Source organism: Bos javanicus, chromosome 8 (genome assembly GCF_032452875.1).
Source record: "Bos javanicus breed banteng chromosome 8, ARS-OSU_banteng_1.0, whole genome shotgun sequence".
Lineage (NCBI taxonomy): Eukaryota > Metazoa > Chordata > Mammalia > Artiodactyla > Bovidae > Bos > Bos javanicus.
In genome coordinates, this window is record NC_083875.1 from 93,219,802 (window position 1) to 93,291,890 (window position 72,089).

The 72,089-nt window shown below is 36.5% G+C and overlaps 1 protein-coding gene and 1 non-coding gene across 3 annotated transcripts; one reads left to right on the top strand and one right to left on the bottom strand.

The window, feature by feature from the left end:
• The first annotated feature begins 6,067 nt into the window (after positions 1-6,067).
• CYLC2 (cylicin 2) lies at positions 6,068-42,257 on the top strand. Of its 2 annotated transcripts, XM_061426378.1 has the most exons (7): positions 6,068-6,144; positions 19,409-19,449; positions 20,755-20,876; positions 22,840-24,673; positions 24,981-25,045; positions 41,778-41,929; positions 42,099-42,257. In XM_061426378.1, exons 1-4 carry the CDS (start codon positions 6,128-6,130, stop codon positions 24,040-24,042), a joined length of 1,383 nt encoding a protein of 460 aa, XP_061282362.1. In that variant the 5' UTR covers positions 6,068-6,127; the 3' UTR covers positions 24,043-24,673; positions 24,981-25,045; positions 41,778-41,929; positions 42,099-42,257. The 2 variants fall into 2 exon arrangements, with proteins under 2 accessions (XP_061282362.1, XP_061282361.1); XM_061426377.1 differs by lacking the exon at positions 42,099-42,257 and having other exon boundaries at positions 41,778-42,043.
• A 2,685-nt stretch (positions 42,258-44,942) lies between these two features.
• On the bottom strand, positions 44,943-45,044 carry LOC133253516 (U6 spliceosomal RNA). The gene has a single exon (XR_009738312.1). It is a non-coding gene; the product is annotated as a U6 spliceosomal RNA (small nuclear RNA).
• Between the last annotated feature and the right edge of the window lie 27,045 nt (positions 45,045-72,089).

Below are 72,089 nucleotides of genomic sequence, written 5' to 3' on the forward strand. Positions count from 1 at the left end.
AATAATTGTATGTAGAGAAATTATGAAAAAAACTGCAAATATATCAGTTCAATTCAGTCATTCAGACATGTACAGCTCTTTGTGACCCCATGGATTGCAGCATGCCAGGTTTCCCTGTCCATCATCAACTTCTGGAGCTTATTCACTCATCTCCATCAAGTTGATGATGCCATTCAACCATCCCAAAATAGCATCAGTTATTCAGAGCTTAGCTTTCTTTATAGTCCAACTCTCACATCCATACATGACTACTGGACAAACCATAGCTTTGACTAGATGAACCTTTGTTGGCAAAGTAATGTCTCTGCTTTTTAATATGTTGTCTTGGTTGTTGATAGCTTTTCTTCCAAGGAGTAAGCGTCTTTTAGTTTCATGGCTGTGATCTTGGAGTGATCTGCAGTGATCAGTGATCTTGGAGCCCCCCAAAATAAAGTCTGACATTGTTTCCACTGTTTCCACATCTATTTCCCAAGAAGTAATGGGACCAGATGCCATGATCTTCGTTTTCTGAATGTTCAGCTTTAAGCCAACTTTTTCACTCTCCTCTTTCAGTTCCATCAAGAGGCTCTTCAGTTCCTCTTCACTTTCTGCCATAAAGGTGGTGCATATCTGAGGTTATTGATATTTCTCCCAGAAATCTTGATTCCAGTTTGTGCTTCTTCCAGCCCAGCATTTCTCATGATGTACTCTGCATATAAGTTTAATAAGCAGGGTGACAATATACAACCTTGATGTACTCCTTTTCCTATTTGGAATCAGTCTCTTGTTCCATGTCTAGTTCTAACTGTTGCTTCCTGACTTGCATATAGGTTTCTCAAGAGGCAGGTCAGGTGGTCCAGGATTCCCATCTGTTGAAGAATTTTCCACAGTTTATTGTGACCCACACAGTCAAAGGCTTTGGCATAGTCAGTAAAGCAGAAATAGATGTTTTCCTGGAACTCTCTTGCTTTTTCAATGATCCAGCGGATGTTGGCAATTTGATCTCTTGATTCCTCTACCTTTTCTAAAACCAGCTTGAACATGTGGAAGTTCACAGTTCACATATTGCTGAAGCCTGGCTTGGAGAATTTTGAGCATTACTTTACTAGCGTGTGAGATGAGAGCAACTGTGCGAATAACTGATGATAAAGTTTCCTGACTGACTGCAGTCAAGGCATCCTCACCAGTTGCTGGTGCCCAGGAGTTGGGTGGTCTGTACTGTGACCCATAAAAAAAAAAAAAAGAAAGAAAGAAAAGATATTCATTACCCAGATAACCACAATGGCGTGGTCACTCACCTAGAACCAGACATCCTGGAATGTGAAGTCAAGTGGGCCTTAGGAAGCATCACTGTGAGTAAGGCTAGTGGAGGTGGTGGAATTCCAGTTGAGCTATTTCAAATCCTAGAAGATCCTGTGAAAGTGCCACACTCAATATGCCAGCAAATTTGGAAGACTCTGCAGTGGCCATAGGACAGGAAAAAGGCAATTTTCATTCACATCCCAAGAACAGCATTGCCAAAGAGTGTTCAAATCACTGTACAATTGCACTCATCCCACATGCTAGCAATATAATACTCAAAATTCTCTGAGCCAGGCTTCAACAGTATGTGGACCATGAACTTTCAGATGTTCAAGCTGGATTTAGAAAAGGCAGAGGAACCAGAGATCAAAGTGCCAACATCCTTTGGGTCATTGAAAAAGTGAGAGAGTTCCAGAAAAAAAGAAAATCTGCTTTATTGACTATGCCAAAGCCTTTGATTGTGTGGATTACAACAAACTGTGGAAAATTCTTAAAGTTATAGGAGTACCAGACCACATGACTTGCCTCCTGAGAAATCTGTATGCAGGTCAAGAAGCAACAGTTAGAACTAGGCATGGAACATCAGACTGGAATCCAAATTGGGAAAAGAGTATGTCAAGGCTGTATATTGTCACCCTGTTTATTTAACTTATATGCAGAGTACATCATATGAAATGCCAGGTTGGATGAAGAACAAACTGGAATCAGGATTGCCAAGAGAAATATCAGTAACCTCCGATATACAGAAGACACCACCCTTATGGCAGAAAGTGAAGAAGAACTCCAGAGCCTCTTGATGAAAGTGAAAGAGGAGACTGAAAAAGTTGGCTTAAAACTCAACATTCAGAAAACTAAGATCATGGCATCCGATCCCATCACTTCATGGAAAATAGATGGGGAAACAGTGGAAATAGCGACAAATGTTATTTCCTTGGTCTCCAGAATCACTGCAGATGGTGATTGCAGCCATGAAATCTTTAAGAAAAGGTATGAACAACCAAGACAGCGTATTAAAAAGCAGAGACATTACTTTGCCAATAGAGACATTACTTTGCCTTTTCTGGCAAAGGTGTGGTGGCATCTTTGCCAACAAAGGTCCATCTAGTCCAGGCTATGGTTTTTCCAGTGGTCATATATGGATGTGAGAGTTGGTTTGTGAAGAAAGCTGAGCACCGAAGAATTGATGCTTTTGAACTGTGGTGTTGGAGAAGACTCTTGAGAGTCCCTTGGACTGCAATGAGATCCAACCAGTCCATTCTGAAGGAGATCAGCCCCGGGATTTCTTTGGAAGGAATGATGCTAAAGCTGAAACTCCAGTACTTTGGCCACCTCATGCGAAGAGCTGACTCATTTGAAAAGACTCTGATGCTGGGAGGGATTGGTGGTAGGAGAAGAAGGGGATGACAGAGGATGAGATGGCTGGATGGCATCACTGACTTGATGGACGTGAGTCTGAGTGAACTCTGGGAGTTGGTGATGGACAGGGAGGCCTGGCGTGCTGCGATTCATGGGGTCGCAAAGAGTCGGACACGACTGAGCGACTGAACTGAACTGAGGTTGGTCATAGCTTTTCTTCCAAGGAGAAACCATCCTTTAATTTCATGGCTGCAGTCACCATCTGCAGTCATTTCGGAGCCCCCCAAAATAAAGTCTCTCACTGTTTCCATTATTTCCCATCTATTTGAAAAGAAGTGATTGGACCAGATGCCATGATCTTAGTTTTATGAATGTTGAGCTTTAAGCCAACAGGGAGGCCTGGCGTGCTGCAATTCATGGGGTCACAGAGTCGGACACGACTGAGCGACTGAACTGAACTGAACTGAATGAAAACTTCAGATACTTGTACAATTACAAGGTCACTTTTTATAACAAACATAAATGCTATTATACAAAATCACTTTGAATTCACTTAGTAATTTTATTTTTACATTTGTGTGCCATTGTTTAGTGTCTGAAATCTTTTTTGCAACACAGAGGGAAATGACCAAATTGATAGTCCCGTCTATGGATGGATAGATAGATATACAAATCATACATATATACATCTTTACAGGCATATACACATAAATAGGTGAATCACTGAAACCATCACAAGCTTGAAGAACCTATTTTATCTCAGAACCACTTTTATGTATTAATATCTATATATCTATATATACATATTTTATGGGGAAAACTATGTGCCATATTTTCAATTAGTAACATTTTGCAAAATCTTATAAAATAACTTAATATCCAGGACCAGCTATCCTTACCTTTTTAATGTGTTATTTAAGAAATAATTAATATAAAAATTATAGCCTACAAAATACTTACTGTGGGCTTAGAAATTCATACTTTTCTTACTAAATAAGCACTTTGCAGGAAAACATCAGCATTAATAGTGTTGAATTAGAGGATAGTAAAGCAATATATCTGGAGAAGGCAATGGCACCCCACTCCAGTACTCTTGCCTGGAAAATCTCATGGATGGAGGAGCCTGGTAGGCTGCAGTCCATGGGGTCGCGAAGAGTTGGACACGACTGAGCGACTTCACTTTCACTTTTCACTTTCATGCGTTGGAGAAGGAAATGGCAACCCACTCCAGTGTTCTTGCCTGGAGAATCCCAGGGATGGGGGAGCCTAGTGGGCTGCCATCTATGGGGTCACACAGAGTCGGACACGACTGAAGTGACTTAGCAGCAGTAGCAGCAGCAGAAAAGCAATATATCAAAGTCAGACATGACTTTGTGACTCAACAACAAAGTCCAGCTGGTGTGTGGTGGCACCTCTCACTGTAGTTTTGATTTGCATTTCTGTAGTTATTAGCAATGATGATTTTTTTTTTCATGTGGCTATTAGCTAGCTGCATGTCTTCTTTGGATAAAAGTCTATTTAGGTCTTCTTTCCATTTTTCAACAGAGTCATTTATTTTTGTTGTTGTTATTAAATTGTAGGAGCTGTGCTATATTTTGAAAATTAAGCACTTAGCAGTCACATCATTTGCAAATATACTCTCCCAGTTCATAGGCTGTCATTTTGTTTTGTTTATGGTTTGCTTTACTATGAAAAAATCTTCTAAATTTAATTAGGTTTCATTTGTTTATTTTTGCTTTTATTTCTATTACTTTGGAAGACTGATCTAAGAAAACACTGGTACAATTTACGCCAGAGAATGTTTTGCCTATGTTCTCTTATAGGAGTTTTCGTGTCTCGTGTTTTAGTCTTTAAGACATTTTGAGTTTATTTTTGTGTATGGCTTGAGGGTCTGATGCTGAAGGTAATGAGGAGTTAAGGGGGACCCTCCTATACTGGTGGAGGTATTTAAATTGGTGCAGTCACTATGGAAAAAAATATGGAGTTTCTTAAAAAAATTAAAAATGGAGTTACCATATGGTCTAGCAATTCCATTCTTGAGCTTATATCCAGAAAAAACTATAATTCAAAAACATACATGCATCTTTATGTTCATAGCAACACTATTTACCATAGCCATAGCCAGGGCATAGAAGCAACCTAAATGTCCATCAACAGATAATGGATAAAGAAGTCACACACACACACACACACACACACACACACAATGGAACATAACTTAGCCATAAAAGAATAAAATAATGCCATTTGCAGTAACATGGATGAATCTAGAGCTTATCATACTTATCAAAGTGAGTCAGAAAGAGAAAGACAAATACTATATGATATCACTTATATATGGAATCTAAAATATACCAGAAATGAACATATCTATGAAACATAAACAGAATCACAGACTTGGAGAACAGACTTGTCATCACCAAGGGAGTGGGGAGTTGGGTAGGGAAGGATTGGGAGTTTGGGATTAGCAGATGCAAATTATTATGTATATGGAGAATAAAACAGTAAGGTCCTAACTGTATAGCACTAGGAAACTGTATCCAATATCCTGTGATAATCCATAATGCAAAAGAATGTGAATTACTTTCTTGTAGAGCAGAAATCAAAACAATTTTATTATTGATTCTAATATTATATATATGTATATAATTTGGGGGGAAAGAAAGTCAGCTGAAATTCCCTGAGGAGCTAAATAATGGCAACTTATGCAAATACTATTCTGTATAGTATTTTTATTCATATATATTAGTTGGATGGAGTGGTAGGTAGAATTAAAATTTTCTAACTCAGCTCTATCTATAAGTTGATAATGTTAATAAGCACCTGGACTTCTTTAAGGCTTCCCTGGTGTCTCAGACAGTAAAGAAGCTGCCTGCGAGGTGAAAGACCTGGGTTCGATCCCTGAGTTGGGAAGATCCCTTAGAGGAGGGCACAGCAACCCACTCCAGTATTCTTGCCTGGAGAATCTGCATGGACAGAGGAGCCTTATGGACTGTGGTCCATAGGGTCACAAAGAGTCTGACATGACTGAGCAACTAAGCATAAGCGCAAGTCTTTAAAAACTTGTATCCGTGAGCAACCAATAAGGTTACAAAAGTAAAAGGCAATGTAAGGTTATGCAAAGGATTTAACAAAAGACACATGAATGTCAGGGAAGTTAGGATTACAACCAAGCTTAACAGATAGATGTTTAGATTCATACTTCTGTCATGTCATCCAATAAATTAAGCCTATATGAAAAACTGCAACAATTTTTATTAAGATGTAAATCAATTGGTTATTTTAAAACCATTTAGTCAGTAAATGTTTATGAAAGTAAACACCAATATTAGACTGAGTAGTAGAAAACATAAAACACAAGTAGAAGTGGCTCTTTTTTTTTTTTTTTTTCTTTAACTCTCAGGGTTCTTGGCTCTTTATGATGTCACCACTTAGCATCACTAATTTGAACTCACAATGCTTAAGTCCTGGAAAATCATAGGTGGGGGAAATGTCTGTACCAAGATTGTAAGTCCTCTTGTCAAATTTTATCTTTTAAAATAACTGAAATGCTCTAGTTAGCTTTACATTTATTCTCTTCAGTGTAAAGAGATGTTTGCTATATTATTTTATTCCAGTGACAGAGAGCATGTGTTTAGTAGACACTTCTGTTCTCAAGCAGCATCATAAGTCATTTTGATCCAAGACTTAACTAGTTCATTCACTTAAGTAAAATATATATATATGACAATGGATAATTCTTTTTCAATGTGATTCTTCATTTTTTATTATATTGTATTTTGGATCATATAAAATGAAAGAATACATGATTGATATTCAGAGAACTATCATCTCCTTAGAGGCCATTTGGAAATTTATGGGAACATATTCTTTGTCACAGTGACTAAGGAATGTTACTGAAATTTAGGGGACATAGGTCAAGGGTGCGAAAACTTTGGCAGTAAGTGGCACAGCCCAACATAAAGAACAATTAAACACTAAATGTATCTCCTTGAGAAATATTGAGTATGCAAAAGTACTTTGCAATTAGAAGCAGATTATCCAGACCTAGGATGATAATAGCATGCTTATCCTTAAATTATCTTGTGTTAAAATGAGCCAGAAAAATAAAACTTTTCAATTATTTAAAGCTTTTTTTTTTTTTTTACTGTGAAGACATGGAACAGGCAAAGGCATGTAACTCTGAAATATAAAGGAGAGTGTAATTGGGTTTTCTTTGGACACTACTGTTAAAGGAAAGATAAAACACAAATCTTGAAAATAAAACAGGCTTCCCTGTGCCTACCTCTTTATAATACAATCACTACTTTAAAGGAAAATCTTTGGCAAAATGTTTATAATTTTCATGATTGCTTTTTAGATGTTGGGTGACTTGCTGACTATTTCACAGTAATCTCTGCTCAGGCATACACCATGACAGAACAACATTATATTGTAATTTCTTTAAAATGTTTCAGTGCAATAAAATACTGATGTTATTATTATCATGAGCATTGTGTAGCTTTCAAAGAATTTCACCATAATGGTTAAAAATTTTATTTTTGGTTTTAGGAATATTTTTATAATGTTGGTTTCTACTGTAATCCCAAAACACTTGTGCTATTATAGAATTAAAGTGTGGTTGAATTCATAATCAAATAGCTTCATTTTTGGCCAATGACATACAAAAATCCTTAATAAAATTATCATATACCTTCTGTCTCAAGTGGCAAGTTCTCATTCTCATTTTGAAATGCAGAAAATAAATTTCTACTTTGTCATTCCTCTGAATTTGTCTGGCAATGATAGGAACTTAATATTAGGCTTACATTTCTATTCCATGACTACCAACTTTGTCCCTGATAAATAAAATTCTCCTCATTGAGCTCACTATGCCTTCCTCCCATTCATTCTTCTTTAGTATCTTTATTCATCCGAACCTGAAGAGTTTTACCTCATCTTGCTTTCGCCTCTAATTCAGGTTGTGTCAGTCAACTCTACCCTTCCATTACTAATTTTAAGTCTGTATAGGACATCTGAAGGAAGTGGAGAGGTTTTCCCCCAAATTTGGCATTACATATGGTATCTAAAAATGTGAACTTCAAAAAACTTCCAGCCTTAGCTTCCACATCTCATATCCATTGTGCATTTTATCTCTCTCTTCCTTACATTGCATTAATAAGTTCTTTCTTACTCTCTTGGCCTAGAGATTCACCTTGATATATAGAACAGGGTTTACCAACCTTGGTACAGTTGACATTTTAGGAGGGATAACTCTTTTCTTGGAGTTGAAGATGGGGTAGGGGGTGCAGGGAGGAATGGGAGTCCTGTGTATTGTAAGATGTGCAGCAGTATTCTTACCCACTAGTTGTCAGTATCAGCGTGTGTGTGTGTGTGTGTGTGTGTGTGCGCGTGTGCGCGCGCACTAAGAGCCATCCGTCACCAAGAAAATCCCATGTGGCTCTTGACATTTGCCTTTATTTAGAGACATCTCTGCAAATACAAGATTGACTCAGGCCCCTGCCAATCCCGGGAAAACTTTTTGCTAAGTCTTTTGTGCCCTTGTTTACTATGCAATTGATACAGAACTCCAAAATCCAAAACCTGTTGACTGGATATATTGGGATATTCACACATAAAGGCTGTCTATGGGCATGTCAAATGGAACTGCAGGCACCAAGATATGGAAGCATTGTAAATATCCATCAACAGATGAATGGATAAAGATGATATATATGCCACATCTCTGTCACATCTGATTTTTTGTGACTCAATGGACTATAGCCTGCCAGGCTCCTCTGTCCATGAAATTTTCTAGGCAAGAATACTGGAGGGGGTTGCTATTTCCTACTCCAAGGGATCTTCCTGATCCAGAGATCAAACCTGTGTCACTTGTGTCTCCTCAATTGGCAGGCAGATTCTTTACCACTGTGGTGGTACTTGGTAAGCCACTATATATATGTACATATTATTATACATAAGGAGAAGGAAATGGTGAAGAACTCCAGTGTTCTTGCCTGGAGAATCCCACAGACAGGGGAGCCTGGTGGATTATAGTCCATGGGCTGCAAAGAGTCAGACACAACTGAGCACATGTCTGACTTGTGCTCATTTATATATTTATGTATATACACACATATATGTATTTCATATATATATGAAATAGAATATGGCTCAACCATAAAAAAAGAATGAAATTGTGCTACTCTAACAAAATAGATGGACTTGAAGAATGTTTTGTTAAGTAAAATAAGTTAAAGAAAGAAAAATACTGCATGATATCACACATAGAACCTAAAAAAAATAAAACAAACTAGTGAATATAACAAACAAGAAACAGACTCAGAAATACAGAAGATAAACCTGTGGCTACCAGTGGGGACGGGCAAGTGAGGAGGGGCAATAAAGAGGGAGGCAATAAGAGTTGCACAAACTAGTATAAATAAGCTACAATGATATATTGTAAAATATAGTGAATATAGCCAATATTTTATAATAAGTGTAAATGAAAATGGAATATAACCTTTAAAATTGTACATCTACTATAACATAAAAAGACTTCAACAAAATGAAATTGGAGGCAATATCACATTATTGAGAGTCCTTACCCCATGAATTTATTATTCATTTTTATAATTATTTCCAAACAGAGATACTATTAAAGGAAAAAGTAAAAGCAGGTGTATTTTGTTCTTATATTAAGTTTCCAGACCAAAACTAAATCCTACAAACTTGGTTCAATGTGTAACCCTTTAATAAAGTACAATTTACACTGGTAATATAGAAACAGATTTTTCTCTTAACATATGATCTCCTCATGTCTCCTAGTTTGGGATCTCAACCTTTTATTCAGGAAAATCTAAAGCTAGCTTCCCTTTGTTAAGTCCTGAACATATTATATTCCCTAATGATGACAGTGTCTATCTTCTTCACATAAAAAAGCTCACAAATACTCAAACTTTTTTCTAACAATTAGATATGTGGATTGGAAGTAAAGATCGATTTGTGACTTCTGTGTTCCATTTAATCTTAGTTAAGATGAAGTATTAGTTACTCTGTATGTATGTATAATACATCATGTGTGTGTGTGTGTGTGAGTGAGCGTGCATACACGTGCACTAAGTTGCTTCAGTTGTATCCAACTCTTTGTGACCCTATGGAGGACTCTACCAGGCTTCTCTGTCCATGGGGATTCTCCAGGCAAGAATACTGGAGTGGGTTGCCATACTGTCTTCCTCCAGGAGATTTTCCCTACCCTGAGATGAAACTTGCATCTCCCGCATTATAGGTGGATTGTTTACTATCCGAGCCTCCAGGGAAGCCCAAAGATCTTAATATATATATATATATCTTCAAAGACCTTAATTCAAACACTAATCGTATCACAAAATAACAGTCTTTCGACTTAAATATCATGTTTCATCTTTTTAAAGTAATTAAATTAGACCATTTCCAAACTTTTGAGGGACTTCTTTAATGAAGGATAGAAATAAATTTATAGTCACATAAAAATGGTTTTTAAATAAAACCTATTAAAACATATACTGGCAGTTTGTGGTTTTTTTTGTTTTCTGTTTTTTTCCATAAGAAACTTCAAAAATTAAATCTGAATACATCCTGGTCTAAACAAATTTCTTGACTGTTACAGAGAAGCAAGGAGAGAGATTCGATTACTAGCAGAACCAGACTTAGGGGGACTATCGAGTCCTAAAATAGTAAATTGATTTAACTGCTTATGATGTGTGTAAATTTACATAGTGAGTGAGAACTATGATATTTGGATCATTGCTATTTTGGGGTCCTATAAATTCCCTTCAGTAAAAACAAAATTAAATGCATTGAATTGTCGTTAACCCTAACCTAGCCAACCTTAAGAAACAGGAATTTCAACCATATCATTAAGTTACATTTTGCCAGTTTATACTCAGTCCATTCCTCCCCTCTTTATAAATGGCTGCTAAGTTACCATTGAAAATCTTTCCTATTCCTGAAAATCATACAAATTAAATCATAACATATATACGCTGTAATTTTTGGCTTCTGGAATTTTTTTTTTCTTTCAGTATAGCATTTTTTTGAATCATCCATGTTGCCATGTTGCATACACTAGTAATTCATTCCTCTACATTGCTGAGTAGTATTCCATTACATGGATACACTGTATTTAGTTTACCCATTCCCCAAATGATTGCTTTAGTTTTTGATTATTATGGGGTACTTCAGTTTTGGGTTCTTACGAATAAAGCTGCTATAAATATTTTCCCCAAGTTTTTGGTAGAATTCTCTTGGGTAAGCTACTAATGAAAATATTGAACCATAAAACATGTGTATGCTTAATTTTATTTTAAAATATCAAATTACATTCAAAATTGATAGTACTATTTGCATATCCATCATTGATGATGAACATGTCAGATACTCTATATTGTATTGTAGCTGATGACTGGTGTCATTAATCCTTAAAACTTTAGGTATTCTAGTGGGTTTAAATGGTTCTTTTATTTTTAATCATAGAAAAAGTTTCTTTTATTTCTAATCAGAGAAATATATATTTTTACATGTATAATTTTTTCTTTTTCATCTTTCATTTCCCAGAAAATTTATTTTATTTTTTTTGGTTTCTTTACATAGGTCCATATATTTCAATAAAATTATTTTAAAATAATTTATTACAATTTATATTCTATTGTTTCTTTAAATGTAAATTCTTTTATAATTATAAATATATAATTAATTTATATAATTAGAGCTTATATTATATGATCTTATTACATTCACTAAATATCTCTAAATAATTATTTTTTAGCTGTCATTCAATATAGTATTTACTCAATCATGCGCTCTGTGAATAAAGACCATTTTGCTTCCTGTCCAGTCTTAATGTTTTTAGTGCCTTATAGAACAAAACAGGGTCTAGGTTAAAATGCAGGAATGAAGTGAATATCCATAACTTGTTTACAGATTTTAGAGGAAAGACAGTCAATATTCCACCATTAATTTAATTTTAATAGTAAGTACTGTCTAGACTCATTTATCAATTTGAGGAAGATGTGTTTTATTTTTTGTTTTCTCAGACTCTTTAATCATGAATGAATGTTACTTTTTTTCAAAACTTCTAAATATTTTGAGATGATCAAGAGGATTTTCTTATATTTTTTGAGGTAATTACACTGATTAATTCATATACCTTAAACTAACATATTTACATTCCAGAGAGTAAACCCCAACGATCATGATGTATTAGACTTTATGTATATTACATATTGTTCAGCAAGAATAAAAAATCATTAAGGAATTTTGTCTGTAATAATGCATAGTATTAGTCTGTAATATACATTTCTAGTAATGTTCTTGAGACATTTTGATGACTGTTCTTTATATCTGTCTCAAGAATGGGTATAAACCTCTGCTCCTTCTTGTTTCTGAAAAAATTGTGTAGAGTTAGTATTTTTTCCTTAAGTTTTAAATTTGATTTATCAATAAAATGCTATGAGCCTGGGCTTTGATTTCTGGGAAGCTTTAAGATAATAGATGAAATGTATTTAATAGTTATTGGACTATTCACTGTTTTATTTTTTCATTGAGTGTCAGTACTGGTAAACAATCCTAGAGAAGGGAACCCACTCCAGTATCCTTGCCTGGAAAATTTTATGGATAGAGGAGCCTGGTGGGCTATAGTCCATGGGGTTGCAAAGTGTTGGACACGGCTGAGAGACTAACACACTTATTGGTAAATAAACAAATTTTACAAGGAGCTCATCTATTTCACTTAAGTTGTTCAATTTACTGTAGTAAAATTATTACTGATATAGCTCATTATCCTTTAAAATATATATAATTATAAAACCTTCATCTGTCCTGATACTGGTAATCTGTGTATTCTCTCTCTTTTTCTAATCAATCTTCTTAAAAGTCAATATATTTTAATAACCTTTTCAAAAAGCAAACATTGGATTTTTATATTTGCTCTAATTTTTTAAAATTATCATTTTATATTGGAATAAAGCTGATTTGCAGGTTTCGGGGATACAACAAAGTAACTCAGTTATACATATACATGGACCAACTCTTTTTCAAATACTTTTCCCATTGAGGTTATTTCAGAATATTGATCAAGGTTTCTTGTACTATAGTGTAGGTTCCTGTTTGTTATCTACTTTTAAATACAGTAGTATGTATATGGCAACCCAGGAACCCAATTTATTCATCCCCCTACTAAAGTTTGTTTTTAAGTCTGTGAGTTCCTTTCTGCTTTGTAAATAAGTTCATTTGTATCTTTTTATTAAGATTCCACATATAAGTGATTATGATGTTTATCATTATCTAACATACTTAATATGACAATTTCCAGGTCCATCCATGTTGTTAACAAATGGCATTATTTCATTCTTTTTAATGACTAATATTCCATTGTATATGTGTACCATATCTTTTTTATCCATTCCTTCATCAATTGACATATAGGCTGCTTCCATGTCTTGCTTATTGTAAACAATGCTGCAATAAACAATGGGGTGCATGTACACTTCGAAACCATGTTTTCCTTCAGATATATGCCCAGGAGTGGGATTGTTGAATCATATGATAGCTTTATTTTTAGTTTGTTTCAGGAACCTTTATACTGTTCTCCATACTGGCTATACCAATTAACATTTCCACCAACAGTGTAGGTGGGTTCCCTTTTTGCCACATTCTCTCCAGCATTTATTGTTTGTAGACTTTTTGATGATGGCCATTCTGACTGCTATGAGGTGATCTCATTGTAGTTATCACTTGCATTTCTCTAATAATTAGTGAAGGTGAGCATCTTTCCACGTGTCTTTTGGACATCTCTATGTCTTCTTTAGAGAAATGTCTATTTAGGTCTTCTGCTCACTTTTAGATTGGGTTATTCATTCTTTTGGCATTGAGCTGAGTGTGCTGTTTGTAAATTTTGGAGATTAATCGCTTCTTGGATGCATTGTTTGCAAATATTTTCTCCCATTCTGTAGATTTTATTTTCTTTTTGTTTATGGTTTCTTTTGCTGTGAAAATATTTGAGCATAATTAGGTGACATTTGTTTATTTTTATTTACATTATTCTAGGAGATGGACCAAAAATATATTGCTGCAATTTATGTCAAAAAGCATTGTAATATATTGTGGACTTATGTTTTCTTCTAAGAGTTTTATAGTATCCAGTCTCAGATTTAGGTCTTTAATCCATTCTGAGTTTGTTCATGTGTATGGTGTGATCAGATGTTTTAATTTCATTTTTTTACATGTAGCAGTCCGGTTCTCCCAGAATCATTTATTGAAAAGACTGTGTCTTCTCCATTGCATATTCTTGATTCTTCATCACAGATTAGAGGAAATGCTTTCGAGCTTTTCAACATTGAGTATGATGTTAATTGTAGTTCTGAAATATGTAGCCTTTATTATGTTGAGGCATGTGCCCTCATTGCCCACTTTCTGGAGAGTTTTTATCATAAATGCTTGTTGAATTTGGTCAAAAGCTTTTTATCATCTATTGAGATGATCATATGGTTTTTAGTCTTCAATGTGTTATTGTGGTGTAACATACTAATTGATTTGTGGATATAGAAAACTGCTTGTATTCTCGGGATAAATCCTACTTAATAAGTGGTGTATGTCCTTTAAGCAGAGACTTTACTTTGCCAACAAAGGTCCATCTAGTCAAGTCTATGGTTGATCCAGTGGTCATGTATGGATGTGAGAGTTGGACTGTGAAGAAAGCTGAATGCCAAAGAATTGATGCTTTTGAACTGTGGTGTTGGAGAAGACTCTTGAGAGTCCCTTGGATTGCAAGGAGATCCAATCAATCTATTCTAAAGGAGATCAGCCCTGGGTGTTCTTTGGAAGGAATGATGCTAAAGCTGAAACTCCAGTACTTTGGCCACCTCATGAGAAGAGTTGACTCATTGGAAAAGACTCTGATGCTGGGAGGGATTGGGGGCAGGAAGAGAAGGGGACGACAGAGGATGAGATGGCTGGATGGCATCACTGACTCAATGGAAGTGAGTTTGAGTGAACTCCGGAAGTTTGATGATGGACAGGGAGGCCTGGCGTGCTGCAATTCATGGGGTCACAAAGAGTCGGACATGACTGAGCGACTGAACTGAACTGATGATCCTTTAATGTACTGAAGGGATTTCATTTGCTAGTATTTTGTTGAGAATTTTTGCATCTATATTCATCAATTTATTGGCCTGTAATTTTCTATTTTTTGTAGTGTCTTTGGTTTTGGCATCATGGTGATGGTGGCCTCATTGAATGAACTTTGGAATGTTCCTTCCTCTGTATTTTTTTTTTTTTTGAATAGTTTCAGAAGGATGGTTTCCCTGGTGACTCAGTTGCAAAGAATCCACCTGCCAATGCAGGTGATATGGGTTCAATCCCTGGGTCAGAAAGATCCCCTGAAGAAAGAAATGACAACCCACCAACTGTACTCTAAATATTTGAGAGACTTGGCCTGTGAAACCATCTGGTCCTGGACTTTTGTTTGCTGGGAATTTATAAATCACAGTTTCAAATTCAGTACTTGTGATTGGTCTGTTCATATTTTCTATTTCTTCCTAGTTCAGTCTTGGGAGATTGTAATTGTCTAAGAATTTGTCCATTTCTTCTAGTTTGTCCATTTTATTGGTATATAATGCCATCAGTAGTCTATTATGATATTTTGTATTTCTTTAATGTCAGCTCTAACTTCTTTTTCATTTGCTATTTTATTGATTTGGGTCCTCTTCCTTTTTCTCTTGATGAGTCTCACTAACAGTTTATCAATTTTGTTTATCTTTTCAAAGAACCAGCTTTTAGATTCATTAATGTTTTCTATTGTATTTTCATCTATATTTTGTTTATTTATCCTGTTATCTTTATGACTTTTGTCCTACTAATTTTGGGTTTAGTTACTTCTTTAGTTACTTTAGGGTAAGATTGGGTTGTTTATTAGAGATTTTTCTTGTTGCCTCAGGTAAGATTGTATTGTTATAAACTTTCTTCTGAGAACTGCTTTTGCTCTGTCTCATAGGTTTTGAATTGTGATGCTCTCATTGTCATTTGTCTCTAGGTATTTTTTAATTTTCTCTTTGATTTCTTCAATGATCAACTGATTGTTTAGTAGCAGTTTTTTTTTTTTAGTCTCTACATGTTTATGTTTTTTAGGCTTTTTTAAAAAATTGATTACTAATGTCATAGACTTGTGGTCAGAAATATGCTTGATTTCAACTTTCTTAAATTAATCAAGGCTCATTTTGACACCCAAAATATGATCAATCCTGAGGAATGTTCCATGTACATTGGGAAAAAAATACATTCTTCTGCTTATGATGGAATGTTCTACAAATATCAATTAAGTTCCCCTGTAAGTATCAAGTAACTATGTGAACACTTTTTTCAAATCCTAAAAGTAAATTCTAAAAGTACAGGAGACAGTGATCAAGTGCATCCCCAAGAAAAGGAAAGCAAAAATTCAAAATGGTTGTCTGAGGAGGCCTTACAAATAGCTAAGAAAAGAAGAAAAGCAAAAGGCAAAGGAGAAAAGCAAAAATACACCATCTGCATGCAGAGTTCCAAAGAATAGCAAGGAGAAATAAGAAAGCCTTCCTCAGTAATCAGTACAAATAAATAGAGGAGAACAACAAAATGGGAAAGACTAGAGATCTCTTCAAAAATTAGACACATTAAGGGAACATTTCATGCAAAGATGGGCTCAATAAAAGAGAGAAACGGTATGGACCTAACAGAAGCAGAAGATGTTAAGCAGTGGCAAGAATACAAAGAAGAACTATACAAAAAATATCTTAATGACCCAGATAACAATGATGGTGTGATCACTCACCTAGAGCCAGACATCCTGGAGTGCAAAGTCAAGTGGGCTTTAGGAAGCATCACTATGAACAAAGTTAGTGGAAGTAATGGAATTCCAGCTGAGTTATTTCAAATCCTAATTTCAAATCCTGATGTGGTGAAAGTGCTGCACTCAATATGCCAGCAAATTTGGAAAACTCAGCAGTGGCCACAGGACTGGAAAATGTCAGTTTTCATTCCAGTCCCAAATAAAGGCAATGCCAAGGACTGTTCAAACTACTGCACAATTGTATCCATCTCACATGCTAGCAAAGTAATGCTCAAAATTCTCCAAGCCAGACTTCAACAGTACATGAACTATGAACTTCCAAATGTTCAAGCTGGATTAGAAAAGACAGAGGAAGCACATATTAAATTGCCAACATCTGTTGGATTATAGAAAAAGCAAGATAATTTCAGAAAAACATCTATTTCTGCTTCATTGACTACACTAAAGCTTTTAACTGTGTGGATCACAGCAAACTGTGGGAAATTCTTGAAGAGACGGGAATACCAGACCACCTTACCTGCCTCATGTGAAAGCTGTATGCAGGTCAAGAAGCAACAGTTAGAACTGGACACTGAACAACAGGACTGGTTCCACATTGGGAAAGGAGTACATCAAGGCTGTATATTGTCACCCTGCTTATTTAACTTATATGCAGAGTACATCATGTGAAATTCTGGGCTGGAGGAAGCCCAAGCTGGTATCAAGATTGCTGGGAGAAATATCAATAACCTCAAATACACAGATGACATCACCCTTATGGCAGAAAGCAAAGAGGAACTAAAGAGCCTCTTGATGAAAGTGAAAGAAGAGAGTGAAAAATCTGGCTTAAAATTCAACATTCAAAAAACAAAGATCATGGCATCCAGTCCCATCATTTCATAGCAAGTAGATGGGGAAACAATGGAAACAGTAACAGACTTTTTTTTTCTTGTGCTCCAAAAATCTTCAGATGGTGACTGCAGCTATGAAATTAAAAGACACTTGTTCCTTGTCCTTAACTTGTTCCTTGTCCTGGTCCTTAAAAGACACCTATTTCCAACCTAGACAGCATATAAACAAGCAGAGACATTACTTTGCCAGCAAGGTCCGTCTAGCCAGTAGTCATGTATGGATGTGAGAGTTGTACCATAAAGAAGGCTGAGAGCTGAAGAATTGATTCTTTTGAATTGTATTGTTGGAAAAGATTTCAGAGTCCCTTGGAGTGCAAGGAGATCAATCCAGTCCATCCTAAAGGAAATCAGTCCTGAATATTCATTGGAAGGACTGATGCTGAAACTGAAGTTCCAATACTTTGGCCACCTGAGAGAAGATGTGACTCATTAGAAAAGACCTTGATGCTGGGAAAGACTGAAGGCAGGAAGATAAGTGGACAACAGGGGATGAGATGGTTAGATGGCATCACTGACTAAATGGACATGAGTTTAAGCAAGCTGGGAATTGGTGATGGAGAGAGAAGCCTGGCATGTTGGAGTCAATGGAGTCAAAAAGAGTTGGACACGACTGAGCAACAGAACTGACGAGTTCAAATCCTTGTTGTTCAAGGGTCAACTGTAATTTTGTTATTGGTTTTTAATTCAATTGCTTTATGATCAAAGAATATTCCTCAGAGATTACATACAATTTCATGGACCATGCTTATGTACCACTTTAAAATCTCATATATAATAACGTGTTTTCTGTTTCAGAGCACTTACGGAAAAAAGTTTATAACCATGATCGAAAATAAAAAAATTTCACCAGGGAATCAACAGCCGCCATCTTGTCGCGGACCCGACCGGGGCTTCGAGCGCGATCTACTCGGCCCCGCCAAAAAAAAAAAAAAAAAATTTCACCAGTATATAAATGTACATTGGCGAGATCTAAGCCTAGAAATTTAGATATAGTAGGACAAGTAATTTTAATACACATCCCCAGTCAAGAAATACTAGGTCAGATAACTTAATAGTCAATACATTTTAAATTTTATTCAATTAATTCATTCAAATTTTTGTAGAGTGGCAAACATGTGCCAGGTTTTGTGCTGGGAACTAAAATTTTAATGAAGCTACCAAGATACTTTTTTTTTTTTTTTTTACTATATTTTATTAGTACTATTTATGCAATGTCAAAGAAGTAAAATGCTTTGTGGCCATGTGGTTTTTAGGTGTATGCATGTGTGTGTTTGTGTGTGTGTGTGTGTGTGTTTGTGTGTGTGTGTAAAACTGAAACTCATGATCATCAGTGACTTTATTTTTGTAATACAATGGGCTAATGTATAAATATATTCTTTTAACAGATCTTATTATGTGCCTTAGTTAAAATAAGAATTAGATGTAAAATGTTTCTTTGTGAGCATAAACATGTGTTTATACTGCTAAGACAAACAGAAACTACTTTATAACACCAGTTTTATTTATCTTGAAAACATCAAAATCCATATCAATAATTGTGGTAACCACTGGCCAACACACACACACACACGCATCTCATGGAAAAACATGTTTGCCATTTATCAATTTGGATTTGGTTAAATTCTGAGATTATTTTGAGGATCTGGCCTTACCTAGGCATAGTCTTTTTAAGACTATATCTTATAATTCTTACAATGTCTTACAGTTCAATTTTAAGAGTCTTTGGAACACAAAGTGGGGAAAATTTCACTCATGGTTTCACATTAAAAATAAATCATAAATGTCAATATTTAAGATATGTTAATTGAGTTTTTTCTGAAAAATCTTTACCCACCTTATTTTAATTATGTTGAAGTTTGTGCTAAAAACACGTATTTTACTGCTCTGCATTTTTCTGTGTTGAAGTAATCTTACATAATAAACAGATCTAAGAATGCAAAATATTTCTCTAGCTTGCAGTGGCAAGTGTTTATGTGTAATAATGATCATTAAATAGAGTGATTTTATATAAATTGATTAAAACTTTTCCCTCTTATTTCAATAGCCAAAAAATAAACTTTGGAGCATATGATAATTACGTTCCAGGTAAGAAAGAGTTCATTTTAAAAAAATGTATAAGTAATTTTAGGGGTAAGTGATAAAACAACAGCTGTTAAGGAGCATTATTAAAAATCAACTTTTAATTTTTCAAGCACTTTTATGATGGGTTCAGTAAATACCTTCTAAAGATATTTTGTCTTTAATTCAAAGAAAATTAAGTAAATATGTTTAGCAACATAAAGAAGGACATATTTACATGTTAGAACTCAAAACAATCAGAAAATCTTACATGAGAGGCAGTGTAAAGAATGGATAAACAACTTCTCATCTGTGTCAGAAATGTCTTCTGCTACATTCCTGATACTTTGTACCAGACTTATAACTGACAAAGAATTCATTACTTGACAAGGCCAATCAATCTGATGTTGAAGTGTAAGTAAGTGTTAGTTGCTTAGTCATGCCTGACTCTTTGCAACCCCATGGACTGCAGCCCACCAGGCTCCTCTGTCCATGAGATTTTCCAGGCAAGGATACTAGAGTGGGTTGCCATTTCCTTCTTCTTCTCTTATATCAAGTAATCAATTTTAACTCATATAATGAACTTAAACACATCTTTCATTTTGCATATTTTCTCATTGATCCTGATTCTGTCTTTAGAATGACAAGTCTCATATATAGCATGTTTTGTACATATTTAAATTGAATGAACATATCTCTTTCACTGGTCTCACTGGTAACCTTAATGTTTTTAACTGTTTATATTATAGTTTCTATGTAACTCAACCATCATAATCATAATTCTGTAGGTACTCCTTATCAATTTTCTTCATTAGTATATCACTTATAATACTGCAGTTCTTGGGCATATAACATTTATTCTTGTAGCTTAGAAAATGGTTAATAATTAAGAGAATCTTAGACTCAATCATATATTTACTGATTATTTTAAACAAGAAATGTGCTAAGGGCTTTGGAAGTTACAGAAGTAGTTACAACATCTTCTGTTCTCCACAAAATTGTATTCCAACCAAAAGAGTATTAAAAAAAAATCTAGAATGGAGAGATAGAAGGATTAAGAGGAAACAGTAAAACTGCTTCTTTCTATTTACATGACAGACTATATTAGTTTCACAGTGACTATATAGCTAACCATAAAGCTGGTCAAAATTTTAAAATGATCAAATTTAATTTCCTCATATTAATAATAAAAATTTTTAAATATTACCAAATGCATGAAACCATAATTTGAATCTTTTATTTATTCATTTACATATAATTACCTTACTGCCATTTTATACCTGGTAAAATTCTATTTACTCTGAGATGTATTCTTATTTTTTTTTATTTCAGTCAGTGAATTAAGCAAAAAATCATGGAATCAGCAACATTTTGCCCTGGTATTTCCCAAACCACCAAGGCCAGGAAAAAGAAGGAGATCAAAACCTTCCCTACTACAAGAAAATACAAGTCCTGTGAGTATTGAAAAAGTTATATAATTTTACTCATAATAATCTTCAAATCATGAATATTTTGTATATGTTATAGATGAGTGCTGACCAATGGGATTTCCGTGATGATGGAAGTATTTTATACCTTTACATTCTAATTCCAGTATTGCTACTGAACACTTGAAATGAGACTAGTCCAACTGAGCAATTGGATTTTACAATTCAGTTGGATTCAGTTCACATGAGGCTTTTAAATAGCATACTGGACCATACATGTGAGTTAAGTCATTTCAGTCGTGTCTAACTCTTTGCAACCTTATGGACTGTGGCCCACTGGACTCCTCTGTCCATGAGATTCTCCAGGTAAGAATACTAGAGTGGACTTCCATGCCCTTCTCCAGGGGATATTCCCAACCCAGGGATCTAACCTCCATCTCTCTCTTTTTTTTTTTTTAACAGGTTTTAAATTTTATTTTATTTTTAAACTTTACAATATTGTATTAGTTTTAAGGGAGGGAGGAGGGAGGAGGGTTCAGGATGGGGAACGCGGGTAACCTCCATCTCTTATGCCTCTTAAATTAGGAGGCAGATTATTTACCACTAATGCCACCTGGGAAGTTCATGAATAGTACAGTTAAAGGTAGTTCAATTCTACTACTTGGAGAAAGTAGTTATATTTTATTTGCATTTCACTGTATAAAAAGTATTCCCATATTTTCTATCAAATATTAGTTCAGCAATACCACATTACAGAAAATATGTATCCAAGAAACATAGAAATCTGTATATCCTAATGTTACAGTTAGTATGAACATTCAGAAAATATTCATCAGCTGGAGATATCCCTTCATTAGAATCATGGAGTTACATCATACACTGAGAAAGTTTCAATGCTTTCCCATTTCCAGAAATATATAATTCAGAATTCTGAGCATTAGAAGATTAATATTTCCCAATGTTTCTGGGATCATCATGGAATATGAAAAATTTTAAGAAAAGTTTTCACAAAATGATGTATCTTCAACTCATTGATGTAACCCAATTTCTTCTGTTTTTTCATGTGCTTTTTTTTCTTTCTTTCTTGTTTGTTTTATCATTCATTAACATTCTTTCCAAAATGTGTTACTTTTGCAATTAAGTTTTTAAAAATATTTGACTATGAGTTGAAAACAGAATATACCATTCTGCAGAAACTAGTTGTCAATGAAAGGTTATTGCTTTCATTATTGCAGGTTCTTAGCTGATGTTCAAATTATATCTTGTCAAGGAGAAGAGTACCAGGCTTTTAATTTTAACCACAGGTAGCATTCAAACTTCCAGAGACCTTGAATGTAACAATAGAGACCAGAATATACTTGAACATGAAACTCTTAGATATTAGAGAATAATTAGTTCTTGAGTTAGCATAGAAATGGAAAGTGGGTAAGATATTCCAACAAGCTTCAAGAACACAGAGTTCAAAAAAAGAAAAGGTCTCTCATGATTGTGAAGAGAGCTTCTGATACGTCATTAGAAAATGGATGTCTCTGAGAATTTTAACATAAATCTTGAGGGAATTATGAAGGTCCTCTAAATTAAAATTAGCCCTAAAATGAGATATGGCTGTCCTTTAGTACAACAAGGAACAAAATTTTTTTAAAAGCACAATAAACTATGCAAACTACCACTTATCTGCTTCCCTGGTGGCTCAGAGGTTAAAATGTCTACCTGGAATGCAGGAGATCTAGGTTTGATCCCTGGGTCGGGAAGATCCCCTGGAGAAGGAAATGGCAACCCACTCCAGTACTCTTGCCTGGAGAATCCCATGGAGGGAAGAGCCTGGTAGGCTACAGTCCATGGGGTCGCAAAGAGTTGGACACGACTGAGTGACTTTTCTTCCTTTCCCCAAATCTTTTCATGGTCAAAGTTGAATGCATTCAATATCTGGTAAAAAGGGCTGTGTAATTCACACACAAGTTGTTCATCATTATTCTAACCCATATTTCAGAAACATGATGCAGAGAAGTTAAGGGGAGATCGTAAACAACCTTTATGGATGCACCGTTCTTTAATGAGAATTTCTGAGAGACCATCTGTTTATTTAGCTGCCAGGAGTCGGCATCCCCAGAAAGAAACTCCTCCCTCCCAGGAGGATGCTAAACAGGCAGCAAAACCTTCATCTCCGAAGGTTAAGAAAAGTAAAGAAGACAAGGACAAACCAGATTCAGAAGCGGAGTCCATAGTTTCAAAGGAAAAACCCAGGAAACTTTCAAAAGCTAAAGAAGAGAAACCAGATGAAAAGAAAGATTTAAAAAAAGAGAGAAAAGATTCAAAGAAGGGCAAGGAATCAGCAACAGAATCTGAAGATGAAAAAGCAGGTGCAGAGAAAGGTGCTAAAAAAGATAGGAAGGGCTCAAAGAAGGGCAAGGAGACTCCTTCAGATTCAGGAGGTGAAAAAGGAGATGCAAAGAAAGATTCCAAAAAAAGTAAGAAAGATTCAAAGGGCAAGGAGTCTGCTACAGAATCAGAAGGTGAAAAAGGAGATGCAAAGAAAGATGACAAAAAAGGTAAAAAAGGTTCAAAGAAGGGCAAGGAGTCTGCTACAGAATCAGAAGGTGAAAAAGGAGATGCGAAGAAAGATGACAAAAAAGGTAAAAAAGGTTCAAAGAAGGGCAAGGAGTCTGCTACAGAATCAGAAGGTGAAAAAGGAGATGCGAAGAAAGATGACAAAAAAGGTAAAACAGGTTCAAAGAAGGGCAAGGAGTCTGCTACAGAATCAGAAGGTGAAAAAGGAGATGCGAAGAAAGATGACAAAAAAGGTAAAAAAGGTTCAAAGAAGGGCAAGGAGTCTGATTCAAAGGCAGAAGGTGATAAAGGAGATGCAAAGAAAGATGACAAAAAAGATAAGAAAGGTTCAAAGAAGGGCAAGGAGTCTGCTACAGAATCAGAAGGCGAAAAGAAAGATTCAAAGAAGGATAAGGCAGGGAAAAAAGATCCAGCGAAAGCAGGTGAGAAAGGTGATGAATCAAAGGACAAAAAAGATGCAAAGAAGAAGGATAGTAAAAAAGAAAAGAAAGATGAGAAGAAGCCTGGTGAGGCAGAAAGTGAACCAAAGGACTCAGCCAAGAAGGATGCCAAGAAGGACGCCAAGAAGGATGCCAAGAAGGATGCCAAGAAAGATGCCAAGAAAGATGCCAAAAAGGGAAAGTAGGCCTTGGATGATAATTCAAAAGCATACTTGATGAAACAACTTTAGTAGTCTGAAACTGCATCTATGAGTGGAAGTTGTATCCAAAGAATTAATGACATAATTTGTAAAATGGAGGAAAGAAGAATTCAAAAGATGGACTCAAAAAAGCTTCATTAAAAAAAATAAGGAAAAACATTAAAAGGGCTTGGAGGTTAGTTACAAAAAATTTGGGGAGATGAGGATTCAAAGAAAGACCCCCAGAAAGATTCAAAAAGAATATTCAAATAAGAATGTAGAAGTTAATGATGTTAAATCTATGGATACAAGGAAGAAACAAAATCAACAAAGGAGTAAAAAAAAATCATGGATACAGATGTTGAATACATAGATTTAAACAACTTGAAGTTAATACCCACAGATTTAAATAAAGAATCGTAGAAGTCGTGAGGGGAAGTCAAACAAATTTCATAAAATCTACTTTCAAATAAGCACAAATACAGCATTCCTAAAAAAAAAAAAAGGAAAAAAAAAAGGAAAAAGAAAAAAAATTACTGCTTCTTTGTGAGCCTATACCATCTCTGAAGAATAATCAGCCACAAACAAGTTGATGGATATTGAATACTCTGCTTCCAAGACAAGATAAACATACTTGGTAAGTTAGTTTTGCTTCCTTTTAAATAAAATAAGATTAAAAATCAATTGAACTAGCTTAAAGGTTTGAGTTTAAATTTATAATTCTTATAAAATCTCTGTAATCTGATTAGATTTTCATCAGGTTTGAACATTTTCATAAGAAATATTTAAGAATGTGGTGGGGACACCACATGAATGAAGGTTTTTAAAGTGCCAGTAGAAAGGTTAAGGGAAGCAGAATTATTTAAGGTAAGGGAGAAGAGACTGGTTTATGATATATAAATAATTACTTACCAAAAATTTTATGTATTTGATTATTTTAACAGAAAATGGTGGCCAACTTCTCTCCATTTAAGGAATGATGTAAATCAAAATTGTCCAAATTACAAATGTGAGTAAATTTAAAATAGAGATATTGATTCTTGATAATCTGATAAATACATATATAAAAGCAAATGAACCAGAATTAAACAGAGTTTAGCAGGGGCTTCCCTGATAGCTCAGTTGGTAAAGAATCTGCCTGTAATGCAGGAGACCTGGTTTGATTCTTGGGTTGGGAAGACTTGCTGGTGAAGTGATAGGCTACCCACCCCAGTATTCTTGGGCTTCCATTGTGGCTCAGCTAGTAAAGAATCCTCTTGCAATGCAGGAGACCTGGGTTCAATCCCTGGATCAGGAAGATCCCCTGGAGAAGGAAAAGTCTACCCACTCCAGTATTCTGGCCTGGAGAATTCCATGGACTGTATAGTCCATGGGGTCGCAAAGAATCAGACATGAATGAGTGACCTTCACTCACTCACTAGCAGAGTGAAAATACTGCCATGATGTTATTTTCATGTGAAAATAGTTAACTTTATAACTATATTAAACTCTCTTCTATCCCATGAATCTTATTAATGTGAAAAAATTAAAAAGCAATATAAAACAAAAGTCAAAACCTTGGACTTGCCAATTAGTGTCAATTAAATCTTTTTTTGATTTAAAACATACTCTTTCAGATGAACTCAACAACGTTGCAGAACTTGCTTCTCTCCCCTTTCTTATTCCCAATAGAAACTCTAGATCTAAGATAAAGCTTCCCCTTTAATATTAAAGGAAGGGTCTCTGATTCCAAATGCACTCAAAAGCTAACTTTCTATTAAGAGTGAAGTGTAGTTTCTTTGCCTGTTCTTAAAATATTGGCCCCTGTCTCCATATATCAACTACTCAGGGGTTAATGGCTGTTGTAGCTCATGGTCTTCCAGGTGGTCTTACCTTCCTGATCTGAAACAATTGTGATGACAAACAGTTGAATCCTGCCCCATTGGTCTCCTCTCCCCCTTCCAGGAAACTCCTCATTCTCCCTCTGCTTATAGTAAAATCCTGTGTTCAGATATTCAACCTTTTCTGAAAATATTAGCATCAGTCTGAAAATTTAGGAGAGCATTTTAAAAACAAAATTTATTGAAGTGTAGTTAATTTACAATGTTGTATTAGTTTAGGAAATCATTTAGTCTCCCACTTACCTCTAAAAATACCTTAAAATTTTCTAACATAATATTAAAAAGTCAAATTTTAGATTCAAATTTAATATCTAGTGAAAGAACATCTGAACATTTGCCTTTATCATTCTACTGAACTGCACCAAAGTCATCAGGAAACCTCCATACAGCCAAATCAAACAGCAGTATATTTTTATCCTGACAGCTTGTCTCTTTTCTATCTGTATATTTCCCTGAGTTATCCCATCCATTCAAAGGGATTTATAGATCATTCTTACACTGTTGAATCCTGCATTTTAAACATAGTATTGATTTCTCCACTCAACTCCAAATTCATATATCCAAATATTAAATTAAAGCATCTACATCATTCTCTTCCAGGCAACTCAAAATTGTTTCACTTAGTTTCTTAGTCATGTCTGACTCTTTTGCAACCAATTGATTGTAGCCCACCAGGCTCTTCTGTCCATGGGATTTCCCAGGCAATAATACTATAGTGGGTTGACATTTCCTTCTCCAGGGGATCTTCCCAACCCAGGGACTGAACCTGCACATTCTCCACTGACAGGCAGATTCTTTACTGCTGAATGGTAAAGGAAGTGCATCTCAATTTTTTTGTTGTTCAGTCACTAAGTTGTGTCCGACTCTTTGTGACACCATGAACTGCAGCATGCCAGGTTTCTCTGTCCTTCATTATCTCCCTAAGTTTGCTCAAACTCATGTCCATTGAGTCAGTGATGCCACCCAACCATCTCATCCTCAATGGTTGAGATGAAATCCTCACCCCCTTCTCCTCTTGCCCTCAATCTTCCCCAGAATCCCCCCTAATGTGACTCTTCTTCGCATCAGGTGGTCAAATTATTGGAGTTTCAGCTTCAGTATCAGTCCTCCCAATGAATATTCAGGGTTGATTTCCTTTAGGATTGACTGGTTTGATCTCCTTGCTGTCCAAGGAACTCTCAAGAGTCTTGTCCAGCACCACATTTGAAAATGTCAGTTCTTCAGCGCTCAGTCTTCTTTATGGCCCAACTTTCACATTCATACATGACTACTGGAAAAACTACAGCTTTGACTGTATGGACCTTTGTTGGCAAATTGGTATTTCTGCTTTTTAATACATTGTCTAGGTGGTTTGTCATAACTATTCTTCCAAGGAGCTCTTCATTTTCTCAAATTAACATTTCCCAAATAGAACCCTCCTGTGGTTCTCCAAAATTTCACCAAATCAGTAAATGACAGTGGTATCTAATCTGCTGACTCAATCCAAAATTTATGGGTCATTCATAATTAATTTTTCCTTTTATCCTACTTATTAATTAACAAATTCTTCCTGATTACCTCCAAGATAATTGCATTGGTCTTTTTCACTGCATTTCCGTCACTTTCACACTAGAAGTCCAATTAGCTATTATAACTCTGTTGGATACCTCCCAAATTCCACCTAAATGTAGGGGAAGCCCACTCTATCATGTCTTACCACTATGCTGTAAATCATTCTTAACAAAGTTATGATGTTTCTCCATTACTCAAACTTCCCAGTGTATTACCATCACATTAAGCATAAACTTTCCTTCTGCTCTAGGTTATAAAGTCTTTAATAATCTGACTGCTCACTACTTCTCTGCCCTTTTGTATCAAAATTGCCTAGAATGGTCTTGTCATACTGGATTTCTTTCTGTATTTAACTATACAGACCAGCAAGGTTTTTCGGCTTCACATTTGTTCTCTCTGCTTATAACACAAATCTCCACACACTTCACACTGCTGACATCTTCAAATTAATTGTCTTCAGCTTAAACTTTACCTGAGTGTTTTAAAATAGATTCTACTTTTAGAACAGTTTTAGGTTTACAAAAAAATTAATCTGTGAGTACAGAGATTTCCCATGCATGCCCTGAACCCACACATGCGTAGTTTTCCCCATTGTCAACACCCCTCACCAGAGTAATACATGTTACTACTGATGAACCTATATTTATATATCATTATCACATAAAACCAATAGTTTACCATTGGTGGTGTACATTTTGTGGGTTTTTAAAAATGCATAATGACACATAATAGTTTCACTGTCCTAAAACTCTTCTGTGCTCTGTTGATTCATCTCACTGTTGCCCCCTACCCCTAGCAAGCAATGATCTTTTTACTGTCTTCAGTTTTTCCTTTTCAAGAATATCATATTGTTGGAATATTAATAGCCTTTATTAGACTGGCTTCTTTCATCTAGCAATATGCATTTAAGATTCCTCCATGTCTTTGAATGGCTTAATAGCTCATTTCTTTGTAGTGCTAAATAATATTCTATTACCTAGAAACACCACAATTTGTCTATTTACCTACTGAAATGGAGAAAGAAATGACAACCCACTCCAGCATTCTTGCCTGGAGGATCCCATGGACAGAGGAGCCTGGCAGGCTACAGTCCATGGGGTCGCAAGAGTCGGACACAGCTTAGCAACTAAACCACCACCACCGCCACCTACTGGAAAATATATTAGTTGATTCTAAAAGTTAGCAATTATGTATAAAGCTACTATAAACATGCATATGTAGATATTTTCATAGGCATAAATTTTCTACCCCTTTGGGTAAAAACCATGGAGCAAATTAATGGATTGTATGATAAGAATGTTTAGTTTTGAAACAATACTATATTATATACTTAGAAATTTGCTAAAAGGTTAGGTCTGTTTTTATCATATTAAAAATGGTAACAATATATAAAGAAGGTGAAAGGAAACTTTTGGAGGTTATGAATATGTTTACAGTGAAGACTGGTGAGATGGTTTCTAAGATATATATTTATCTCCAAACTCATAAAGTCATCAAGGTGTCTACATTAAATATCTATAGCTTTTTGTGAGTCAGAAAAGTATGTGTGTATGTATATATGTGTATACATACAGATATATACATGTACAGGTTCAATCCCTGGGTTGGGAAGCTCTCCCAGAGAAGGAAATGACAACCCACTCCAGTATTCTTGCTTGTAAAATCCCACAGACAGAGGGACCTGGTGAGCTACAGTCCATGAGGTTGTGAAGAGTTGGACACAACTGAGAGACTGAGTCAGACACACATGCATGTATGTGTACTTTATTATTACACATGCTCATATACACACATACACAAAAGAAATTTGAAAACTACTTTTTATAGTGAGCTTCACAGTTCTGCATTCCCACCAGCAATGAATGAGAGTTACTCTTGCTCTACATACTTCTTAGCACTTGGCAGCATCAGTGTTTTAGATTTTGGCCATTCTAATTGGTGTGGTACCTCATTATTTTGATTTGCATGTCTTCTAAGACACACAGGTGAGAACCCTTTCATATGCTATTTGCAATCTATCTTCTTTGAAGAGGTCAAGGTTTTGACTCATTTTTTAACCAGATTGTCTGTTTACTTATTGTTGATTTTCAAGAATTCTGTGAATATTTTTGATACACATTACTTATCAGATATATCTTTTTCAAATATTTTCTCCCACTCTGTGGCTTATCTTTCTATTCTCTAGTCAATGTTTACATAAAGCACAGTTTTTAAATTTGTTTTAATGAAGTCTAGCTTATCAATTCTTTCTTTCATGAATTTCTTTGGTTTTGTATCTAAAAAGTTATTACCAAACCCAAGATTATTTAGTTTTTCTCTTATAGTCTAAGACTTTTAGAGTTTTACATTTTCTATTTAGGTCTGTGATCCATCTGATCCAGACATGTTTCTCTGTACATCTTTTTGTCCTTCACTTCCCTGTCACCCAGCTACTTCTCTCCTCTAACATGCTATATTCTTCTGTGTAACATATATAATCACCTGTTGTCTGTCTATATCCATCAATCTATTTTATTTGTTTTCCGATGTAATTTATCTTTAATCTATCTACTTCTCTCTCTAGTCAAAATCATTTATTGCATTCTTCCTGTTTTCTTGATAAGAATAAAAACTTCACCAGGGAAGGAAAATTATGGGACTTATTTACTGCTGTCTCTAGTATACAGCATATACTACACTGCACACGACGTATACACTCAAACCATATGTCTGGTAAATGAATGTGTCAGTTGGAGTATCTACTTGAAATTACTTACTTGGGGTAGGCATCTCCAAGATCCTAAACTGAAACTTATGACTTAGAAAAATCAAACTAATTCTCCAATTGCTATTTAGCTCACAAGGATATGGCCTAATCTCATTTGATAAGATTCCTCTCAATGTGACTATCAGATCAGATCGGATCAGATCAGTCGCTCAGTCGTGTCCGACTCTTTGCAACCCCATGAATTGCAGCATGCCAGGCCTCCCTGTCCATCACCAACTCCCAGAGTTCACTCAAACTCACGTCCATTGAGTTAGTGATGCCATACAGCCATCTCATCCTCTGCTGTCCCCTTCTCCTCTTGCCCCCAATCCTTCCCAGCATCAGAGTCTTTTCCAATGAGTCAACTCTTCGCATGAGGTGGCCAAAGTACTGGAGTTTCAGCTTTAGTATCATTCCTTCCAAAGAAATCCCAGGGCTGATCTCCTTCAGAATGAACTGATTGGATCTCCTTGCAGTCCAAGGGACTCTCAAGAGTCTTCTCCAACACCACAGTTCAAAAGCATCAATTCTTTGGCACTCAGCCTTCTTCACAGTCCAACTCTCACATCCATACATGACCACAGGAAAAACCATAGCCTTGACTAGACAGACATTTGTTGGCAAAGTAATGTCTCTGCTTTTGGATATGCTATCTAGGTTGGTCATAACTTTCCTTCCAAGGAGTAAGCGTCTTTTAATTTCATGGCTGCCGTCACCATCTGTAGTGATTTTGGAGCCCAGAAAAATAAAGTCTGACACTGTTTCCACTGTTTCCCCATCTGTTTCCCATGAAGTGATGGGATTCACTCTCAAATGCTTAGCTCAACTTAGAAGTTATGTTACCTAGTTTCACACCCTTCCTGTTTATGATCTGGCAAAATAGATTAGAATTAAAAAAAAAAAAAAAAGGTTTCCACTACATAGAAACAATTAAGGATTATATCCCCTCCAAATCTAGTATGAAGAAAAAGTACAGGTTCAGTTTTTTGAGTCATTACTTGTAGCTCTGATTTCTAACCTATGTAATTAATTCTTCTATAAGGGCTACTAGTATCACCTAAAAACAACTATACTTATCAGTTTAGACTCTGATTATAGCAGAGGCTCTTGGTTTTTTCCTAATGCTATATTTTATGAGCCAAATGTGGACTATGAGTTCTGTTAGAAATATATGGAAATGATAAAAAAATAAACCTGTAATTCATATACAAAAAAGGCTTTTGGCCATTAACATAATAAATATAATATATATTAAGAAAACTCTGCAATCAATGAGGATTATACCTGTCTCTAAATATATCCAGTTTTCTAACTTTTAGTCATTTGCTTTTTCTTTATTTCTAACAGTAAGCAGCAGCAGAGATGATTGGTTGTTTAACTATAGGTTGTTTCTCTAACCCTTATTGACCTTGTCTCCTACTAAGGCCAAACAGGAAGTGAAACAGGATGGGATATCAGTTCAAATGGAGAACTCCATGTATAGGACAACATTCGTCTCCATAATCTTGACATATGATTCAATTCTCAATTTTGACTTTTCATCACACAGTTTGCAGGGGAAGATTGTCTTCTTCTCTTACTGGTTAATTTTTCTTGAGTAAAGTTTAGAGCTATAAAATTGAAATCCAGATATTAAAGAATTGCTACTTTTGTAAGCTTGTGATCAGTGGATATATGATTAAATCATTGGGATGACTTGCAGTGATGGCTAAAGATTTTCAGTATGACTAAAATCACATTAGCAGTTACTGTTTAAAAGAAAAAGGAAATCTTATCTTTAGCAATGTATATGTCTGGAAAAAAATACATAATTTCTCTGGCCTCCTTGTGTGGAAAATTAAGGTAGTACAATAAATCATTCTTTAGTCATGTTTGATATTATAGAATTCTATAGATACTCCACAATATGCTTCATTACCTGCAATGGTATGAATATTTGCAAGGTGTTCCTGGTTTGAAGATTTTTTTCTTCTCTGTGTGTATATGTGTGTCTGTCTGTGTTTATGTAATTTTGTCAATGTTAGAGAGCAAATAAAAATGTTAAAAGTGAATATCATTTAAGATTAAATAACTGATTGACTTTAATTGTTTGTTTTATGTAAGAGAAAACAAACATCACAGTATGCCCAATATAAAATACCCACTGATTTTCTGAAATAATAGATTTTATATATTACCAGTTTCCTTCAATTTCACTAAAATCACTATTATCAATAATTCTAATATAGGAATAAAAATCAATAGCAAAAAGGAGGGGGATTAAGATGGCAGGGTAGGAAGACATAGAGCTCACCTCTGCATAACATGCAACATCAAAAATACATCTATAGAGACAGAGATGGCAAATGTGCACAGTTTCAAAACTAGAAAAGGCAGGGAAACTGAGTATCCTCTAGAGGCTCCAAAAAAGAAAGCTACTGGGCTGACATGTTGATTTTTGCCAGTGAGAACCCTGTTGGATTTCTGGCCTATAGTGCTATCAGATAATTCTCCTGTGGGACTTTCCATAGAGGAAAAAAAGATGTTTTATTGGATCTTCTATGAAGTGGTGAGTTAGAGCTTGCATCTCAGTCTATGGATCATCAGCAGGAACTTCACTGACTGAGGTTTGTGAATAAATATTCTACATAACATGAAGACAAAAGACACCATTTTAGCTTTAGTTCTAAGAGCAGACCCTGACATGAGGACTTGGGTGATGCTAGGAAACAAAAATGAAGAATGAAGAAAAAAATCAGGGAAACGAAACGCTAATGAGCAGATAATCACTCAGTTCCCCTCTGGAACTTCTGATAAGCCACGGAGAACACATACTGGGATCTTCCTACTGTGGAATGGCACGTGAAAACGAAAGTGAAAGACACTCAGTTGGTGGCAGACTCTTTGCGACCCCATGGACTATGCAGTCTATGGACTTCTCCAAGCCAGAATACTGGAATGGGTAGCTGTTCCCTTCACCAGGGGATCTTCCCAACCTAGGGATCACACTCAGGTCTCCCACATTGCAGTGGGCTTCTTTACCAGCTGAGCCATGAGGGAATGGCAAGGCCAGGACATTTATCCTCTGATTCTTCTCTCCTAATTGGGAAAATAGATTGCTCATCACTGAGTACTGGTCTCTCAGACTACACTTTCCCACAATTCTGGGTTGCTCCTAATCAAGAGAAACCTGTAGTGCCAGAGAAAGTTCTGAAGCAGAGACTAAGAGATTCTGGTGTTTAAGGTAGGACTGTCCGTTTGTTAGAAACATCCACAGCTGTCTGTGAGCTCAGATGAGCTGAAAAGAGAAGGGACAGCAGATCTTGTTGACAAAAACCAGAAAACTATACTTGTGGTGGGAGAAAAACCTAGATGATACACACTTAAAGTGATTATTTGAGGGGAACAAAGGATTTACTTACTGTTAAAATGGGAATGGGCTTCCCTGGTGGCTCAGTGGTAAAGAATCTGCCTGCAGTGCTGGAACCACAGGAGACTGTGGGTTCAATTCCTGGGTTGGGAAGATCCCCCTGGAGGAGGAAATGACAACCTACTCATCAGGACAATCCCATGGACAGAAGAGCCTGGTGGGTTACTGTCCATGGGATAGCAAAGAGTCAGACCCAACTGAAGCGACTGAACAGGTATGCACAAAATGGGGATGACAAATGAATTCCAACTCTCATACCATCTCTGATTAACTGGATGCACAGTGCTATGTTGAGGAGGATTCTCAAAAGGCTTAGTAGGAAATTGTATCTTTATCAATTAGCAACCAAAACATGGAAATGGAAGAACAGAGGGACAGCATGTGGGCCATGTATGTGCCATACTTTTTAAAGTAGAGGCTATTTTTATTAACAGCATCACTGAATGTTATTTCTTTAATAAATTCTTCCACAGATTTGATCTTTCAAAATGCACAGCATGTGAGGTATCTTCGGTTAACAGGCAAATTCTCCAATTAAAGTTATGAATAAAACTGGGATAACTTCAAAAGCACAGTAGTTTTGGCATTAGCTTTGTTATTCTGCTACATGCTTCAAGTAAACATGATATTTTTTTCTCAGTTATACACAAAAATCAGTCATGATATTAACCAGAAGATACAAAATGTATTAAAGAAAGACAGTGTTTAGTAGTGTCAGTGCTTGGTCATAGTCATCAATGTTGGAAAAATGAGGGGTGTTAATATATCAGTTCCCTTAGTAATTTTCATTAAACAATACAGTGTTAACAAATATGGATATGTTAGTTAGTTAGATGGGAGGAATCCTTTCACAATGTATATGTATATCAAATAACCATGATGTGTACTTTTGTCAATTATACCTCAATAAAACCGGAAAAAAATCCTTAGAGGAAAATGAATCATTAAATCAAGTGGGCAAAAAAAAAAATTATTCATTTGTCATAATATCTTGATAAGGAAAATATCACCATTTACTTTAAGATATTATTTGAACTTCAGACTCCAACAATAAGTACAATATCTCAACTTCTACTTTTGCAACACAACTCAATTTCAAGTTCTATGGTTATTCCTAAGTGAAGTGAAGTCGCTCAGTTGTGTCTGACTCTCTGTGACGCCATGGACTGTAGCCTACCAGGTTCCTCCATCTATGGGATTTTCTAGGCAAGAGTACTGGAGTGGGTTGCCATTTCCTTCTCCAGAGCATATTCCTGACCCAGGGATTGAACCCAGGTCTGCCACATTGTAGGCAGACACGTTACCATGTGAGCCACCAGGGAAGTCCTGGTTATTCCTAAGTAGCCCTCAAATCTCATCTCCAATAATGTTTATGAGTAAAAACTACCATCAGGTCCTGCCAAAACCACTACTGCTAATATACCTGTATTTAGCTTCATCACAATGTAGCAATAGTAATATATGTATATATACACACACACACATATATGATGCACAAACGTGGAATAATTCTCATGGAAAACTAACTGGAAACTGGCAGAAGAGCTCCAACACAGTCAAAACTGGCCTTTGTCAGTGTGTGCAGAGGGAGTTGGTGACCCAACAGTATGCAAAGGCTACCCAATGAATCTAGGGCAGAGGGCAGAGAGCCACTGGCATAGGACTCATTTAGCTACACAGAGGCAGCCTGGAGGATCTGGGCTGTGGTTACGGTGGGAGGGTGGCAGTCATTGTCAGCACACTCAGAAGTATACAGTGGTTTGTCTCCCAGAGAGAGTATTCCAGTTCTGCTCACTCCACACTGAAGCTTGCTAAATCTGGGGCAGACAGGTCCTGGGATAAGACTGCCACAGAGACAGCCAAGATCTCAGGCAGCAGTGCAGTCACCTCAATTCTTGCATAGCCACAACTCCAAACCACCAGCTCTAGGCCCAGACTACTAAACACAACAGCTTTGCACTAACTAGATCTGTGATGAACATAAGAGAGAAAGGTTTGTGATGGGGACTCCTTCTGAGCAGAATCATGGCTACATACAGAAACAATTCATACGTCCTGGGTGACCACACAGGCCTTACCTGCATTATCAATCCCTCTTTTGGGGCAAGGTGCACACTCATGGGCAACCATACCTGGTTGAACTTGACCCTCAGAGCTTCTTATCCAACAACTGGGGGGCAGACTTCACACCCAACAGGACATTGGCAGATATAACAGAGAGGAAGCCCTGACTCACATCCTGCACAGGCTTCAGACAAACCAACACCAGCTACACCCTCTATCAAAGAGATAATGGCCAGCACACCCTGAGTAAAGACAAGCATCCAGAAGAACAAAACAATAAAGTCTCTAAATTTTCTTCATGAAGTATACATATAAAGTTTACCTCCAAGGAAGGAGATAGTAATATAAAGCCTATAAGTATCTAAAACTTACATGAAGGTTTTGTGATATGCATGATTTTTTTTTAACACAAAATTTGGCCTCATCAAGAAAGTTACAGTTCAGGGAAAATATGAAAGCAATTTTGAATAAGGTATTATTCAAATTCCCTTTGCAATGTACATCTTTCTCAGGTAGGAAAGGAATAACTTGCTAAAATCTGGATCAATCTCTGCAAAAATGAGAGAGGGGTAATCATTGTTATAACACATTTCTCTAAAGGTCACTAGTGAGGAATATCCTTCCACCTATATATTTATCTATCTACCCATCCATCCATCCACTGGCATACCTATCTACTTATACACCTACCTGTCTACCTACCTGCCATCTATCTCTATGGTCTGCTTTCAGTTATTTTAGTATTTTTGCATCATGCCTTGCTATTTCAATTTTATTTATTCATTGAACAATAATTCACTAGTAAGTACACCAGATGGGCTTCCCTGATAGCTCAGTTGGTAAAGAATCCACCTGCAATTCAGGAGACTCTGGTTTGACTTCTGGGTCAGGAAGATCCGCTGGAAAAGGGATAGGCTACCCACTCTAGTAATTATTGGGCTTCCCTGGTGGCTCAGCTTGTGAAGAATGCACCCACAGTGTGGGAGACCTGGGTTTGATCCCTGGGTTGGAAAGACCCCCTAGAAAAGGAAAAGGCTACCCACTCCAGTATGCTGGCCTGGAGAATTCCGTGGACTGTGTAGTCCATGGGATTGCAAAGAGTCGGACACGACTGAGTGACTTTCACTTTCACTTTCAAGTACACCAGATGGAAGAAGTCTGGGTTTTAGTTATCACTGAACATGGTATCTGGAGAAATCTAATAATTTCTAAGAAAACATAGCTCTGATTTCAAGACTCTCCTTGTTAAATGATTCAAATAGAACTGCACTCAGTCTAATCTGGAGCCTAGTGTATTATAAAAATGAAATTGTCTATAAAAAAAAAGTGCTTCCATAGGCAATTACAGAACAAGTATATGAAACACGTATAGCATGTTATGAATGAAAAATATTACTATGAGTAAATGTAAGAGGAAGGTATCTGGATAGTGACTTCTAGTTTTCTTACCAGATTGAGGTAGTAGGAGACAAATAACAGGAAATCTATTTGTAGTGCTGAATCTGTTTAAGAATTAATTTTATGGTTCTCAGAAAGTTATAATACATGCTATAATTTTTAATTTCCTAAGTTCTTGAATGCAAAAACAAATAGCATCCATGATAATTACACTTGCAGTTCTAACAGTTAGAAATAAAATAAGTTTCAGAGTGTGTGAGTGGGTAATAGTGACAGAACACTGAATTGTGCAACACAGTTTTGGGATAAAGAATGTTAAATCAAAAACATACATAAACAATGGAAATACATTTTTTAGAGAAAGAAGTAAAGATGTGATTTTATTGATACCAAGATTAAGTACCATGTAATATGTTTGGAAATCTAAGGATAAATCTAGAATAATAATCCTTGAGATATTTTCAGCATGAATCATCTCTAAAATGTATCTCTTAAGTGTTCCTTGGAGTATCTATGTGAGCATGTCAAGTGATATGGATTACTAGATTTCAGGATACGGCATTTCTGTCTCTGACTATCTATGGCTTTTAGAAGACATTCTCCCTACGTCTAGCTATACACTTTCCCTATGCAGATTCTAACCTAGTTTCACTTCTTGCTTTGCCCCAAATAACTGTATTCATTCAAATTTAAGTATGCATTAAATCACAAAAAATGGAAAGATAGAGACAAATCTCAATTGCTCAGGCCCAGTCCAAGCTCAGCTTTGGAGATAGAAGTGAATGACTGAGTGAATGGAAATCAAATGAAAACTGATAAAGAACTCAAAACTGGGCAAAGAGAGTGGCCTAAGATTGAGGGAAAGCAGCAATCTCTGGAAGCAGAAATTCATCATCATGGGTAGAAAATGGGTCAGACAATGGGACAGCTTTTCTCTTGAGTACTTTGCCATGGGAAGATCATTGCGTGCTGCTGCTCCCTCTGAGCAGAAAAATGGTGCAAAGCAATGTCATAGTTACTGTAAGGTGTTGGTAGCATCGGTGTAGGATGATTCTTCTTCTCCTGTCCTTTAATCCCTTGAGGATTATAAAGCCAGCTAAGGAGAACAGCTCTTAATGAGTGTTCCCTCATAAATGAGTGGTTCCCTGAACCACATAATGGGAGTGAAGCAAAAGAGGGTAATCAATACTATGACTACGTGAAAAGTCTCCAACCATCGGGAGCCCTATCATGAACTGTATGAACTGGGTGAAGTGTATTGAATCTTAAATCAGTGCATTCTTACTTACCAAGTATATTATTCGTATTCATGCTATTCATTTATCCTTCCCTTCAGAATTTTAATAGAATTTTTGTATGTGCTAGCCAGTAACGCCATTATTGTTATACTTTCTGCTTTTACTACTTCTAAGGACATTTCATGGTAGTTTAAGACTTTCTTTTCTTTTTGGTTTAGATTATTCTGTTATCTTATCCATCTCCAGTTAAAGACCTGACTGAAGCAAATTGGCATGCACCCAGCTTCTCATTAAATTATTGATTGTAAATAATTTTCTTGTGATCAAGTGAAAAAAGCTGCATGCTGATTGATTTAGTTGAATTAACAGGAAAAGTTTTCTTTATCTTAAATAAAATACCTTGAAATAGAACAATAAGATAATTAAGCATGAGAGATGAGGTCTTCTAAGTATAGCCCAGATAAAAGATATTTACATTAGAAAAGTCAATTCCTCTACATAAGAAATAAAAAGGAAATTATTGTTCTTGTTGTTGATTGAGATGGAGAGAGGGAAGCTGGCAGCTAGTGCTAAAGTTATCCTAAGTGGCAAGAGTAAAGTAGCGAAAAAGGACATAGGAAAACCAGGAAAAATATTAAATTACCCTTTATGTGTAATGAAGATCTAATTTTAAGATAATCATGTTTAGTATATGTTTTTTTTTCTTGCCACATCTATTGTCATTATCTGCTGTCCAATATCTGCAATAAAAATCATTTCTACCATTATACTTGTTTTAATGATATTTATGGAGAATAAATGAAATGTTAGGAAATAATAAGGAGAACAGAGAAAGAAATTTAAAATGAAATGTAAAGTGGGAAGCAGCTGTGAAACAAGTTTAAAAATGAACTATTAAAATACATCCTATTAATACTGAAAAACTCCCCAAATTCAAACTAATATTAAAGAGTTAGAAAATCTTAAGGTTCATGTGATTATAGTTATAGGTTTCTTATTTAGACATAAAGGATATAGACAGATTTCTTAAGGTTTGGTGTCATCAGAAATATATTTATTTCATAAAGAGTTGTTTAATTTTCAAGGAAAGCATGCTTTAGCTGTTGCCTCTAATTTAACTAATGAATTTGTCTGAAAAAAATATAGTCATCAATTATATATTCTGCTTATCTATTCAGAAACTTCTCTTTCATGGCATTTTACTCTATTTATACATGTTTGAATGTAAGTAAGTATATTCGAAAAAGCAAGAGAGTTCCAGAAAAACATCTATTTCTGCTTTATTGACTATGCCAAAGCCTTTGACTGTGTGGATCACAATAAACTGGAAAATTTTTAAAGAGATGGGAATACCAGACCATCTGACCTGTCTCTTAAGAAACCTGTATGCAGGTCAGGAAGCAATAGTTAGAACTGGACATGGAACAACAGACTGGTTCCAAATAGGAAAAGGAGTACGTCAAGGCTATGGTTTTTCCAGTGGTCATGTATGGATGTGAGAGTTGGACTGTGAAGAAAGCTAGGTGCTGAAGAATTGATGCTTTTGAACTGTGGTGTTGGAGAAGACTCGTGAGAGTCCCTTGGCCTGCAAGGAGGTCCAACCAGTCCATTCTGAAGGAGATCAGCCCTGGGATTTCTTTGGAAGGAATGATGTTAAAGCTGAAACTCCAGTACTTTGGCCACCTCATGCAAAGAGTTGACTCACTGGAAAAGACTCTGATGTTGGGAGGGATTGGGGGCAGGAGGAGAAGGGGACGACAGAGGATGAGATGACTGGATGGCATCACTGACTCGATGGACGTGAGTCTGAGTGAACTCCGGGAGTTGGTGATGGACAGGGAGGCCTGGCGTGCTGGGATTCATGGGGTCACAAAGAGTCAGACACGACTAAGCGACTGAACTGAACTGAACTGAAGGCTGTATATTGTCACCCTGCTTATTTAACTTATATGCAGTACACCATGAGAAATGCTGGGCTGGAAGAAGCACAAGCTGGAATCAAGATTGCTGGGAGAAATATCAATAATCTCAGATATGCAGATGACATCACCATTGTGGCAGAAAGTGAAGAGAAGCTACAAAGCCTCTTGATGAAGTGGAGGAGGAGAATGAAAAAGTTGGCTTAAAGCTCAACATTCAGAAAACGAAGATCATGGCATCTGGTCCCATCACTTCATGGGAAATAGATGGGGAAACAGTGTGAGACTTTATTTTTGGGGCTCCAAAATCACTGTAGATGGTGATTGTAGCCATGAAATTAAAAGACACTTGCTCCTTGGAAGGAAAGTTATGACCAACCTAGATAGCATATTTAAAAGCAGAGACATTACTTCGCCAACAAAGGTCCGTCTAGTCAAGGCTATGGTTTTTACAGTGGTCATGTATATATGTGAGAGTTGGACTGTGAAGAAAGCTGAGCACTAAAGAATCGATGCTTTTGAACTATGGTGTTGGAGAAGAGTCTTGAGAGTCCCATGGACTGCAAGAAGATCCAACCAGTCCATCCTAAAGGAAATCAGTCCTGGGTATTTATTGGAAGGGCTGATGTTGAAGCTGAAACTCCAATACTTTGGCCACCTCATGTGAAGAGTTGACTCATTGGAAAAAATCCTAATGCTGGGAAGGATTGGTGGGGCAGGAGGAGAAGGGGACTACAGAGGATGAGATGGCTGGATGGCATCACCAACTCGATGGACATGGGTTTGGGTGAACTCTGGGAGTTGGTGATGGACAGGAAGGCCTGGCGTGTTGCAGTTCATGGGGTCTCAAAGAGTCTGACATGACTGAGTGACTGAACTGAACTGAACTGAATTGAAGTATATTAAAAACATGTATTTTTCTAAACTGGCATGACCAAATATCAGTTGGACCCTCCTTTAACTTTTCTAGATATAATTGATAAATCTTTCTTAGAATTTATATAGGAAGGATATATTTGTCTTCTAGGGCTTCCATAGTAAAGTACCACAGACTGGGTAGCCTAGTCACATCAATTTATGTTCCTACAGTTCCAGAAGCTAGAAGTCTGAGAGCAAGGTGTCTGCATAGTTGATTTTTTCTGAGTCATCTCTCTTTGGCTTGTAGATATTCTTGTTATCCCTATTTCTTCATATGGTGTTCCCTCTGTGTATGTGTGTATCCTAACCTTTTATAGGAATATCATTCATATTGGATTGGGGCTACCTTAATGACCTCAGATAACCATAATCACCTAATTTAATGTCCTCTATATCCAAACCACATTCTGAAGTACTGGGGACAGGGATTTCAACACATGAGTTTAAGAGCATATATAAGACTAGCTCATTTTATAGTTTTAATTACTCAAATCCATAAGGTAGTAGGTTTGAAACTTACAATTGCAGTAGAGGAATTTGTACTTATTCTTTTGGTATAAATTGTTGCCCCTGGAGATAAACTTTAGTATCTTACTAGATTCTGGTCTTATATTTCAGGACTGCCATGAAGATGTACTGAAAGTTCTACCACACTGGAAGAGTCTAATACCCCACTCATTTGATGATTTGCCAGCTCTAACTTTGGAAGAACATACTGACCACGATGGTGAAAATATCAATTTAAAAAAAAAATCTACTCTCTGTACTATGTGAGTCTATTTCCCTATTTTCCTGTGTGTTTTGACCAAACTTACAACTACTTGCACACAGCTGCATGTGGCTTCTGTTTTGTCAAACTATTAAACCAGTCTTACTTAAAATTATATTTCTCTTTCTCTTTTTTTTTCCCCTACTGGTCTACCTTGACTTTGCCTTCAGCATTTGCTCATCAAGACTGAGATATGAAAGGATCCTGATCTCCTTCACCATATGATTCCTGTGTCAGAAAATTCAAAATGTCTTTCAAGTTTTGCAGTTATGTATTTGACTTTATTCTCAACATATTCTCTAATTTCAACACTGCATTTTTCATTTTTTTTCCTCATGTAATTTGTGTTGGTTCCCATAAATTTGAAAATTTACACTTTTATTCTTCCACAAAATTCCCATCCACAAGGCTTATTTCTAGTTGGGAGTTTAGGAATTCCCACCTTATCAAAATGTTAGTACTCAGGTTCTTAATTTCTAGTTTACCCTCTAACACATAACTTACAGTTTGAAATTTAGCTAATGAATTTTGTGACATGTAACCCTTAGAGTTAACTCAAAATTATCATTTGTTGTTGTGTTAGTTCCTAAGTAATGTTTGATCCCTTGTGATCACATGGACTGTAGCCCACCAGGCTCCTATATCAATATGATTTCCCAGACAAGAATACTAGAGTGGGTTGCCATTTCCTTCTCTAGGGGATCTTTCCAACCCAAGGATCAAACCCACGTCTCCTGCAGTGCAGGCAGATTCTTTATCATCTGAGCCATCAGGGAAGTCTCAAACCATTATTCAGTTCAGTTCAGTCGCTCAGTCGTGTCTGACTCTTTGTGACCCCATGAATCCCAGCATGTCAGGCCTTCCTGTCCATCACCAACTCCCGGAGTTCACTCAGACTCACGTCCATCGAGTCAGTGATGCCATTCAGCCATCTCATCCTCTGTCGTCCCCTTCTCCTCCTGCCCCCAATCCCTCCCACCATCAGGTTCTTTTCCAATGGGTCAACTCTTCACATGAGGTGGCCAAAGTACTGGAGTTTCAGCTTTAGCATCATTCCCTCCAAAGAAATCCCAGGGCTGATCTCCTTCAGAATGGACTGGTTGGATATCCTTGCAGTCCAAGGGACTCTCAAGAGTCTTCTCCAACACCACAATTCAAAAGCATCAATTCTTCGGCGCTCAGCCTTCTTGACAGTCCAACTCTCACATCCATACATGACCACTGGGAAAACCATAGCCTTGACTAGATGTACCTTTGTTGGCAAAGTAATGCCTCTGCTCTTCAATATGCTATCTAGGTCGGTCATAACTTTCCTTTCAAGGAGTAAGCATCTTTTAATTTCATGGCTGTCCTTCAATTAAAAAAATAATTAAATAAAAAATACATGATTTATACTCTACAAACCATTATTAGTAGAGTACAAATCATGTATTTTTAAAATTAATTTTTTATTGAAGAATAATTGCTTTACAGAATTTTGTTCTTTGCTGTCAAACCTCAGCATGAATCAGCCATAGGTATACATATATATCCTCCTTCCTGAATGTCCCTCCTATCTCCCTCCCCATCCCACCCCTCTAGGTTGATACAGAGCGCCTGTTTGACTTTCCTGAGCCATACAGCAAATTCGCATTGGCTATCTATCTTACCTATGGTAATGTAAGTTTCCATGTTACCCTTTCCATACACTTCACCCTCTCCTCCCCTCTCCGCATGTCCATAAGTCTATTCTTTATGACTGTTTCTCTATTGCTGCCCTGTAAATAATGCTGGGAGGGATTGGGGGCAGGAGGAGAAGGGGACGACAGAGGATGAGATGGCTGGATGGCATCACTGACTCGATGGACATGAGTCTGAGTGAACTCCAGGAGTTGGTGATGGACAGGGAGGCCTGGCGTGCTGCAATTCATGGGGTCGCAAAAAGTCGGACATGACTGAGTGACTGAACTGAACTGAAAATAAATTCTTCAGTACCATTTTTCTAGATTCAATATATATGTGTTATAATACCATATTTATCTTTCTGTTCTGACTCACTTCACTCTGTACAATAGGTTCTAGGTTCATCCACCTCATTAGAACTGACTCAAATGTGTTCCTTCTTCTTATTGCTGAGTAATATTCCATTGTGTATATATGCCACCACTTCTTTATCCATTCATCTGTCAATGGACATCTAGGTTGCTTCCATGTTCTAGCTATTGTAAATAGTTCTGCAATGAACGATGGGATACATGTGTCTTTTTCAATTTTGGTCTCTTCAGAGTATATGCCTAGGAGTAGGATTGCTGGGTCATGTGGTAGTTTTATTCCTAGTTTTTTAAGGAATCTTGATACCATCTTCTATAGTGGCTGTATCAATTTACATTCCCATCAACAGTGCAAGAGTGTTCCCTTTTCTCCACACCCTCTCCAGCATTTATTGTTTTAGGCTTTTTGATGATGGCCATTCTGAGCAGTGTGAGGTGGTGTCTCATTGTAGTTTTGATTTGCATTTCTCTAATACTGAGCAATGTTGAGCATCCTTTCAGGTATTTATTAGCCATCTGTTTAGGTCTTTTCCCCAATTTTTGGTTGGTTGGTTTGTTTTTCTGGTATTGAGTTGCATGAGCTGCTTATATATTTTGGAAATTAATCCTTTGTCAGTTGTTTCATTTACTGTTATTTTCTCCCATTCTGAGGACTGTCTTTTCACCTTGCTTCCCTGGTGGCTCAGAGGGCAAAGCATCTGCCTGCAATGCAGGAGACCTGGGTTCGATCCCTGGGTCAGGAAGATCCCCTGGAGAAGGAAATGGTAACCCACTCCAGTACCCTTGCCTGGAAAATCCCATGGACAGAGAAGCCTGGTAGACTACAGTCCATGGGATCGCAAACAGCTGGACACGACTGAGTGACTTCATTATAGGTTCCTTTGCTGTGCAAAAGTGTTTAAGTTTAATTCAGGTCCCACTCATTTACTTTTGTTTTTATTTGTGTTACTTTTAGGAGAGGGGTCATAGAGGATCTTGCCTTGAAAAAATATGAAATGATTCATGAATCCATACTTCATCCTAGAACGGGGGCCATGCTAATCTCTGTATCATTCCAATTTTAGTATATGTACTGCCAAAATGAACATTTTCTTTTCTTTTCTTTTGATGCAAGTGCCTAGCTTAAACTTTGATTGCTGAGGCAACCACTTCAAGGGCTATCTACTCCAAAGTCAGCTATCTAGAATAAATATCTACATCCTCAGAAACTTGACTAGATAAAGTACCAGGCCACCTCTCAACACTGCGGCTTATTTTTTTAGAAATCCTAGTTGATTTCCATAACTGATCATTTGGGCCACTTTTTATTTTCCCCCCACACTTTAAATTACCACTTTTGTTTTAAATTCAGCAATAGTGAGCCCACAAAACTTCTAGACTATTACCTTCATCCCAAATAAAAGCAGAACCTCAGACCAGTGCACTCTTTTACCCACTCTAGCTCTGATTCTCCTTCACTCTCCCATTTCCCATTCCCAACTCCCTGCTGTATGACTCCAGTTGCACTGTGTGATTTCTAGATCTTATAATTAATCAGGGTTTCCTTGGTGCCTCAATGGTAAAGAGTCTGCCTGCAATGTGGGAGACCTGGGTTTGATTCCAGGGTCAGGAAGATTCCTGGAGAAGGGAAGGGCTACCCACTCTGTTATTCTTTCCTGGAGAATTCCATGGATAGAGGAGCCTGGTGGGCCACAGTCCAAGGGGTTTCAAGGAGTTGGACATGACTGACTGACTAACATTTTGGACTCCCTGGTGGCTCAGTGGCAAAGAATCTACCTGAAATGTGGGAAACCTGAGTTCAATCCCTAGGTTGGGAAGATCCCCTGGAGAGGAAAATGGCCTACATGCTACAGTATTCTTTCCTGGAGAATTCCATGGACAGAGGAGTCTGGTGGGCTCATGTCGCAAGGAGTCAGACACAACTGAATGACTTTCACTTTCATTATAATTAATCAACCTTTATTTTTTCAAAGTTTCTTGATGATATTGCTGAACGGTGTCTTGAAATCATAATAAGAACTATAAGGTCAGTCCAGCCACAATGGTAGTTATTAACAGGCTAAGAGAGAAAACAAAACAAAACACAAAATTTTATCAATAAAACTGAAATCTGTATCAACCAGTTAATATCAGGCCATATAATTCCCTTTAGTAGATCACTTTTGAGTTTTAAATAGTCTTTAAGTTGAGTGAAAATGATTTACAATCAAAGCAATTTATTTTTTTCAATCTGATTCCCACTATTATTTTACCTCTCTTCCTTAACTCAACAATATATGTCAATGTTCTTTTTTTCCCCCAAAATATGGTTTATATTTCCTTTCTTGGTGTATATATCATGCTATTTACTTGACCTAGAATATCATTTTCTTTCACTGTTTCTGCCTTTTTTTTTTTCTTAATATCCTCCAGTGTTCCTATTTAAGCAGTTATCTTCACAAGTTTCAGTCCTATAATCTGAGCTTAAGGCCGCAGGTGGGTGTATACTAGAGAAATGTTGAGCTCTCTTTATTTTCATAAACAGAAATCAGAGTAAGTTATGGATAGCAGTATAATTGGTTCAAAAGAACAGTGCTTAACTCCATAAATTCTTCTCATCAAATTTGGCTTCATGGACCAGTGAACTTGCTAGGGTTTAGCTGTACTTGGAGTTGAATATTCTGTAGTCATTGTGTTGAAATTTTATCTTTGTGTGTTTTATAAATGAATCCTATCAAAAAATGCAGAATGGGAGTGGGAAGCATCAAATTTAAATGAGAACCCTGCAGCATCTGGGTCTAGGTAAGTTACTGTCCATCCCTGACTCATCCAGGCAGCTCCATGGTACTTTCCAGGGGGACTTAATGAGGGCTTCTCACCTAATCCCTATCCAGACACTTAGTACATCCCTCATGAATATTGTAATACATTTGGGAGACTGAAAGTGTTAGGGTGGTGGACTCTAGGGAAAGGAAACTTATGTCTTGCCCCCAGCCAGAGCCTTGCTTTTTTTTTTTTTTTTTTGGCTTGGGTCCCTCACGTTATGTAGTAAATCATGCCTCCAATGAATTACAATGAATGCCTCCAGTGAATGAGCAAAGAACCACTCCATACCAATTATTCTGAGGTAAGTGAAGCTCCTTCTCACGCTGCCACTCACACAGTTGAACATTTAAAATTAAACAAGAGAAACACAGAGGGGTAAATTCACTCCACAGCCATTGATTATATACTTTTTTCTCCTGAATGGTTTCAATACACAGTATTATAATGTTAAACTTAATACAGCTCTGAAGGTAAGATATATGTATGTGTATGTGTGTATATATATATATTATATATATATATATATATATATATATATATAAAGCATAAAAGAATAATCTGAGAAAAAAGTTATATGTATGGAAGTAATAAAGGGAGATTTCAACATAGTGCAATACATAAACTGTGTGTGTCTTGATTTTGGACCCACCACTTTTTAGATGTTTATTCTGGTTTCCAAATATCACATTTTTTTTCTTATTTTTATTTGTTTAAATCTGAAATGAACTATTGATAGATGTTCAGTAAATTTTAATTACTTTTTTACTCTAAAGCAATTATCTTCTATCATTAACTCAGAAAAGCACATTGAGTTGCTAAATAACTCCTAAAATATATCACACAGGGAATGGCCTGGAAATAAAAACACTGACACACAAAAAATTTAATTTTAAAAATTAAGTGAGAAATTTAGATTTTCCAAGACCACCTAAGGAAAGTAAACATAGAGCCCTTAGAAGGGGCAGAGGGGAATCAAAGACAGTAAATGATATAATTAACACATCATGATTATTGATGGTTAGTGAGAATTACTCAGAGACATTTGAAGAACTTTTTGTTGAATAGTAATGGCATATATTAAGGCTTCCCTGGTGGCTCAGTGGCAAAGAATCCACCTGCCAACACAGGAGAAGCAGGTTCTATCCCTGGGTTGGGAAGATCCCTTGGGGAAGGAAATGGCAACCCACTCCAATATTCTTACCTGGGAAAGTTCATGAACAGAGGAGCCTGGTGGCATACAGTCCACAGAGTGGCAAAATAGTTGGACTCAACTCAATGACTAAACAATAACAATTGCATATAGTACTCTTCAATAAAATATCTCCCAATGGTCAATAAAAATTAAGTACAGGCTTGAACAATAATTTTGTGAAGAGCAACTAAGTAAGGGAGATCTATTGGAGAAGTGCACTATGGTGCAAACTAGGGATAACCCATGAGAATGGGGTGTTCCAACCACTGTGCTGATTCACTAGGTATAAGAACTCAACTCAGATATGTGAATTTCCTATTCTCCTTCTGCTGGAGAGAAAAAGGATAAAAACTAACTAGCACAAAAATTATCTCAGACACTTAGCATTAAATGTGTAAGAGACAATTTTTTATTCAGCATAAAACTATTCTGAAGCAGATACCATCATTAGATGGATAAGGAAATTAAGGGACAGAAAGGTGGTTTGCACTCTTTCACATTGATTACAAGTGTGACAGCCAGGATTGAATCATGACTCTCCAATTACAGAGTCTATGTGGTTAACCTCTATATCACAAGATCTCTCTTTAGAGATTTCTTTTTTAATTAAGGTATAATTGATTTATACTACTATACAAGTTTCAGGTGTGCAAAGTAGTGATTCACAATTTTAAAAAGTTAAGGCACTACTCAGTGAGATGTCATTCCAGGACCTTGCTTCAGACAGTTTTCCTCCAACACAGATAACTAGGAAAATATGAAGGAAGCCTAGTACCAAGGAACTGATCTGGATCCAGGGCATGCAGCATTCACTCTGGCTTCAAGATATCAAGTTCTGAGGCTTTGGAGTGGGAGCACCAACTTCAAGACCCTAGACTACCAGAGAACTAACCCTAGGGAGTATCAGAGAGAACTCACACAATGGAAACCACTTGAAGATAAGACCCAGCATCACCCAACCACCAGTAGCATGTTGTGCAGGATGCTTAATCTAAACAACAACAACAAAAATACAAAGTTAATCATCAGCAGACACGATTACCACATCACTCAGCCTTACCCATCAGAGGAAAAACAAACAAAACCTCAGGATAAATCTCACCCTATGCAAAGCCTACACAAACCACTGGACCAACCTTGGGAGGGAAGAAACCAAAAGGAAGAAAGAATTCAACCCTGAAGCCTGGGAAAAGGAAACCTCATACACAATATGTTGAAAAAAAATAATGAAAAGGCAGATAAATACACAAATGAAGGAACAAACTAGAAACACAGAAGTCCAAATAGATGAAGAGGAAATAGGCAAACTACTGGAAAAAGAATTCAGAATAATGATAGTAAACATGATCAAAAACCTTGAAAACAAAATGGAGAAAATGAATCAATTAACAGTGATATAGAAGAATTAAAGAATAAACATACATAGAAAAACAGCACACTTACTGAAATCAAAAATATTTTAGAAGGAATCAATAGCAGAATATATGAAGCAGAAGAACTAATCAGTAAACTGAAAGATAAAATGGTGGAAATAACTTCTGAAGATCAGAATAAAGTAGAATGAAAAGAACTGAAGATAGTCTTAGTGACTTCTGGGACAATATCAAATGCACCAACATTCTAATTATAGAGCTCCCAGAATAAGAAGAGAAAAGGAGGGGTATGAGAAAACTTTTGAAGGTATTATAGTTGAAAATTTCCCCAACATGGAGAAGGAAATAGTCAATGAAATCCAAGAGGCACAAAGAGTCTCATACAGGATAAACTCAAGGATAAACTTGCTAAGGCACATACTAATCAAACTAACAAAGACTAAACACAAAGAAAGAGTATCAAAAGCAGTAAGGGAAAAGCAACAAGTAACATAAAAGGGAAATCCCATACACTTAATGGCTGATCATTTAGCAGAAACTCTGCAGCCCAGAAGGGAATGGCAGGATATATTTAGAGTGTTGGAAGGGAAAAATCTACAACCAAGATTACAGTACCCAGCAAGGATCTCATTCAAAATTGATGGAAAAATAAAAAGCTTTTCAGACAAGCAAAAGTTAAGAGAATTCAGTACCACCAAGCCAGCTTTATAACAAATGTTATAGGGACTTATATAGCCATGATATATGAGAAGAAAAACATCTACAAAATCTACATGAAACAATTAAGAAAATGGCAGTAGGAGCATATATATCAATAATTAATTTAAACATAAATGAATTAAATGTTCCAATAAAAAGACCCAGGCTGACTGAATGTATACAAAAACAAGACCCATATATATACTGTCTATAATAAACCCACTTCAGACCTAAAAACACATATAGACTGAAAGTGAGAGAAAAAATATATTCCATGAAAATGGGAAGCAAATGAAAACTGGAGTAGCAATTCTCATCTCAGACCTTAAAATAAAGATTAAAAGAGATAAGGAAGGAAACTACATAATGATCAAGGGATCAATCCAAGAGGAAGAAATAACAATTGTAAATAACTATACACCCAACATAGAAACACCTCAATACATAAGACAAACACTAACAGATATAAAAGGAGAAATTGACAATAACACAATAATAGTAGGAGACTTTAACCCCCCCCCACTTACACCAATGGACAGATCATCAAAACAGTATTAATAAAGAAACATGCATCTTAAATGATACATTAGATGACATGGATCTCATTGACATCTTCAAGACATTCCATGTTAATGCAGAAGAATACACCTTCTCAAGTGCACATGGAACATTCTCCAGGATAGGTCACATCTTGGGTCACAAATCAAGTCTCAGTAAATTTTTAAAAATTGAAATTATATCAAGCATCTTCTCTTCACAACGCTATGAGATTAGATATCAATTACAACAACAACAAATGTAAGAAACACAAAAACACATGGAGATTAACAACACGTTTCTAAATGACCAATAGGTTACTGAAGAAATCAAATGGGAAATCAGAAAACTTCTATAAAAAATGCCATTGAAAACATCATAACTCAAAACCTATGGGATGCAGCAAAAGCAGTTCTAAGAGGGTAGTTTGTAGCAATACAATCTTACCTCAAGAAACAAGAAAAACATTGAATAGATATCCTAATTTTATACCTAAACAACTGGAAAAAGAAGAACGACAACAACAACAGCAAAAAAAAAAAAAAACAAAATTAGTAGAAGGAAAGAAATAAAAAAGATCCAAACAGAAATAAATGAAAAAGAAATGAAAGAAACAATAGTAAAGATTAATAAAACTAAATCTGGTTCTTTGAGAAGATAAACAAAACTGACAAACTTTTAGCCGGACTCATCAAGAAAAAAAGAGAGAAGAATCAAATCAACAAAATTAGAAATGAAAAAGAAGAGGTTACAACAGGCAATGCAGAAATACAAAGGATTATAAGAGACGATCATGAACAACTATTTAGCACTCAAATGGATAACCTGGAAGAAATGAATATAGTCTTAGAAACGTTCAATCTTCCAGGACTGAACCAGGAAGAAATAGAAATTATGACCAATCCAATTATAAGCACCGAAATTGAAGCTGTGATCAAAAATTTCACAAAATACAAAAGTCCAGGGCCAGATGTCTTCACAGGAGAATTCTATCAAACATTTAGAGAAGAACTAATGCTCATCCTTCTAAAACGTTTTCAAAAAATTGCAGAGGAAGGAACACTTCCAAACTCATTCTATGAGGCCACCATCACCCTGATACCAAAACCAGACAAAGACAACAAAAAAAAAGAAAACTGCAGGCCAATATCACTGATGAACACAGATGCAAAATCTCTAACAAAATTATAGCAAACAGAATTCAGTGACACATCGGAAAGCTCATACACCATGATCAAGTTGGATTTATTTCAGGAATGCAAGGAATTTTCCATATATGCCAACCAAACAATGTGATATACCATATTCAGAAATTGAAAGATAAAAACCAAATGATAATCTCAATAGATGCAGAAAAAGCCTTTGACAAATTTCAGCACCCATTTATGATTAAAACTCTTCAGAAAATGAACATAGAAGGAATCTACCTCAATATAGTAAAGGCTATATATGATAAGCCTACAACAAGCATTATTCTCAATGGTGAAAAACTGAAAGCATTCCCCCTAAGATCAGTAACAAGACGAAGGTGTCCACTTTCACCACTATTATTCAACATAGTTCTGGAAGTCCTAGCTACAGAATCAGAGAAGAAAAAGAAATAAAAGGAATCCATATTGGAAAAGAATTAAAGCTTTTACAGTTTGCAGATGACATGATACTGTACATAGAAAACTTTATTATTTTATTTATTTATTTATTTTTAATTTAATTTAATTTTTAAACTTTACAAAATTGTATTAGTTTTGCCAAATATCAAAATGAATCCACCACAGGTATACATGTGTTCCCCATCCTGAACCCTCCTCCCTCCTCCCCCCCATACCATCCCTCTGGGTCGTCCCAGTGCACTAGCCCCAAGCATCCAGTATCGTGCATCAAACCTGGACTGGCATCTCATTGCATACATGATATTTTACATGTTTCAATGCCATTCTCCCAAATCTTCCCACCCTCTCCCTCTCCCACAGAGTCCATATAGTATCAGAAAATTGCTAGAGCTAATTAGTGAAATTAGCAAAGTTGCAGGATACAAAATCAACAAACAGAAATCACTTGCATTTCTGTATACTAACAATGAAAAATCAGAAATAACAATTAAGGATTCAACCCCTTTCACCATCACAACGAAGAGAGTTAAATATCTGGAAATAAACATACCTAAGTATGAAAAGGCAAAATGATAGGATACTTAAAGAGGAAATCCCCAGGTCAGTAGGTGCCCAATATACTACTGGAGATCAGTGGAGAAATAACTCCAGAAAGAACAAAGGGATGGAGCCAAAGCAAAAACAATACCCAGCTGTGGATGTGACCGGTGATACAAGCAAGGTCTGATGCTGTAAAGAGCAATATTGCATAGGAACCTGGAATGTCAGGTCCATGAATCAAGGCAAATTGGAAGTGGTCAAACAAGAGATGCCAAGAGTGAACGTCGACATTCTAGGAATCAGAGAACTAAAATGGACTGGAATAGGTGAATTTAACTCAGATGACCATTATATCTACTACTGTGGGCAGGAATCCCTCAGAAGAAATGGAGTAGCCATGATGGTAAACAAAAGACTCTGAAATGCAGTACTTGGATGCAATCTCAAAAACGACAGAATGATCTCTGTTCGTTTCCAAGGCAAACCATTTAATAGCACAGTAATCCAAGCCTATGCCCCAACCAGTAATGCTGAAGAAGCTGATGTTGAATGGTTCTATGAAGACTTACAAGACCTTTTAGAACTAACATCCAAAAAAGATGTACTTTTCATTATAGGGGACTGGAATGCAAAAGTAGGAAGTCAAGAAACACCTGGAGTAACAAGCAAATTTTCCCTTGGAATAGGGAATGAAGCAGGGAAAAGACTAATAGAGTTTTGCCCAGAAAATGCACTGGTCATAGCAAACACCCTCTTCCAACAACACAAGAGAAGACTCTATAAATGGACATCACCAGATGGTCAACACCGAAATCAGATTGATTATATTCTTTGCAGCCAAAGATGGAGAAGCTCTATACAGTCAACAAAAACAAGACTGGGGGCTGACTGTGGCTCAGATCATGAACTCCTTATTACCAAATTCAGACTTAAATTGAAGAAAGTAGGGAAAACCACTAGACCACTCAGGTATGACCTAAATCAAATCCCTTATGATTATACAGTAGAAGTGAGAAATAGATTTAAGGGCCTAGATCTGATAGTTAGAGTGCCTGATGAACTATGGAATGAGGTTCATGACATTGTACAGGAGACAGGGTTCAAGACCACCTCCATGGAAAAGAAACACAAAAAAGCAAAATGGCTGACTAGGGAGGCCTTATGAATATCTGTGAATAGAAGAGAAGTGAAAAGCAAAGGAGAAAAGGAAAGATGTAAGCATCTGAATGCAGAGTTCCAAAGAATAACAAGGAGAGATAAAAAGCCTTCCTCAGCGAACAATGCAAAGAAATAGACGAAAACCACAGAATGGGAAAGACTGGAGATCTCTTCAAGAAATTAGAGATACCAAGGGAATATTTCATGCTAAGAAGGGCTCAATAAAGGACAGGAATGGTATGGACCTAACAGAAGCAGAAGATATTAAGAAGAGATGGCAAGAATACACAGAAAAACTGTACAAAAAAGACCTTCACGAGCCAGATAATCAAGACGGTGTGATCACTGACCTAGAGCCAGACATCCTGGAATGTGAAGTCAAGTGGGCCTTAGAAAGCATCACTATGAACAAAGCTAGTGGAGGTGATGGAATTCTGGTTGAGCTATTCCAAATCCTGAAAGATGATGCTGTGAAAGTGCTGCACTCAATATGCCAGCAAATTTGGAAAACTCAGCAGTGGCCACAGGACTGGAAGTCAGTTTTCATTTCAATCCCAAAGAAAGGCAATGCCAAAGAATGCTCACACTACCACACAATTGCACTCATCTCACATGCTAGTAAAGCAATGATTCAAAATTCTCCAAGCCAGGCTTTAGCAATACGTGAACCGTGAACTTCCTGATGTTTAAGCTGGTTTTAGAAAATGCAGAGGAACCAGAGATCAAATTGCCAACATCTGCTGGATCATTGAAAAAGCAAGAAAGTTCCAGAAAAACATCTATTTCCGCTTTATTGACTATGCCAAAGCCTTTGACTGTGTGGATCACAATATACTGTGGGAAATTCTGAAAGAAATGGGAATACCAGAGCACCTGACTTGCCTCTTGAGAAATCTGTATGCAGGTCAGGAAGCAACAGTTAGAACTGGACATGGAACAACAGACTGGTTCCAAATAGGAAAAGGAGTACGTCAAGGCTGTATATTATCACCCTGCTTATTTAACTTCTATGCAGAGTACATCATGAGAAACGCTGGACTGGAAGAAGCACAAGCTGGAATCAAGATTGCCGGGAGAAACATCAATAACCTCAGATATGCAGATGACACCACCCTTATGCCAGAAAGTGAAGAGGAACTCAAAAGCCTCTTGATGAAAGTGAAAGAAGAGAGTGAAAAAGTTGGCTTAAAGCTCAACATTCAGAAAATGAAGATCATGGCATCTGGTCCCATCACTTCATGGGAAATAGATGTGGAAACAGTGTCAGACTTTATTTTTTGGGGCTCCAAAATCACTGCAGCTGGTGACTGCAGCCATGAAATTAAAAGACGCTTACTCCTTGGAAGGAAAATTATGACCAACCTAGATAGCAATTGAAAAGCTGAGACATTACTTTGGCAACAAAGGTCTGTCTAGTCAAGGCTATGGTTTTTCCTGTGGTCATGTATGGATGTGAGAGTTGGACTGTGAAGAAGGCTGAGTGCTGAAAGATTGATGCTTTTGAACTGTGGTGTTGGAGAAGACTCTTGAGAGTCCCTTGGACTACAAGAAGATCCAACCAGATCTCCTCCAACCATTCTGAAGGAGATCAGCCCTGGGATTTCTTTGGAAGGAATGATGCTAAAGCTGAAACTCCAGTACTTTGGCCACCTCATGCGAAGAGTTGACTCATTGGAAAAGACTTTGATGCTGGGAGGGTTTCAGGGCAGGAGGAGAAGGGGATGACAGAGGATGAGATGGCTGGATGGCATCACTGACTCAATGGACATGAGTCTGAGCGAACTCAGGGAGTTGGTGATGGACACGGAGGGCTGGCATGTGTGATTCATGGGGTCACCAAGAGTCGGACACAACTGAGCTACTGAACTGAACTGAAATGAAGGAGACAAAATAAGTGTACACAGAAAATTAAAAGACACTGATGAAAGAAATCAAAGATGACATAAACAGGAAAGATATTCCATGTTCCTGGGTAGGAAGAATCAATATTGTGAAAATGACTATACTATCAAATGCAATCTGCAGATTCAAATGTAATCTCTATCGAATTACCAATGACATTTCCCCAGAACTATAATAAAAAATTTCACAATTCATATGGTATCACAAAAGATCCCAAATAACCAAAGCAGTCTTGAGAAAGAAGAATGGGACTGGAGGAATCAACCTTTCTGACTTCAGATTATACTACAAAGCTATAGTCATCAAGACTGTTTGGTGAAAGTGAAAGTCGCTCAGTCATGTCTGACTCTTTGTGACCCCATGGAATAGCCCATGGAATTTTCCAGGCCTGAATACTAGAGTGGATAGTCTTTCCCTTCTCCAGGTGATTTTCCTGATCCAGGAATTGAACGAGGGTCTTATGCAGTGCAGGTGGATTCTTTATCAACTGAGCTATCAGGGAAGCCTGGACATTATGGTACTGGACAAAAAATGGAAATATAGACAAATGGAACAAGACAGAAAGCCCAGAAATAAACCCATGTACCTCTGGGCACCTCATTTTTAACAAAGGAGCAAAGAATATATGAAAAGGCAAAGACAGCCTCTTCAATAAATGGTCCTGGGAAAACTCAATAGCTACATGTAAAAGAATGAAACTAAAACACTTCCTAACAGCAAACCAAAGATAAACTCAAAAAAAAATGGATTAAAGACCTAAATGTAAGACCAGAAACTATAAAACTATTAGAGGAAAGCATAGGCAGTACATTCGATGACATAAATCAAAGCAAGATCCTCTATGACCCACCTCCTCAGTTCAGTTCAGTTCAGTTGCTCAGTCCTGTCTGACTCTTTCCGACCCCATGAATCACAGCACGCCAGGCCTCCCTGTCTATCACCAACTTCCGGAGTCTACTCAAACTCATGTCCATCGAGTCATGAAAGGAGGAATCATTGACATAAATTGGATACACATGAAATTTAAAATGAGGTAACAGTGTCCAGAATAGTCCAATATTCAAGGTAACACAGGGATACTAATGTTTAGGAAGACATTAGACAATATGTCTTAATTAGGAATTTGGTCCAGGATTAAAACTGTAACATATTCTTGGAGAAGCTGTCACTTGGCACAAATATGTGATTCAAAAGAAAAATGGAAATTAATTTTTTGATTATACTGATTTCTTTTTTCCATTTTTGAGGAGATGATTTTCCTATATGGATTTTTCCCTCAAGATATTTTAAAGTGCCATAGTAAACATCAAATATTTAAGTCAACTCAGTTAAAATCCAAAAGTCCTGTATTTTGAAATAGACTATTGTTTTGATAATGACAAATATTAGATATTTTTTCTCCTGTTCACAATCTATGATTCAGATATCACTGATCTGATATGATTCTCAATACCACTGAATTTATGTTCTGGAAAATAAGTTTTCCTGGAAAAAACTGTTTTGGGCTAGTATGTAGCTTGTTTCTTTAATATTTTAAAATTTAAATGAATAATTTAATACTTTTAAATATTTGATGCTATAATAAGTTTGTTTCATATTAGTTGAATCTTTTTAAAAGTAATATTCATGAAAGACTTGACATGGGATTTAAACAATTTCTGATGTCCTAAACAACTCAATACACCTTCACAGAGAAATACATTATATTGAAATAATCATGTAAATCCCAGTTTTAGCCAGTCTATTCTTCAAATTAATCCATATTAGGAAATAAAAGCTAGCACTAGGCTGCTAAAACCATCACTTCCTTTCACTAACCTCTGGTTGAGGCTTGATAAATATGAAACTTTGAGGCTTTCAGCACTTAATGCCAATATCAAATTTGATCAGTTAGGTCGACATCAAATTCTTGCACAGAAATTATGAAAAGATAAATATTCACTGTGGACTGAACCTGTTAAGAGTTGTTGTAATTTGTTACTCAGCAATAGGTAAGTGATGTACAGAGCAAAGGGTTTACATAAAAAGCTTTGGCTTGAAATCCCAATGTTCTGCTTTGGTAAGCTGTGCTGGTCTGGTCGGTGCTCAGAATTCTTTTCCCTATTCTTAAGGTCTTCAATTCTAAAACAATGCAGTCAAAAGACCTGCTGTGATTCTAACCCCTTGTGAATGTACTGGATCTTAAATTTTCATACATTTAAACAAGGAGAAACAACACACTGAAACAAAGTATTCCACGTAGATTCTATCCTTGGGCAACTCTCAGTGCTTCAATCTGCATCCTACAAATAGTACTCCTTTTCCTTGATGCACTCCTTTTCCTCAATGATTGTGTTTTCTAATAAATGCCAAAGTCTTTAACTTCTTTCCTGGGAAGTCAGAGAGATGAGAAGTGAAGCATAATAAAAAGGGAACCTAAACTTTACCTGGAAATAAAGATAGGTTATATTTTTTATTATTTAATAAAGAGGTAAAATTAGAGGCATTAAAAAAAATAGATCATCTGTGGTTACCAGAGTATAACGAATGGTGGAGAACTAGGGAGGGAAGATACATGATCAGGCATTTGTCAAAACCCATAGAACCACTTATTACCAAGAGTGATCTTTCATGTATGCAAAAAAAAAAAAAAGTAAATAATGGTGAAGAATACTAGGATGGAATGCAACTATTATAAATAAATCTAAGTGTATTACAGATATATCACTTTACTCTCTTAAAAGGGTGGGGGGGATACAGAATCTTACATAATTTTGGGAAACGATGTTTTGACTGGAGACTCTAAAATTAAAAACAAAGGAATTCCTCAACATAAGCAATGCACTCTGGTTGGTACGTTCATATTTCCTGGTGGCATGGATTAACAAGAATACTGGGAGCTAAGTGTTTCACTGTCAGAGACGGAAGTTATAAATAGACAAGAAGGAAAGCTAGTCTAGAGCCTGTGTTAGAGACATCCATATAAACTCATTTGTTGATGTGTGTGCATGTGTGCCTACATACAGATAAATATATAATAAACAATTATAGATATGTGTGTATATGCATGAATAGTTAATCATACATATATTACCCAGCTCTAGCCTCTAAGAGAACTGAGATGCATTTTACAGTACTGAAAAGAAAGTACTCAAACCAAAACCATGTTGTCATTGTGGCACAAGAACCAACCTGAAAGATTTCCCAATGGAAACAGTGTCCCCACCTGAAAGATTCCCAATGGAAACAGTGTCCCATTGAAATAATCTGAGCAAAATATTCAAAAATAGATGTCAGTATCATATTCAGTTCAGTTCAGTTCAGTTAGCAAGGTAAAAATAAAATATATATCAAGGTCATATTATTATACATTATAAAATAAATAAGTAAATAAGAGACAAATCATCCAGCAGAAAAAAAAATTCAAATATTACACGTAAATATTCTCTTCTCAAGGTTGTAGAGTTTATACACTTGCCCTTTAACTATGGGCAGGACATAGTGACTTACTTCCAAATAAAGGATACTGAAAAGGGGAAACAATCATTTTAAAGTGGAGAAACCTGGCAGATGCTACATTGGTCAAATGATCAAGGCTAAAACTATCAATGATGTTATGTGGATATCAAACAACCCTATAAATGATATAAATAATACGAACTCTAAGGGGGAAAAAAGGTACTTTACCTCAATGATATTCTTCTCTAAAACTAATCAACCAAGTCTAATCATTAGAAAAACATCAGACAAACCCAAATTGAGAAACCTACAAAATATTGACTAGTTGTCCTTAAAGCATTCAGACATAAAAAACAAGGAATGACTGGGAAACTGTCATAGGCCAAGGGAGATCCCAGGTGGTGCTAGTGGTAAAGAACCCGCCTGCCAATGCAGGAGATATAAGAGACAGGAGTTCGATCCCTCAGTTGGGAAGATCTCCTGGAGGAGGCGATGGCAACCCACTCTAGTATTCATGCATGGAGAATTCCTCGGACAGAGGAGCCTAGCGGGCCATGGCCCATAGGGTCATGTAGAGTCAGACATGACTGAAGCACAGTACACAGTACAGGGGAGTTTAACCCCAGAGACTTGACAAATAAGTGCAATGTGATATTCTGGAATATGAAAAGGACACCAATAGAAAAGTTAGTTAAAGTGAATATGAATACAGACTGGAACTGAGTTAATAGCAATATACCAAAGTTGATTTATTAGTGTTGAAATGTCAAGGTAAACTATTATAATGTCAAACAAACTAAATAAGGGGTACATCAGAACACTTGGTATTTTCTTTGCAGCTATCCTATATACCGATTGTTATTCCAGAAGTAAACATGTATGAAGATTCTATAAAATAAATTTTATTTTTATAAGTTAATAAAGTTGCTAAATATTAAAAATTCAGATTATTTTCATCTTAATCAGATTATACTAATTGCCCTTTAGTATACTTTGTGCAGTAAGATATAATGACAGGTCTAATCAGCTAATAGAAAAACAGAGAAAAATTACTTTCATATATTAATTTAATGTAAATAAATGAATATTTAACCTGTCTATAAATACATACTTCTGTTGTAGTTCACCATACAGCTTTTTCAAAAATTCCCATTGTATTTTAAGTCAATATTTAAAAGAATCTCATGTAAAAATATTTTAGAAGTAAAACAACCACAGAAAGAAATTATCCTTTTCACATGTTGTTTATAAACTACTTTAATTTTATGTTGTATAATCTGAACCCTGTGGTTTTAAAATACATTTGACATCTAAAGGATAAATTCCTTCATTACTCTTCCATTTGAAATCTTCCAGAGTATTTGCAAGTATACTCTTTCAGAAGTACTACAGAATCATTTTGTTAAATTTTATGTAATTTAGGTTCTATAATGGAAAGTCATATATTTAGTGAATTATATTTTGAGAGATTTAGTAGGTCTAAGGGCTTGCCAGGTGGCACTAGTGGTAAAGAATCTTCATGGTGGGTTCAATCCCTTGGTTGGGAAGATCTTCTCGAGTAGCAGCAGCAACAGTAGGTCTAGACTATATAATCTCCTGAGCCCAAGTTCATGGCAAATCTCTACTGTAGAGTTTAGAGTCTTAAAAAGCATAGCTACTGCATAGTTCAAATTTTTCTTTAGTTTTATTTTTTTACATTTTTCTCACTTCTCTGAATGAGATATTTTATTTCATATTATTCTCCTTACTATCACTCTAGTAAAAAAGAAATCTATGATATTTGTATATTTATTTTATAACAAAACGCTTAATTGAAATACTTATTATTTTTGATATTTGTTCATTAGATTATCATATGATTGTTTATATAGATAGTCCTATCACCTGCAGAGTGAAAAAAAAAAGTTGTTCTAATCCTTACACTTTATATAATTTTCTTGCAATTACAGTGACTAAAACTCAAGTAAAACAAATAAATAAGAATAACGAGGGTTGCTCTAGTGCTGTGCTGCGTTGTGCTGAATCGCTCAGTCGTGTTTGAATCTTTGAGACTTCATGGACTGTAGTCCTCCATGCTCCTCTGTCCATGGGGATTCTCCAGGCAAGAATACTGGAGTAGATTGTCATCCTCTCCTCAGGGGGATCTTTTAGACCCAGGAATCGAACTAAGGTATCCTGCATTAGAGGACGATTCTTTACCAGGGAGGCCCTTCCAGGGAGGTCCTGCCCTGGTGATTCATTGGTAAAGAATCTGCTTGCCAACTCAGGAAACAAGGCTTTAATCCCTGATCAGGGAAGAACCCACATGCCACAGAGCAACTAAGCCTATGCACCACAACTAATGAGCCTGTGCTACAGAGCCCAGAGCTACAACCACTGAGCCCACATGATGCCACTACCGAAGTTCCTGCACCCTAGAGCCAGTCCTCTGCAGCAAAAGTAGCCACCATAATGAAAAGCCTCCATGCATGGCAACTGGCGAGTAGCCTCCTCTCTCTGAAAACAGAGAAAAAGCCCACATAGCAGTGAAGACCCAGCACAGCCAAAAATAAAAAAAAAAATAAAATAAATAAGTAAATAAAAAAAGAATACTGATGCAGGTGACATCTGGGAATAGCCTTGCTATAAACTTTAACATGGACCCCTTTATGGTCCATAATTTCAAGCCAATTCATGCTTACATGATTAGTTTTGTTTTGGTTATGTTCAATTTTATGAACAGGAAAAATAGTTTGAATTTATATAATTTAATCAATAACTAAAAAGTTTCTGCTTTGCCTACTTATCTCTTTTCTTATTATGATACTAGGACTGGAAAAATGTGATATCACACAGTATCATACAGAATCTCAATTACAAAAGAAATCCAACTCTGTGTCTGACCCTTCTTTTCCACTCTCTGTTTTGGTCTAATACTAATTTTACCACATCAAAGCAAAGTCAAAAAATGTGACTTGATATGATGCTTTGATTTTGATTATTGTTTTTTGTTTTTTAGATTCTGTGTTGCTTCAGTTCAGTTCAGTTAACTTCAGTCACTCAGTCATGTCTGACTCTTTGCGACCCCATGAATCGCAGCACGCCAGGCCTTCCTGTCCATCACCAACTCCCGGAGTTCACACAGACTCACGTCCATCAAGTAGTGATGCCATCCAGCCATCTCATCCTCTGTCGTCCCCTTCTCCTCCTGCCCCCAATCCCTCCCACCATCATAGTCTTTTCCAATGGGTCAACCCTTCGCATGAGGTGGCCAAAGTACTGGAGTTTCAGCTTTAGCATCATTCCTTCCAAAGAAATCTCAGGGCTGATCTCCTTCAGAATGGACTGGTTGGATCTCCTTGCAGTCCAAGGGACTCTCAAGAGTCTTCTCCAACACCACAGTTCAAAAGCATGAATTCTTTCTGGCTTACTGGAGCCTATTATACAGAATGAAGTAAGCCAGAAAGAAAAACACCAATACAGTATACTAACACATATATATGGAATTTAGAAAGATGGTAACGACAACCCTGTATGTGAGACAGTTAAAGAGACACAGATGTATAGAACAGTCTTTTAGACTCTGTGGGAGAGGGGGGGTATGGTTTGGGAGAATGGCATTAAAACATGTATAATATCATATAAGAAATGAATCACCAGTCTAGGTTCGATGCAGGGTACAGGAAGCTTGGGGGTGGTGCGCTGGGATGACCCAGAGGGATGGTATGGGGAGGGAGGTGGGAGGGGGTTCAGGATGGGGAACATGTGTACACCCATGGGGGATACATGTTGATGTATGGCAAAACCAATACAATATTGTAAAGTAAAAAATAATAATAATAATAATAAAAATTTTTTAAAGCCCACAAAAGCATCAATTCTTTGGTGCTCAGCTTTCTTCAAAGTCCAACTCTCACATCCATACACGACCACTGGAAAAACCATAGTCTTGACTAGACGAACTTTGTGTTGCTTATTACCATCCAAATACATGAAGTTCTAATGAAATAAAATCATACAGTACAGATAAAACTTGGCTATGAAAGGCCAGAGCTGTTTTAGGGCCAAATGGTAGACTACTCAATAGTTCACACTTTAGGAATTTGAAATGCCTAAAAATAGGTTTAGAAAGAGAAAAGAAAAGAAAAGATCAAAGAAAGAAAGGAGAAAAAGAGGAAGGAGGGAAAGAGGAAGGAGACAAGAAACCATTCAGGAAATGTTAGCTCACAAGAACACCTGACTTAAAAGAAGCAAAAAATGCAGAAAAATTACATAAACTTTGTGCAGGTTAATGAAATAGTAAACAATGGAATATATAGGCTTCCTAATACTTTTGCAATGGAATATACATAATGTCTCCAGCACTTTTGGAAAATATGCAGACCTTAATTAAAGATCATCCTTTGCTTAGCCACTCAGTTGTGTCCAAATCTTTGTGACCCCATGGATTGTAGCCTGCCAGGCTTCCCTGTCTATGGGATTCTCTAGGTAAGAATACTGGAGTGGGTTGCCATTTCCTACTCCTAAGATCATTCTAGATAAAGCAGAGACACTACTTTACCGACAAAAGTCCGTATAGTCAAAGCTATGGTTTTTCCAGTAGTCATGTATGGATGTGAGAGTTGGACCATAAAGAAAGTTGAGTGCAGAAGAATTGATGATTTGAACTGTGGTGTTGGAGAAGACTCTTGAGAGTCCATTGGACTGTAAGCAGATTAAACCAGTCCATCCTAAAGGAAATCAGTCCTGAATATTCATTGGAAGGACTGATGCTGAAGCTAAAATTCCAATACTTTGGCCACCTGATGTGAAGAGCTGACTCATTGGAAAAGACCCTGATGCTGGGAAAGATTGAGGGCAGGAGAAGAGGACGACAGAGGATGAGATGGTTGGATGGCATCACTAACTCAATGGACGTGGGTTTGGGTGGACTCTGGGAGTTGGTGATGGACAGGGAGGCCTGGCGTGCTGCGGTTCATGGGGTCACAAACAGTCAGACACGACGAGTGACTGAACTTAACTGAATATTCAAAGGTCCCCCAGAATATACATTCCCAGAGAATAGTTCCAGGGAATAGATTCCCAGGGATCAATCCATGGATGGCTGAGTTTTGGGATGAGAAATGAGGATATAGAAGGTCAATATTTTATGCATGAGACGTGAGCATCCACTGATTTTGGTATCCAGGAATGTCTATATATCCAATATTGCTAAGTATCTGTCTATTTTATAATTTCCAATAGAAGAAAACATATAACTGAGCATATTTGGTAATTTTAGTTTCTAAAATAAGTATGAATTTCAAAGGAATAGTTGAACTGTTATATACTTGTCCTAACACACTGGTTATATTTTTCTGGTTATATTTTTATATTTCTCCTCCACATTCCCTCTCTTCCTCTACCACATTCTTCTCTTTTTACTGCTTCTTCTGTCTCCTTCCTCTTTCTTGTCTTTTTCTTCCTCCTCTTTCTTCTTTAATTCCTAGTTACTTTTTACATTAAAAAATATTTGCAAACAAGAATCATTATTTTTGTTTATTTGCTATTTATGTATTCCATTACTGTTGTTCATTACATGTAAATAAAGCTATATGTTCACATTTGAATCTATCCTTTTCTAACTATTCATATTTAGTATTTTTTTTTCTATTGCCTCTTTTTGGAAAAATTAAGAAATTGTCACAATAGCACATTCCTATTCTATGCTTCCCCATGCATTAAGTTGCTGTTTGGTTAAATTTGGGATGGTTAAATTTGGACTCAATTTTTTCTATTTATTCTCTTTTTATTTTCAGTATGACATTTATTATTATATTAGTTTACATAGATTACCTACCACAGACAAATTTTTGAATCTTATTAATATTCTTATTTGCATTTAATTCTGATATTCAATAATTTGTTTCTTAATACCTGCTATTTTACCTAATTAAATTTTGATTCTTTGTTTTTACTCATTTCCTTATGGCAAAAGGTTCATCTTCATATAAGCTTTCAGAAAACTCATTTGGTGTTATTGTTCCCTTTGCATGTAAACAAAATTTAGCACTTTAGTCCTCTGTCTCTTCACCCTTGCCTCCAAATCTCCTGTCACTTGATAGATCACATTCTATTAAAAGGTGGAAATGATATTGTTATGTTTACTGGAGATTACTACAGAATATTTCACCAGCAGATAGTGTTCACAGCAGACTGATAAAGGTATAATAAGATTAAAAACAAAAACTTTAAAACCACTAATACAAAGTCTATTTTATAATAAACTGACTATGTCTTGTAATTTATTGAATGCTGCAGTAAAAGTGAAAAAATATTATGGTTGTAGAGGTATAGAATGCTTGTGATGGTTTAGTTGCTAGGTCATGCGCGATTTGCAAATCCATGGACTGTAGCCTGCTAGGCTCCTTTGTCCATGGGATTCTCCAGGCAAGAATACTGGAGTGGGTTGCCATTTCCTTCTCCAGGGGATCTTCCTGACCCAGGAAACAAACCCAGGTCTCCAGTGTTGCAGGCAGATTCTTTACCAACTGAGCTATGAGGGAAGTATGCTTATAAGTGTATCTATTGTTTACCCTGTGATCAAGTGCCTGACTGGGAGCAGCAGCTGACTGCTGTTGCCCTGCACCGAGAGAGAGTATAAGAAGTACCACGGATCACTAGCCTGGGAAAAGATAAATATAAAAAAAGTTGAAATATGGGTTCTCTGGGATTCATATAGTTTCACATCAACTTAAAGCTGAAAAATAAGTTGAATCATTGTAAATTGAGGATGATCTATACAGTGTTCTGTCTACAAAATACATGACTAAATTTTAAAAAAAAATCAAGGTTATCAAAAACAAGAAAAGTCTAAGAAACTGTCATAGCCATCAGGATTCTAAGGAGACATTACTAAAAAATATATGATAAATTTTGGGTGCAACCCTCAAATCAAAAAAGAACATTAAGGACACATTTAAGAACTCTGAAAAAGTATGAATTTTAATTACCAAATTCAGACTTAAATTGAAGAAAGTAGGGAAAACCAATAGACCATGCAGGTATGACCTAAATCAAATCCCTTATGATTATACAGTGGAAGTGAGAAATAGATTTAAGGGCCTAGATCTGATAGATAGAGTGCCTGATGAACTATGGACAGAGGTTCCTGACATTGTACTGGAGACAGGGACCGAGACCATCCCCATGGAAAAGAAATGCAAAAAACCAAAATGGCTGTCTGGGGAGACCTACAAATAGCTGTGAAAAGAAGAGAAGCAAAAAGCAAAGGAGAAAAGGAAAGATATAAGCATCTGAATGCAGAGTTCCAAAGAATAGCAAGAAGAGATAAGAAAGCCTTCCTCAGCGAACAATGCAAAGAAATAGAGGAAAACAACAGAATGGGAAAGACTAGGGATCTCTTCAAGAAAATTAGAGATACCAAGGGAACATTTCATGTAAAGATGGGCTCGATGAAGGAGAGAAATGGTATGGACCTAACAGAAGCAGAAGATATTAAGAAGAGGTGGCAAGAATACACGGAAGTACTGTACAAAAAAGATCTTCACAACCCAGATAATCACGATGGTGTGATCACTCATCTAGAGCCAGACATCCTGGAATGTGAAGTCAAGTGGGCTTTAGAAAGCATCACTATGAACAAAGCTAGTGGAGGTGATGGAATTCCACTTGAGCTATTTCAAATCCTGAAAGATGATGCTGTGAAAGTTCTGCACTCAATATGCCAGCAAATTTGGAAAACTCAGCAGTGGCCACAGGACTGGAAAAGGTCAGTTTTCATTCCAATCCCAAAGAAAGGCAATGCCAAAGAATGCTCAAACTACCACACAATTGCACTCATCTCACATGCCAGTAAAGTAATGCTCAAAATTCCCCAAGCCAGGCTTCAGCAATATGTGAACCATGAACTTCCTGATGTTCAAGCTGGTTTTAGAAAAGGCAGAGGAACCAGATATTGAATTGCCAACATCTGCTGGATCATGGAAAAAGCAAGAAAGTTCCAGAAAAACATCTATTTCCGCTTTATTGACTATGCCAAAGCCTTTGACTGTGTGGATCCCAATAAACTGTGGAAAATTCTGAAAGAGATGGGAATACCAGAGCACCTGACCTGCCTCTTGAGAAATCTGTATGCAGGTCAGGAAGCAACAGTTAGAACTGGACATGGAACAACAGACTGGTTCCAAATAGGAAAAGGAGTATGTCAGGGCTGTATATTGTCACCCTGCTTATTTAACTTCTATGCAGAGTACATCATGAGAAACGCTGGACTGGAAAAAGCACAAGCTGGAATCAAGATTGCCGGGAGAAATATCAATAACCTCAGATATGCAGATGACACCACCCTTATGGCAGAAAGTGAAGGGGAACTCAAAAGCCTCTTGAAAAAAGTGAAGTGGAGAGTGAAAAAGTTGGCTTAAAGCTCAACATTCAGAAAACGAAGATCATGGCATCTGGTTCCATCACTTCATGGGAAATAGATGGGGAAACAGTGGAAACAGTGTCAAACTTTTTTTTTTGGGGGGGGTGGCTCCAAAATCACTGCAGATTGTGACTGCAGCCATGAAATTATAAGACGCTTACTCCTTGGAAGGGAAGTTATGACCAACCTAGATAGCATATTCAAAAGCAGAGACATTACTTTGCCAACAAAGGTTTGTCTAGTCAAGGCTATGGTTTTTCCTGTGGTCATGTATGGATGTGAGAGTTGGACTGTGAAGAAGGCTGAGTGCCGAAGAATTGATGCTTTTGAGCTGTGGTGTTGGAGAAGACTCTTGAGAATCCCTTGGACTGCAAGGAGATCCAACCAGTCCATTCTAAAGGAGATCAGCCCTGGGATTTCTTTGGAAGGAATGATGCTAAAGCTGAAACTCCAGTACTTTGGCCACCTCATGGGAACAGTTGACTCATTGGAAAAGACTGATGCTGGGGGGGGATTGGGGGTAGGAGGAGAAGGGGACGACAGAGGATGAGATGGCTGGATGGCATCACTGACTCGATGGATGTGAGTCTGAGTGAACTCCAGGAGTTGGTGATGGACAGGGAGGCCTGTGTGCTGCGATTCATGGGGTCGCAAAAAGTAGACACAACTGAGCGACTGAACTGAACTGAATATCAGTTCATAACTGATCAATTCTAATGTAAGGTGCTAATGATAGGGGAAATTGGGTGTGGGTTATATGGGAATTCTCTGCTATATTTAAAACAATTTGTAAATCTAAAATTGTTATAAAAGAAAACGTTAACATACTGCATATAATCATACAACAAAGATAAGGCAAAAGAAAATATTCTGTTTATGTTATTTATTAAATGAATAAATTCAATGTCATTGGAAGGCTATATTCAGACCTCATGTCAGAACATAAATCATAATTGAGGTAGGTATGATTTTAGATCGTTCTCTCATTTATCCCAAAAGCAAGAAGCCATGCACAGGCCTCTGAATTCTGAGTTAGCATTCCTTTCTAGAAAGCTCTCATCATTCTAAGATTTTGAGCTGCAGGATAAATGTGGAGCAGAGTTGGATTGATCCTTAATCCAGAAGAAATTTTGCCCAGGAAATCTTCTGCAGAGTAAGCTTCATGAAGAAACTAAGAGAGAACAAACACTCTAATCCTATTTCTTTGAGGGCTACATTTTCCATTTAGTTCATCTCTAATGCAGATTTGAACTCTTAATGACATGCATTAGATAAAGTGTTTGCTCAGCTATGCAGGCTGATCCAAAGTTACAAATGTGCCTCAGAGCATAGGTTTTGATTTATGGGGGGAAAATAAAAAATGTTGAAAGTATTTTTTTGGATGGAATCAAATTGTAAGCTTTGGCATTTTAACAATGCCCTATGAATTTGAGTTTGCAGTTTAAGCTCAATGAAGCTTATCAAACTATTTGGGGAAAAATTATGTTATTTTATTACTGGATACTATGAAATAAGATGTTTTAAAATTTTAACTAAAACCAGAGTATTATGATATGGTAACATCATTTGCATGTTATTTTCATCTAAAGTATTTCATGTGAATTATAAAATAATCTAAAGCATCAAGAAAAAAACTGGAGTTATTCAATGAGGGGAATTTGATCATGTTTTAAATTTAAATTATAAACCACACTGATAGAGTACTGTTTTAACTTCTGATGAGTTTACCTAAGTTTATCCCAATTTTCCCAAAATTTTAATAATGACTGTTAGTTTACATAAGAGATCAAATACCTTCAAAGTAAATTTTATAATAGTTTAGATAAAATGCCAAAATATTTAGATAAAATGTCTAAATATTCTTCAAAACACTGCATAGAGATCCACTCCCCATCCCACCCCCCCAAATGCTACCCATTCTGTTACATTCCTGGCTTTGAAATCTCAGAACAGCCATCGAGAAAAAGACTAACTAATAACATCTAGAGTCAGGATTTTGTCTCAGAAAATTGTTTCCATACTGGAGAGGAATGAGCTTCTGCTTTTCTTATCATTATATCCTATAGTTATACCTACAAATTGAGAATGAGTCTGTATTTTTACACTTATTTGAAGCTACTTCTCAAATACTGGTTCAGATAAATTTTTTTACATATTTTTAGTTCAAGGATACACTTCTTTTTCTATTACTGTCAAAAATGTTATTAGTAGGAGTGCATCTATACTTTCTTTGTTGTGGCAGAATACACATAATATTTATCATCTTATCCATTTTTAAGTATACCATTAAATATATTTAGATTGTTGTACAAACAATCTCCAGAACTTTTTCATCTTGCAAAGCTGAAAGTCTATGCTCATTAAACAACTCTCCATTCCCTTCTCCCCCCAGCTCTTGGAAATCATCATTTTAACTTCTTTTTCTATGAATTTGACTATCATACAGACCTCATATAAATGTAATCATACAGTAATTGTCTTTTTGTGAATGGCTTATTTCCTTTAGTGCAATATCTTCAAGCTAGTTTCATCCATGTTGTAGCATGTATCAAAATTTCCTTTCTTTTTAAGTCTGAATAATGTTTTATATATATATATATATATATATATATATATATGTATATGTATATATATATACACCACATTGTACTCATTCAGTCATCTGCTAAGGAACACTTTAGTAACTTCCACCTCTTGGTTATTGAGAACAATGCTGCTACAAACATGGGTATACAAATATCCCCTGGAGACATTGCTTTTAATTTTTTTGTATATATATATACAGAGGAGGCATTTCTGGATTATATGGTAATTCTATTTTTAATTTTTTTTCTGTTTTTCATAGTGACTACACCATTTCACATTCCTTCCAATTTATGAGCTTATATTTTGAAATATATGTTTCTCTCATCTGTTGTTTACAGCACCAGTGTCAGGTTTTCTATTTTATTTGTTACATATTTTTATGGGTGTAAGGGCTGCCATCTATGGGGTTGCACAGAGTCAGACACGACTGAAGTGACTTAGCGTAGCGTAGCGTAGCATAAGTGGTCATGTATGGATGGGAGAGTTGGACTGTGAAGAAGGCTGAGTGCCGAAGAATTGATGCTTTTGAGCTGTGGTGTTGCAGAAGACTCTTGAGAGTCCCTTGGACTGCAAGGAGATCCAACCAGTCCATTCTGAAGGAGATCAGCCCTGGGATTTCTTTGGAGGGAATGATGCTAAAGCTGAAACTCCAGTACTTTGGCCACCTCATGCGAAGAGTTGACTCATTGGAAAAGACTCTGATGCTGGGAGGGATTGGGGGCAGGAGGAGAAGGGGATGACAGAGGATGAGATGGCTGGATGGCATCACTGACTCGATGGACGTGAGTCTGGGTGAACTCCGGGAGTTGGTGATGGACAGGGAGGCCTGGCATGCTGAGATTCATCGGGTTGCAAAGAGTTGGACATGACTGAGCAACTGATCTGATCTGATCTGATCTGAATGAAATTTTATTATCTGAATGAAATTCTGAAATAAATTTCCTTAGCAATGATGAAAAGTTAGATTTTGATCAGTGACTATACTAGCCTGTTCTCCAGGGCAACACCTAAAACTTTCCTTCTGCTTCAAGTGAAAAGTCAAAAAATATCTATCTAAATATTCCAGAATTTCTCACATTAATGTTTATTAGTTGTGTTCTAGAATTTACACTTTTGAACTTTATGTGATAAGAAGATCAACTACAAATAGAGTTTTTCATCAGCCATGAGGTAGCCCACCCATAGACTATCAGATCAGATCACTGGCTCAGTCATGTCCGACTCTTTGCGACCCCATGAATCGCAGCACACCAGGCCTCCCTGTCCATCACCAACTCCCGGAGTTCACTCAGACTCACGTCCATCAGCATCCAGCCATCTCATCCTTTGTCATCCCCTTCTCCTGCCCCCATACACAATATAATTTTGCATGCTATTAACAGCATCGGAGAAAGCTCTGATTCCTATATTTGGGTTATGGGCGTGGGACTGCTAGTTCTCATGCTCTGTCAACTGCAAATTTAGCAGGGGTCTTTGGGTTTCTGAAACTTTTCCAGAAATGATTTTGAACATATCTTCAGAAACAAGATATACTAACAGATTCTGTAAATGGCCCTTATCTTGAATTAGTAATACTTCCATTAGCAGCTAAATGAGATAAAACTTTATATGATTAACTTGTGTGCAGAAAGGTAAAACTCTTCATAAGCATAAAGGTTATGCACCTCTTTCAAACAGAGATGCATCTCTTTCAAATAGAGAAATCCAGAGCTAGAGAAATACTCATAACAATGAAGCAATCACACAGACAGTGAACATTTCCACATGGAAATTCTTAAAGGGTTGAGAATCTCTTTAAGAAAATATCACAGAAAAAATATGTAGGGAGCAGGGAAAATAAGATGAAGCACTGAGAATTAGATGAGAGAATATAACAAAAGTTGAATT

Bases quoted from the DNA above. Each gene is read 5' to 3' on its own strand.
- CYLC2 (XM_061426378.1), top strand. The intron at 19,450-20,754 runs GTAAGAAAGAGT...TTTTTATTTCAG, and splicing joins ATATGATAATTACGTTCCAG to TCAGTGAATTAAGCAAAAAA. The intron at 20,877-22,839 runs GTGAGTATTGAA...CCCATATTTCAG, and splicing joins TACAAGAAAATACAAGTCCT to AAACATGATGCAGAGAAGTT.